The sequence below is a fragment of the Ursus americanus genome, chromosome 25, assembly GCF_024610735.1.
Source record: "Ursus americanus isolate L20-20 chromosome 25, mUrsAme1.1.p, whole genome shotgun sequence".
Taxonomy (NCBI): Eukaryota; Metazoa; Chordata; class Mammalia; order Carnivora; family Ursidae; genus Ursus; species Ursus americanus.
Window position 1 is genome coordinate 6,855,031 of NC_142151.1, and position 60,948 is coordinate 6,915,978.

At 39.0% G+C, this 60,948-nt stretch overlaps 1 protein-coding gene and 1 pseudogene across 1 annotated transcript; one reads left to right on the forward strand and one right to left on the reverse strand.

Moving 5' to 3' along the window:
* The first annotated feature begins 11,064 nt into the window (after nt 1-11,064).
* Nucleotides 11,065-58,550, forward strand: GALNT8 (polypeptide N-acetylgalactosaminyltransferase 8). The gene is given in 11 exon segments (XM_045781212.2): nt 11,065-11,272; nt 18,061-18,355; nt 35,217-35,383; nt 41,108-41,296; nt 42,024-42,216; nt 42,681-42,795; nt 47,172-47,357; nt 48,540-48,677; nt 49,226-49,321; nt 50,349-50,516; nt 58,407-58,550. Coding segments are annotated over 11 exon segments (1,899 nt in total).
* LOC123781693 (large ribosomal subunit protein eL22 pseudogene) lies at nt 38,730-39,575 on the reverse strand (annotated as a pseudogene).
* Nucleotides 58,551-60,948: the final 2,398 nt, after the last annotated feature.

Below are 60,948 nucleotides of genomic sequence, written 5' to 3' on the forward strand. Positions count from 1 at the left end.
GGTAAAATAACTAGCTGGTGAATACGGAATCACCTTACTCTAACATCCATACTTTCTCCAACACTCTCTCCTTGCTGCCCATAACATTTTAATATTCTATGGAGTGGAGATACCATAATTCACTTAGTTATTATGTATCAAATCATTTAATTATTCCCCTGTTCTTGGACATTTAGGCCAGCTTATTACTATTATTTTTGCTGTTATAAACAAAAATGAGGTGGATAGCTCTTATTATTTTTATCAAGTACCCACCTATACATTCTGAGCACCTTGAACTATTTGTTCTAATTAAAATGATTGGTACTTTCTTTTTCCTATAACCTTCCTCATATTTGCTCCTTCTGTTGGAGGGACTGAAACTTACATACATTTCAAGATGCTACATATCCAGGCAGAACTGTTGTTTGCCCTTTTGTGGCTGTTAGACTATGTTGGTGCCTCCTACAGGGTTCTAATCACAATGACCCTTATTGAAAATCAATCTATTCCCTCCATGCATTTGTGAGCTTCCAGGGGCCAAGATGAAAACTTATTCATATAAGGCTTTGTTAAACTGTAGATGACTAGGTCCTGTAGTAGACCTACGGAATTAGAATCTGTAGCCTTGGGATCTGCACATCTGCATTTTTACCAATCTAAACAGGTGATTTTTATGGACTTGAACATTTAAGGATCACTGCCCCACTGTTCTGAGTAGTGATTGGATGCAGAAGAGGACAGCCGGTATGCCCACAAGGACATTCACATGGCCCTTTTGTTGAGATGAAGATTAGAGAGAAAGAAATATATTTGGTCTCTCCAGCTGAGTAAACTTCTGTCTTATTCTAGAAAACAATAAAATGACAAAGATTATTATGCAAGTTTTTATTAAATTATTTTATTTTTAATAGATAATTTATACAATATAATACAAAATTCAAAATATATAAAAATTGTACAGCGAAAAGTCAGTCTTCTTCCAACCTATATTCCTCAGTGTTCCAGCCCCTGCCACCCCCAGAAGTAACCACTATTCTTCTGCATGTTTTTAATAAAGGGTTTGTAATGTCAGAAAGTGATACACTTTAGTAGTAAGTTAGTTTAGAGTAAGGATCACTCCTTTTTTAAAGAAAATCTTTTAATTTTGAAATAACTATAGACTCACAAAAATTTATAAAAATAACACAGAACATTCCTGTGTACCCTTTGTCCAGTTTCCCCCAATGGATGTATTTCATATAATTATAGTGCTAGCAAAACCAGACATTTGACATTGATAATTTGTGTGTATACTTCTATGCCATTTGATTGAATGTATAGATTCATGCAACCACCACTACAATCAAGATATTTTAGAACTAGGAGGGAGGGAAAAGATGGTAGAGGAGTGGGGTCCCCTTTTTCAGCTGGTCCCCTGAGTCGAGCTGGATATGTACCAGACCATCCTGAAAACCCACGGAATCAGCCTGAGACATAGGAAGATACATCTGGATCTCTACAAATGAACATCTCCAGCTCTGAGTATTGAGGTACGAAGGGGGAGCTGTGAATCCACGCACAGATATAGGAAGATAAACGGAAGGGGGAGGGAGCCACTGAGCTCAGGCGCCGGGAAGCACTAGCCTCCTGCACTGGGGAGCGGGCCGGACTTGCCACCAACACCCGTGAGAAAACAGACTGAGACTGTGAGCCCGGGAATGCTGGGACCAGACTGAAAACCAGAGCTCCAGACCACTCACTGGAACTGGACTAAAACCAGGACCTCGGGAGCACGTGCATCCAAACTAAAAACCGGAGCTCTGGAGCGCACACTCGAACTAGACTGAAACCGGGAGCTCAGGAGCGCACGCGACCAGACTGAAAACCGGCACTTCAGAGCGGTGAACTGCACTGAAACAGGGAGCTTGGGATTGGGCGTGGGAACCGGGGGCAGCTGGCGGTGTTAGAAGCACAAAGGACAGAGATGTGCCGGCCCTGGAAGTGAGGGCTGGAACACCGGCTGTGGGGCTCACAAACCAGGATGCTGCAGGGGTTTTGGCAGCACCGACAGAAACAGAGTTAAAGAAGCCAAGAGAGCTCAGTGGAGAGCCGACTGCAATCTCTCTGTTCTGAGACAGAGGCTAGGATACGACCACTGCTGCTCTGACTCTCAGAAGAGTCACTGAAAACCACCAGGGAAAGCCGCCAGAGAACAAAAGCCCAGAAATATCAGCTCACATTGTGCCAATCCCCATCCCCTCTCACAGGGGACAGGGAGACTCTACCCAAACAGGGTTCCCTGAGTATCAGGGTGGCAGGCCCCTCCCCCAGGAGGCAGGCTGAAAAATCAAGAAGCCCACATCCCTAAGGTCCCTATAAAACAAATGCACACTGCCTGGGTCCTGGTCAATAATTTGGCTCTGGGCAACCCTGCAACCTATCCTCATCAGAATGATGAGGAGGAGAAATCCCCCCCAGCAAAGAAAAGATAATGAGTCTGTGGCCTCTGCCACAGAACTAATGGATATGGATAGAACCAAATTATTAGAAGTGGAGTTCAGAGTAACAATGGTCAAAATGATGTGTAGACTTGAAAAAAATATTAATGAAAATATTAACGAGAATATAGAATCTCTAAGGGTGGGAATGAGAGCGAATCTGGCAGAAATTAAAAATGCTATGAATCAAATGCAGTCAAAACTATATGCTCTGATGGCCAGGGTAAATGAGGCAGAAGAATGAATTAGTGAATTGGAGGATGGGATGGTAGAAGAGAAAGTTAAAACAGAAACGTGGCTCAAAAAAATCCAATCTCAAGAATGTAGATTACGGGAAATTACTGACTCAATGAAACGTTCCAATGTCAGAATCATTGGCATCCCTGAGGGGGTGGAGAAAAACAGAGGTCTAGAAGAGATATTTGAACACATTGTAGCTGAAAACTTCCCTAATCTAGCAAAGGAAACAAGCATTCGTGTCCAAGAGGCAGAGAGGACCCCTCCCAAGGTCAACCATGGCAAACCTACACCATGTCACATCATAGTGCAATTTGCAAATATTAGATCCAAGAATACAGTATTGGAAGTGGCCAGGGTGAAGTAATGTCTCACGTACAGAGGCAAAAATATCAGAATAACCTCAGACCTGTCTACACAGACCTGGAATGAGAGGAAGGGTCGGAAGGATATTTTTAAAGTTCTATCCAAGAAAAACATGCAGCCAAGCATCCTTTATCCAGCAAGGCTGTCATTCAGAATTGATGGAGAGATAAGGACATTCCAGAATCGGCAGAAACTGACCGAATTCGTAACCACAAAACCAGCCCTACAGGAGATATTAAGGGGGGGTTCTATAAAAGTAAAAAGACCCCAAGAGTGATACAGAACAGAAATTTACAATCCATAGAAACAAAGACATCACAGGCAACATGACATCATTAACATCATAACTCTCAATAATCACTCTCAATGTGAATGGCCTAAATACTCCCATAAAACGCCACAGGGTTGCAGATTGGATAAAAGACATGACCCATCCATTTGCTATCTACAAGAGACTCATCTTGAACCTAAAGATACATCCAGACTGAAAGTGAAGGGATGGAAAACCATTTTTCATGCCAATGGACCTCAAAAGAAAGCTGGGGTAGCAATTCTCATATCAGACAGATTAGATTTAAAACTAAGGACTGTACTTAGAGATACAGAAGGACACTATATTATTCTTAAAGGATGTATCCAACAAGTGGATATGACAATTATAAATATCTATGCCCCCAACAGGGGAGCGGCAAGATACACAGCCAACTCTTAACCACAATAAAGAGACATATAGATAAAAATACGTTAATAGTAGGGGACCTCAACACTCTACTCTCAGCAATAGACAGATCACCTAAGCAGAAAATCAACAAAGAAACAAGAGCTTTGAATGACATACTAAACCAGATGGACCTCACAGAGATACAGAGAACACTACACCCCAGAACAACAGAATACTCATTCTTTTCAAATGCACATGGAACTTTCTCCAGAATAGACCATATACTGGGTCACAAAACAGGTCTCAACCGATACCAAAAGACTGAAATTATTCCCTGCATATTCTTAGACCACAATGCTTTGAAATTGGAACTCTACCACAAGGAAAAATTTGGAAAAAACTCAAATACTTGGAGACTAAGAACCATCTTGCTCAAGAATGATTCGATAAACTAGGAAATCAAAAACCAATTTAAACAATTTATGGAGACCAATGAGAATGAAAACACAATGGTCCAAAGCTTATGGGACACTGCAAAGGCAGTTTTAAGGGGAAATACATAGCTATCCAAGCCTCACTCAAAAGAATAGAAAAATCTAAAATGCAGTTTTTATATTCTCACCTCAAGAAGCTGGAGTTGGAACAGAAGAACAGACCACACCCATGCACGAGAAAGCAGTTGGTCAAGATTAGAGCAGAGATCAATGAATTAGAAACCAGGAGCACAGTAGAGCAGACCAACAGAACTAGAAGCTGGTTCTTTGAAAGAATAAATAAGATCAATAAGCCACTGGTAAGACTTATTCCAAAGAATAGAGAAAGGACCCAAATTAATAAAATTATGAATGAAAAGGGAGAGGTCACAACCAACACCAATGAAATATGAAGGATTATTAGAAATTTTAACAACAGCTTTATGCCAATAAATTAAATAACTTGAAAGAAATGGATGCCTTCCTGGAAACCTATAAACTACCAAGACTGAAACAGGGAGAAATTGATTTTTTAAACAGACCGATTAATTATGAAGAGATTGAAGCAGTGATGAAAAGCCTCCCCAAAAACAAGAGTCCAGGGCCTGATGGATTCCCCGGGGAATTCTACCAAGCATATCAACAAGAGTCAAGAACCATATGATCCTCTCAACTGATGCAGAAAAAGCATTTGACAAAATACAGCATCCTTTCCTGATTAAAACCCTTCAGAGTGTAAGGATAGAGGGTACATTCCTCAATTTCACAAAAACCATCTATGAAAAGCCTACAGCGAATATCATTCTCAATGGGGAAAAGCTGAAGCCTTTCCCTTCAGATCAGGAACACGACAAGAATGCCCACTCTCGCCACTATTATTCAACATAGTACTAGAAGTCCTTGCAACAGCAATCAGACAGCAAAAAGGGATAAAATGTATCCAAATCAGCAAAGAAGTCAAACTGTCTCTCTTCACAGATGACATGATACTCTATATGGAAAACCCAAAAGAATCCACTCCCAAACTACTAGAAGTTATAGAGCAATTCAGTAATGTGGCGGGGTACAAAATCAATGCTCAGAAATCAGTTGTGTTTCTATACAAGAACAATGAGACTGAAGAAAGAGAAAGTAGGGAATCCATTCCATTTACAATAGCACCAAAAATCATATGTTATCTCAGAATTAACTTAACCAGAGATGTAAAGGACCTATATTCTAGAAATTATAAATCACTCTTGAAAGACGTTGAAGAAGACACAAAAAGTTGGAAAAATATTCCATGCTCATGGATCGGAAGAATAAACATAGTTAATGCTACCCAGAGCAATCTACATTTTCAATGTCATCCCAATCAAAATACCAATGACATTTTTCAAAGAACAGCCTTAAATTTGTGTGGAACCAGAAAAGGCCCTGAATCGCCAAGGAATTGTTGAAAAGGAAAAACAAAGCTGGGGGTATCACATTGTCAGATTTCAAGCTATACTACAAAGCTGTGATCACAAAGACAGCATGGTACTGGCACAAAAACAGACACGTAGACCAATGGAGCAGAACAGAGAACCCGGAAATGGACCCTCGGCTCTTTGGGCAACTAATCTTTGATAAAGCAGGAAAAAACATCCAGTGGAAAAAAGACAGTCTCTTCAATAAATGGTGCTGGGAAAATTGGACAGCTACATGCAAAAGAATGAAACTTCACCACTCTCTCACACTATACACAAAGATAAACTCCAAATGGATGAAAGACCTCCATGTGAGACAGGAATCCATCAAAATCCTAGAGAAGAACATAGGCAGCAACCTCTATGACATCGGCCATAGGAACTTTTTTCATGACACATCTCCAAAGGCAAGAGAAACAAAAGAAAAAATGAACTTTTGGGACTTCATCAAAATAAAAGCTTCTGCACAGCCGAGGAAACAGTAAAAAAAATGAAGTGGCAGCCCATGGAATGGGAGAAGATATACGCAAATGACACTACAGATAAAAGACTGGTACCCAAGATCTACAAAGAACTTCTCAAACTCAATACACAAGAAACAAACAAACAAAAAAACAAATCATAAAATGGGCAGAAGTTATGAACAGACACTTTTCCAATGAAGACATACAAATGGCTAACAGACACATGAACGCATATTCAAAATCATTAGCCATGAGGGAAATTCACATCAAAACCACACTGAGATACCACCTTACGCCAGTTAGAATGGCAAAAATTGACAAGGCAGGAAACAACAAATGTTGGAGAGGATGCGGAGAAAGGGGATCCCTCTTACACTGTTGGTGGGAATGCAAGTTGGTACAGCCACTTTGGAAAACAGTGTGGAGGTCCCTTAAAAAGTTAAAAATTGAGCTACCCTGTGACCCAGCCATTGCACTACTGGGTATTTACCCCAATGATATAGACGTAGTGAAGAGAAGGGCACCCCAATGTTCATAGCAGCATTGTCCACAATAGCTGAATTGTGGAAGAAGCTGAGATGCCCTTCAACAGATGACTGGATTAAGAAGATGTTGTCCATATGTACAATGGAGTATTACTCAGCCATAAAAAAGAGCTATTTCTTAACATTTACAGCAACATGGATGGGACTGGAGGAGATAATGCTAAGCTAAATAAGTCAAGCAGAGAAAGACAATTATCATATGGTTTCACTCATTTATGGAACATAAGAAGTAGGTAGATCAGTAGGAGATGAAAGGGAAGAAGAAAGGGGGGTTAACAGAAGGGGGAATGAACCATGGGAGACTATGGACCCTGGGAAACAAACTGAGGGCTTCAGGGGGGAGGGAGGTGGGGGAATGGGATAGGCCTGTGATGGGTATTAAGGAGAGCACATATTGCATGGTGCACTGGGTGTTATATGCAAGTAATGAATCATGGAACTTTACATCAAAAACTAGGGATGTACTTTATGGTGACTAACATAACATAATAAAAAATTATTAAAAAAATTAAAAAATAAAAACACCAAAAAAAAGATATTTTAGAACTAGTCCACCACCACTACACATTACATAACTAATCATGGTCTACCACTATCATCACTTTACCAGTTCAAGTGAATTATAAAAATCTTACCTTATTTCAAGTTTCTTTACCCTCTTCCATTTATAATATGATTCTTAAGTACTTTTTCCATAGACATTGAAAAGCATATCAATGTAATTTTTGTGTCAAACTGTCAAACATAATTTAGAAAACTCAAGAAGGGAAGCCTTTTGTATTTACTCGTATTGTAACTCTTTCTGTTATTCTTTCTTTTTTCTGTGTGTTCTAAGATTCTTCCTTTCCTTCTTCTTTCCTTCCTTCCTTCCTTCCTTCCTTCCTTCCTTCCTTCCTTCCTTCCATATTTATTTATTTATTTATTTTAGAGAAAACCCATGTGCACATATGGGAATTGGGGGAGGTGCAGAAGTAGAGAATCTTCAACCAGATGCCCTGCTGAGCGTGGAGACCCACTTGGGGCTCGATCTCAGGACCCATGAGATCATGAACTGAGGTGAAACCAAGAGTCTGAGGCTCAACCAACTGAGCCATCCAAGCACCCCCAAGATTCTTCATTTTGAAAATTTCCTGTAAGCTTTCTTTTGTAAAAATTCTCTTAATCTTTCTTTGCCTTTCTTTTCTTCTCCTTCTCGTTCTTCTTCTTCTTCTTCTTCTTCTTCTTCTTCTTCTTCTTCTTCTTCTTCTTCTTCTTCTTCTTGTCTGAGAATGTGTTGATTTCTGGGTCATTCTTGAGGGATATTTTTGTTGGGTAAAGGATTTTGGATTGGCCATTATTTTCTTTACCCCCTTGACAAATGTTGCGACAGTTCCATTTGGTTTCTGTGATTTCTGATGGGAAATCTGCTATCACTTACGTTGTTTTTTCCATATGGGTGAGCTGACATTTCTCTCTTGCCACTCTTAAGAATTTTTTTCTTTTCTTTTTCTTTTCTTTCCTTCTTTCCTTCTTTCTTTCTTTCTTTCTTTCTTTCTTTCTTTCTTTCTTTCTTTCTTTTTTTCTTTCTTTCTTTCTTCTTTCTTCCTTCCTTCCTTCCTTCCTTCCTTCCTTCCTTCCTTCCTTCTTTCTTTCTTTCTTTCTTTCTTTCTTTCTCTCTTTCTTAGTTTTCAGAAGTTTGATTATGATGTGACTTGGTGTAGATTTCTTTGAGTTTATTGTATTTGCAGTTCACCCAGCTTCTTAAGCTTGTAAATGTATGTCTTTTGCCAGCTTTGGTTAATTTTCAGTCCTTATTTCTTTAAATTCTTGTTTAGCCTCACATTCTCTCCTCTCCTTCTGGGACAGATATGAAATATTAGATATTTTGTTGGAGTCTCAGGTTCTTGAAGCTCTTTTATTATTATTACAATTATTATTACTATTATTATTTTAAGGTTTTATTTATTTGTCAGAGAGAGAGAGTGAGCACACAAGCAGGGAGAGCAGCAGGCAGAGGGAGAAGCAAACTCCCAGCTGAGCTAGGGCCCCATGTGGGACTTGATCCCAGGATCCTGGGATCATGTCCTCAACCAAAGGCAGAGGCTTAACTGACTGAACCACCCAGGCATCCCTATGTTATTATTTTTAAGTTTGTTCTCACTTTGCTGTTCAGATTAATTTCCATTCTATCTTCTAATCAAGTTCACTGATTGTTTTCTCTATCTTCTTCATTGTGCTGTTAAGACTCTTCCTGTGATTTAAAAATGTTATTTATTGTATTTTTTTGTTCTAAAATTTCCATTTGGTTTTTCTTTATGTTTTTATTTCTTTCCTGAGGTCTGCTATTTCTTTGCTGAGACTTACTATTTTTTTCATTCGTTTGAAGCATGTTTATATCAGCTCACTGAAGTATTTTTTTGATGACTGCTTTAAATTTTTTCAGACAATTCTAACATCTGTGTCGTATAGGTGTTGGTGTCTGTTGATTGCCTTTTTCCATTCAAGTTGAGATTTGGTATGAAAAGTGATCTTTGATTGCATCCTGGACATTTGGGGTATTATGTTATTAGACTCAATTTTATTTAAATCTTCTGTTTTAGCAAGCTTTCTGACACTGTCCTGCTGGGAAAAGGAGGATGTCATCTTGTTATACCATGTGGGAACAGAAGTCCAGGTTTACTACTTGGCCTCCACTGATACCTGATGGGGCAGGGGTGCCTCAATATAGTGCTGAGGGAGAAAGTTCAGGTCCCCACTGGGCCTCTGCTGACAGCACTAGAGTGAAAGAGAGAGCCATTTCGTTACTACTCCCTTACTGGCATCACAGGGGAACAGGGATAAAAGTTGTGGCTTCCCTACTTGGCTTTCTCTGACACCATTCTAGAGGTGGATGAGTAGAGTGGAAACTGAGGCTCCCCACATGGTCTTTGTCAATGGGATGGCCATGGCACAGCAGATTTTTCAGTGCTGGCTGTTGGCTGGGGGAGGTCAGTTATTATCTAAACATTTTTTGTCTTGCTGGGCCGTCCCTTTCCTGTTCCTTTGGCCAGACAGACCAGGCTTTTCTTGGGGCTTTTATTGTTTTTTCTTACAGGTATTTACAGTTTAACAACTTCTCCAACATCCAGGGTAGGATATATTAGAAAAAAGAAAACACAGGGAACTCACTGCTGTCATTCCTCAGGTCCCAAGATCTCCAGCCAATCTATCCACTTTTCTCCACCTTTCAGTTTTCTTATGTATGTTTTATGTATGATGTCCAGAGTTTTTAGCTGCCCTAAGTGGGGGAGGAATAGAGATAAGTGGATCTACCCCATTTTATGCCAGAAATGGAAATGATCATGCATTTTTAATTTATTTTTTTACTCCAATTTGCAGGTGAGAGCATGGGGAAGATTTTGAAAAATAAGCAAAAAACCTCTACCTAATTCCTTCTTCTCATTTTACCTGATTTTCCAAATCCACATTTCTTTACTTTAATCCACATGTCTACTTCAGGTCTTGTCTGTGTATATATATATATATACTACATTTGGGAACCTAGCAAAAAGTCCAAGGGACTGGAATGGGGTGGAAGATACAATTATGGAGGGAACCAACACCAGAATAACAACTTTGAATTTTTGGCTCTGGGCAACAATTTGAAGTGTTTAATCTACAATGATGATGATTTGGTGCTTTGTCCAAATATATAGTGAGTGTGAGGTGTGGAAGCAGAAGAGTTACTGGAAGTTGGGGCAGAGTAGAACCATGTTGTATGAAGCTGTGCAGATGACAAGAAGAGGGTGGGACCAGTGAAGCATGACCATCCCTTGGGGTTCACCCCAAGGGACGGCTTCCAGCTCATCCACCTGCTTCTAGGTAGATCCAGAAGGACAGTCTTTCCTCAAGTTTATTGAACTAGCATTTGCTGCATATCTACTATGTTCAAGACCTCGTCGAGTTAAATAAAAGGACATCTGAGATGTGATTCTTGTTCTCAAAAAGCATATAGTACGGAAGCTTACCATCTTGTGGATTCTTTTTTCACATTATTTATCTCCTATACTTCACATGCCCTTTCAGAGAGTAATTTTACCAGATAGAGGGAGCATTAAAAAACAAAATAAAATGAAATCAAACACAGAGAGAAAAGCCTCTCCCACCACAGCCTGAGGTACCTCCAGGGGCAAGCATTAACCCGACTTCTAAGACAGTGCAAGGTGTGCCCAGGTACCCTCCCAGTCATTGGGTGGCTGCCCTGGCACACTCCACACACCTGACACTGCTCAGGGAGAAGCAGCCAGCTTGTAACAGGTTTTCCAGTTGAAGGACATCTAGGTTAGCAGGCGGTAGCTGGCAGAGACAAAGCTCAGCTGATTGTATCTTTAGCTTTCCTGGGCAGTGACACATTCAGGCCCGTAGGAAGTGACAGTTTCAGAGGCAGGGTATGATGCCCAGGAGAAATGTCCTCAAAATCCTCTGCATTGCGCTGGCTCTGGTTATTGCCATCGATGTCCTCCTGGTATTTTATACCAAGAAGACATTACAAAAGTTGGCTTGGGGAAATCTCCAAAAGCAGCTTCATTTGCCTCTGTCTGAATGGAACAGGACAGCGATAAAGAGACTCTCTCACGTGGAGGGGGATTTGCAGCATCTGAGAAAGTTTACAACATTAACTTGGAGGGATAATGATGATGATGATGGTGTGTGTGTGTGTGTGTGTGTGTGTGTGTTTAGGGACACTTAGAAAAGAGCAGTATGGAGGAAATAATGAATGAGACATCACATTCTTATTTCTCAGTTGCTCAGTCAAGCATCTGACGTTGAATTCAATCCCTCCAAATGGGAAGTAAGTGAGAATTATTGGGAATCAGAGCAAGCAGTTGAGGGGAGTGGAGCAGAATGTGTCTATGTGAATGGTGATGATCACAGGTATATGCATGTAGGCAGGGAGATTAAGGCTCAGTATAAAAATCCCTGAGAGACTCAGTAATAACTAGGCATAGCCTGTCCTTACGCCTTTGTGTGGCAGGAGCTGTTAAACAGAGGTGACAATCTCTGGGGCAAAGGCCTCCTTTCCATGTTGCTGTGAGCTCCCATTAGGAATTAATGGGGACTTGTTAGAGGACCTAAGATTGAACCCTGATATGGCCATGATAAGCAAGTTTTTGTCTCTCTCAGCCACAGACTCTGGATCTGTAGATGGAGATGAGAGGTTACCTGCCGGATCTGATACAGTTGTAAAATATATGCAGAAAATGTTCTATAAACATATAAGCATCACATATTTACCTCTCTCTTTTTAAGTTGAGGTATAACTGACATCTAACATTGTGTTAGTTTCAGGTATGCAACATAAAGGTTCAATATTTGTATATATTGTAAAATGATCACCATAATAAATCTAGTTAACACACATCATCACATAGTTATAAAATTTTATATGCAAATACAGAATTAACTATAGTCACCATGCTGTGCATTATATCCCATAACTTATTTATTTTATAACTGGAAGTTCGTACCTTTTGATGCCCTTTACTCATTTCACCCACCCCCATCCCCTGTCTCTCGAAACCACCAATCTACTCACTGTATCTATGAGCTCATTCCCAACCCTGTCTTTTTGTTTTGTTTTGTTTTAGATTCCACATATAAATGAGATCATACAGTAGTTATCTTTTTCTGTCTGACTTATTCAACTTAGCAGGATGCCCTAAAGATTTACCAAACTTTAACTTCTTCACATGAATTCTGGGGTTTTTAAAAATTTTTTTTCTGGGGTTTATTTTTGATTCTGGCTTGCCATGAAGCTCTAATCCCTCTGAATTTTATGTGTCTCAGGATCTGACTCCAGTGAGGGGAAGCAGCTGTGTTTCCTCTTCTCCCAAATGACAAGGATCTAAAGCTTGGGCCCCTGAAGGGAAGTGTTGAATGTGTGAGCAGGGAAATAACTGCGCAGACATGAAGGTATGTGCACATGGGGAAATATCCTTTTTATAATAGAATTGAGCATTGTCAGGCTTCAGGGTGAGGCCAAGGGATAGATAGAAGGACAGGAGACAGGAGAAACAAAAGGAAGAGTTTATAAGGAGACTGGAAGAAAAAGGGAAAACAAGATAAAGGGAGAGAGAAAACGCACTATAGCATCATATACGTCCTCCTTCATAAGAGTCATTATATTTTATTGTGGTATAAATTTCTGAAAGGCAAGTTTCATAAGGGCTGGTTTTATGAGTGTTTTATAGAGTATCTTACCACTCTATTCCCTGTATCTGGCATGTAGAAATTATTAATCAATGAATAATAAATAAATAAATAAAAATTAATAAATGAATGACTGTGGGAAGGAGAAAACAAGACAGGCAGACAAGGATGCAGGGAAGAGGGGTACAAGGCAAGAAAGTAGACAAAACACAGAGAAGATTGTCAGATCTAGAAGCCCTGGCTTTGAGCACACCCCAGTGGTTTAACATTAACTATGCAAATGTGCTTTGTACAGCTTCACCAGAGGATGCCTGTGTACCTAATCAGTCACTGACACTCTGGGGCAGAGCACCCAGACCACACCAGGACTCTCTCACCCAACCCCAGGGTTCATCCTTTTGGCTCAGCCTCCTCTGGCCTTAAAATAGCAGGACTTCTGCCTAGAGCCTGGCTTCGTTTTCCTTCAACTGGGACACAGTATGCCTTGAGAGCCACCCAGAGCCATCTCAGGTGCATTTCCCCTCCTTCTTTGCAATGACCAGTTCTTCCTTTTCTTGTTATTCTCGGTGCTTCCCCCTTTATTCACTCTAAAACGATATGATGTCAGGGACTCCCTGCCACGTGAGATGAATTTCAGAACGTCTTCTGGACCCTGGTTCCAGATCACAGATTCTCTTCTTTCCTAAAGGGCTTCCTGAAATCAAAAGCCTGTTCAATTACCAATCATCCTGGTTGCTCATTGCCTCCAAAATGATTGACAAAAGTCATAAGTCAATAAGGATGTCTACACAAATTATGTAAACTATTAAGAACAAAAGCAAACACATGATGATAATGTGGGAGGGGTTGATGACCCTAAACTAATTTTATGGAAACTCCCTAAATGTACTTTAAAGTCCCACCAAGAGACGACGCTGGATGTGCCCCTCTTGGGTTCCGGAAAGTTTCAGTATAGTCATGGGGACGGTCTAGTGACACTGTATTCATCCTGCTGGACTCTGCATTTACATCCTCAAATTGATTTTAGGGTGTCCAGGTCCAAACAATTTCCCATTGACAGCAGCGATGGAAGAGAAAAATCAGATATTCCCCAAGAGGAGCATAGGGGAATTCAAAGGCACAGAGAACCCAGACCACCCTATGACCCTCATATACTTAGAACATAAGAGTTTGAATGAAAATACTATTCAATTTGGAAAACTATAAAAATTCTGCTCTCATTTTTATTTTCCACTGGAGCAAATATGCTTGGTAATCACATGAGACTTTTATAAAAGACCAACCATTTATTTTGCTTATGGAGTTTGCTTTGACCATCCTCTTTTTGCTTTAATAGAACACCCTCATCAAGCAGGTGCCCCTGACTGCAATCATCCACAAAATTTCTTCTAACTTGCAGGAAAGTACTAGATGGGCTAGAAGGTGATACTATCAGTCTGGTTGGAATTTAGTGGGTTAGGGAGAATTAGTAGGAACTAAATGGGTCCTTATGGTAGAGTGTCTTGATTATCATTTTGGGCTTTAGTGCTGAGGAGTGTCATAATCCATGTTGGGCTTAGGAAATATTAATTGGCTCTAGATTTGGTCTGATTGAGGAGTCAGAGGTCTGTCACAGTAACCCTTTACCTCATTATGAAAACCTGGTCTCCCTCTTTCCTCTGCTAACATTTCTCTGGCTGACCTCCCTGACAAGTTTTCTCTCTCATGACAGACTTTGTAATGGCTTCTGGTTTAGTCTTTGTTTCTGGCCCCAATCCTGCTATCCCCCTGGGTGATGCAGTGTCATCATTCAATACCTTGCCCTTTCCATCTGTGAAGTTCTTTACCTACATCCCATCTCACATTTCTGTGGTGCATTCTGGACTTTGTCATCTCCCAGAATTGTTCACCTCAGAAATGACAAACTCATGATATCCATTCCTGATTGAAACCTCATGACTGCAACACATCCATCCAATTTTTTCTCTATAACAGTACCATTTCTCCAACTCTGCTCTTTGTAACTCCATTGCATACTTGTTCCGTTGCATCCTCCTAGGGATTCCCCCACACACACACACACACACTGTGTGAAATCAATCGCTCACCTTCTCTGTGCCTTCACCCAAGTGTTTGGTACTGCTGAAAAAATTCCCATAACTGAACCACTACAAATTCATGGTCACTTGTCTCAGCTGACCCTCTCTGGCCCCACAGTGCTTCTGTGTTTCACAAATCAGGTCTTACTCCAATTTCTTATCATAACAATTTAAAAAGTTCCTCACTTTTCTTAATATCCTTCCTCACTTCTCCCCAGCCCTCCCCCAGAAGAGAAAACAGAGAAAATAGAATTAATAGCCAAATTTTATTGTGTGCTAGGCTCTGTCCTTAGCACTTTATATGTGTTAATCCACTTAGTTATCACAGAAACCCTTCAAGATACTTGGTAAATCTAATACACCAAGAAGAGAAACCTACTGGCCAAGGTCACCCAGGTAGGAAAGGATAGGGTTGTCAGGCTAAGGAGCCTAGACTTTTAACATCTATATGGTAAATTGTTGGATAGGATCAGCCTGTCTTGTTTGCCACTCTCCTTAGGAACTAGCCAGAGGAGATGCTGCATAAGTCTTTGGTGAATCGATAGTCCAGATAAGAGTCAAAAGGCAATTAGACAGGAGTGGAATGAAAAGAAAAGGATGAATTCTACCTTGAAGAGGCATACTCTACACACATAGGCAACTGAATGGAAGTAGGGAAACAGAGTCAAAGGAGACCTGAGTTTTGGGGGTTGGTACCATTTGTAGAAATAGGGAGATAACCTCAGGAGAGTTGAGAGGAAAGTGATGAGTTCAGTTGTTAAGGAATTTGGGGAACTTGGGAAAAGCAAAATGAGAGGCATCTACAATAGACATTTAAGATGAAAGTTATGATGATGAAGAAGACCAACATTGACTGAGTATTTATTAAGTGACAAGTACTGTTTTAACAGACTCATTTAATTCTCAAAATCTATGCAGCAAGTGAAACTGTGATTATCCGCATTCAGAGAGTTTAAGATGCTTTCCTTAGGCCATGCAATTGCTTGGTGGCAGAGGTGACTTTCAAATTTAGTCAGTCGGAATCTAGAACTGCAGATTGTGTTTTGGGGGTGATAGTGGCCTTGAAGTGAAAGGCAAAGCCTTGGGGAAAGATGAGATCACCAAGGATGGGAGGGGACAGAGGACAAGGAGTGGGGTAATATTTGGGGGACAGGGCAGAGGAGCTTGTTGGATCCCATCTGAAACTCTATGATGCAGAGAGTACTCACTGAGAGAAAAATGATGGCAGCAGAGCCAGTGTAAGCTGAGGTGAACTTGGCTGGGGGCAAGTGGTAGAGTCAGGTGAACCTGGTTCGTTTTTCTTCTGTTGATATTCTTAGCTGAATGGTCATGTGCCCAGGCTCCAAGATGGAGTTATTGTATCTGGAGACAAGGCCACTGGTTTGGATGGCACCAAAGAGAAGATATATTTAATATCAAAATCAGACTCAGCTAAGCTGGCTCTCTGTGGGATACTAATAGATTCTCCTCCTTCCTTTGGGTAGGATGATAGTAAGTCCTGGTTTGCCTAGAATGGTCCGGCTTTACGCCTGTTGTCCTGGTGATACTTGTTGCATAACTATTAATAGGACCCCATCTACTCTGAAAAGTGTCCAAATTAGATGGATTAATTTTATCTTCATCACTAATTTAGGAGCATTGGGTCTTTGAGTGGATTGGCAGGCAGAAGCACTTACATTAAGTAATTACTTCTTTTTTCTCTTTCTCTGTGGAGTCCACAGAGTTGAGCTTGAGGTACATATGGTGAGACTCTCCAAACATAAATCTTATAGGGTTGTTGTAAAGGTGACATAAATAATGGATGGAAAAGTGCTCTGAAATTTGGAGGCTACCTTCCAAAACTATTGCTATTGGTGTGATGGATCCTAGAAGGCCTCTTCTGTATGAAAGTGTCCTCTGCCTGGGCCTATCACTATTTTTTCTTCTTCTCTTCCCTTCCCTTCCCTTCCCTTCCCTTCCCTTCCCTTCCCTTCCCTTCCCTTCCCTTCCCTTCCCTTCCCTTCCCTTCCCTTCCCTTCCCCTCCCTTCCCCTCCCTTCCCCTCCCTTCCCCTCCCTTCCCCTCCCTTCCCCTCCCTTCCCCTCCCTTCCCCTCCCTTCCCCTCCCTTCCCCTCCCCTCCCTCCCTTCCTCCCTCCCTCCCTCCTTCCCTCCTTCCCTCCTTTCTTTTCTTTCTTTCTTTCTTTCTTTCTTTCTTTCTTTCTTTCTTTCTTCTCTTCTCTCTCTTCTCTTCTCTCTCTTCTCTTCTCTTCTCTTCTCTTCTTTCTCTTCTCTTCCTTCCTTCCTTCCTTCTTTCTTTCCTTTCCTTTTTTCTTTTCTCTTCTCTCTTTCTTTCTTCCTTTTCTCTTTCTTCCTTTCTTTCTTCCTTTCTTAAGAGAGTATTTCTCAAATTAATGTGACCATTAGATTTATCTAAAGCAATTATTAAAAATTCAGATTCCCAGGTTCCACCCCAGACCTACTGAATCAGAATCTCTAGGGGACACCTAGGATTCTGTATTTTTAACAAACTTTTGAAGACATTGTTATGATCAAGCAATTTGGAAAATATGGGATTAGGACATCTCCAATTTAAAAGTTCTTGACAAATCAAATATATAAGTGAAGGAAATGGTGGATAATGGTGGAGGTTGGAATAGATCTGCCTTTGTTAGCCACTGATAGTGTAGTATGATGTTTCTCAAATTTCATTGTACAAAGGAATTACTTCTTGTTTTTGTTAAAAATGCAGATTCTGTAACTTCTCTTTTCCCTATCTCTACCTGACTCTATGATTCTGATTTAGTTGATTTGGGGATAAGCCTGAATACCTACATTTTAAAATAATCATGACAATTCTGATATAAGTGTTTCTTGGGCCTTATTCTGAAAAATATTAGCTCATTATCAATCTATTTCTCAGATCATAGTTCCTAGAGAACCTTAAAAGTGTGGGACTCAGGATAGATAAGCTCTCATAAAGGTTTAGGAGAGGTGTGTTCTCGTGCACACCTGGCCAGGACAGCCTTGCATAGCTCTGACAAATTCCCTTGACATACTGCATCTCATGGGATAAGAGACTGCACATTTCAGAATTTGGAGAGGAAAACATTTCAAGAAAATTTGGATGGAAAACAATACGCAGGATTACCTGAAGTATTTTTTCCCTTGCCCTTCATTTGCAGAAGAAAGTATGAAATTGGCTATGAAGCAAGAAGAAAATGTCAACAACACAGTGGTGAGAGTGAAATATGAATATCCTGTTCAAAAGGCATTGAAACTCAAAGCAAGTGAGACCAAGAAGCACAAACCCAAAGAGATACTCTTCCCAGACTCACAGCTTTTCAGGCAGTGGGGTAAGGATCTTTCTGAGGCCCAGCAGAAAAAGGCTGAGGACCTTTTTGAGAAGTTTGGTTACAACGTTTACCTCAGTAACCAGTTGCCTTTCAATCGCACCATCCCAGACTCACGAGATTCCAGGTAGGATGGACCAAGTTTGGGTTGCTAAGGGACCTTGATTTAATTGGGGGATGAGCTTTGGGAGCAATGAAAGTCATGGGTTGAAAGAGGGTTGAGGAATGGAAAATTGATGGGAAAGGAGTTCTGGTAGGCTGACTGAGCAGAGTTCTTGTTTTTAATCCATTTTATAATGGCAGCTCAGAAAGGACAACTGATTGGTCCAAGTGTTTACAGCCCCTTAGAGATGGGCAGAGATGTCGCAGAAATAGATCCTTGTGAATTATGATGATGAATCTAATTCATAATTGTACAGATGAGGAAACTGAGGAAAGACTTGTGCAAGTCACACTGAAGTTAATGGCTCTACTTGCTCCCCTGGTGTTTTCCTCAAATTCTCTGTGTGAATTCCTCTCTGTTATTAATTCTAATTTAAAGAGCTTTCCCTCTCTTTCTCCATCAGTTTCTTCTTCCCATTACTTTTTCTGTCTTTGTTTCTCCCACCATCCTTCATAAGTTTTAAGAATAACAACTTTGTTGAGATATAATGCATATACAATTCATCACTTTAAAGTGTACAATTTAATGGTTTTCAGTATATTCAGAGTGGTGTACCATCACCATAATAAATTTTAAAACATTTTCATCACTTCAAAAAAAATTCCATATCCATTAACAACCCCTCCTTATTTATCTATAATTCCTCATCCCTAGGCAACCATTAATCTACTTTCTGTCCCTATGGATTTACCTATTCTTGACATTTCACATAAATGGAATAATATAATATATGGGTCTTTCATGACTGGCTGTTTTCACTTAGAATAATGTTTTCTTTTTAAAATTATTATTATTATTATTTTATTATGTTCAGTTAGCCAACATATAATACATCATTAGTTTTTGATGTAGTGTTCAACAATTCATTAGTTGCATATAACACCCAGTGCTCATCACAACATGTGCCCTCCTTACTACCCATCACCTGGCTGCACCATCACCCCAAACCCCTCTCCTCTGAAACCCTCAGCTTGTTTTCTGGAGTCCAGAGTCTGTTATGGTTTGTCTCCCTCACTGATTTCTTCCCCTTCAGTTTTCCCTCCCTTCCCCTATGGTCCTCCATGCTATTCCTTATGTTCCACGTATGAGTGAAACCATATGATAATTATCTTTCTCTGCTTGACTTATTTAACTTAGCATAATCCCTTCCAGTTCCATCCATGTCAATGCAAATGGTGGGTACTCATCCTTTCTGATGGATGAGTAATATTCCATTGTATATATGTACCTAGAATAATGTTTTCAAGTTACATTCATGTTATAACATGTATCAATACTTCACTCCTTTTATTGTCAAGTAATACTCCTTTGTTTGGGTACACCACATTTTGTTTAATGTTTGCCAGTTAGTGGACATTTGGATTGTTACCACTTTTTGGCTATTAGGAATAATACTGCTCTGAATATTCATGTGTAAGTTTTTGTATGGACATATGTCTTCAGTTTTCTTGGTTATACCCTAGAAGTATAATTTCTGAGTTATATGATAACTCTATATTTAACATTTCAAGGAACTGTTAGACTGTTTTCCAAAGTGACTGCATCATTGTATATTCTCTCTAGCAGTATATGAGAGCACTGGTTTTTCCACATCCTCACCAATATTTGCTATTTGTCTTTTGATAATAGACATTCTAGTGATGTGAAGGGGTATACCATTGGGGTCTTCATTTAAATTTTCCTGATGTCTAATGATGCTGAGCATCTTTTCATGTGCATATTGGCTATTTGTATACCTTCTTTGGAGAAATGTCTATTTAGAGACTTTCTCCTTTTAAAAATCAGTTTATTTTTTTATTAGTGAGCTGCAAGTGCTCTTTACATATCCTAGATACAAGTTCCAATCAGACATATGGCTTATCCCTTGTGAATTGTCTTTTTACTTTCTTCATGGTTTTCTTTATTACACAAAGGTTATTAATTTGATTTTGTCCAATTCATCTCATTTTTTTCCTATGGTTGCTTGTGTTTGGATGTCGTATTTAAGAAACTAATGCTTAATGCAAAGTCATGAAGATTTATGCCTTTTTTCCCCTAAAAGTTTTGTAGTGTTAATCTTACATTTAGTTTTCGTCCATTTAAAATTAATTTTTGGACATGGTGTGACATAGAGGTCCAACTTCATTTTCTTGCATATGACTATCCAACTGCCCTAGCACACTTTGTTGAAGAGACTACTTTTTCCACATTGGATTGTCTTGCCACCCTTGTCAAAATGAATTGGTCATAAATGTAAGAATTTATTTCCAGATATCAATCCTATCTCATTGATAGATCGATTCCTTATGCCAGTCACTCACTGACTTGACAACTGCAGCTTTTGTAGTAAGTTTTAAAATCAAGAAGTATGAGTCTTCCAAATTTCTTCTTGTTTAAGATTGTTTTAGCTCTTCCAGGACCTTGAATTTCTATATGAATTTTAGGATTAGCCAGTCAATTTCTGTAAACAAACCAGTAGAATTTTGATAGAGACTGGATTGAATCTGTAGATCAATTTAGGGAGCATTGTCATATTAACAATTAAGTCTTTCAATTCATGAACATAGAAAATCTTTGCATTTATTTAGGTTTTCTTTAATTCCTTTCAACAATGTTTTGGGTTTGAGAGTATAAGTTTTGCACTTCTTTTGTTAAATATGTTTATCTTTTTGATGCTATTGGAAGTGAAGTTGTTTTCTTAATTTTATTTTCAAATTGTTCATTGTAAATCTATAGAAACACAATTGTTTTTTGTATATTGAACTTGTATCCTGCAAACTTGCCATATTCATTTATTAATACTAATAGGTTTTTAGTGGATATTTTAAAATTTTTCTATGTATTAGACTATGTCATCTGTACATAGAGAAAGCTGTACTTCTTGCTTTCCAATATGATGACTTTTATTTAATTTTCTGGCTTAATTGCCTGGCTAGAATCTTCAGTAAAATGTTGCATAGACGTGGTGAGAGAGGGCACCTTGTTTTGTTCCTCATTATAGGGGGGAAGCATTTAATATTTCACCACTAAATATGTTAGCTGTGGCTTTTTGTACATGCCCTTTATCAGAAATATCATTCTATTTCTAGTTTGTTTAGTGTTTTTTTTTCTTTCTTTTTTTTCCCTTATTATAAAGGGGTGTTAAATGTTGTCAGATGCTTTTTCTGTGTCTATCAAATTGATCATGTGGTTTTATTCATTATCTATTGATACAGTGTATTACATAAATTGAGGACAGGATGTCAAACAAATCTTAAATTCATGGCATAAATTCTACTTGACCATGGTATGTAATTGTTTCTATATGTTGCTGAATTTAGTTTGCTAATATTTTGAGGATTTTTGTGTCTCTATTCATAAGAAGTATTGGTTTGTAGTTTTCTTCCCTTGTGATATTTTTGTTTGTTTATTTGTTTAAAGGTATTTTTTAATTTATTTGGCAAAGAGAGAGACAGCACAAGCAGGGGGAGAACAGACAGAGGGAGAGGGAGAAGAATGCTCCCCGCTGAGCAGAGAGCCAGACATGGGGCCCCATCCAGGACCCTGGGATCATGACCTGAGCCGAAGGTAGACACTTAACTGACTGAGTCACCCAGGCAGCCCTTTTTTGTTTGGTTTTGTAACTAAGTAATACTAGCCTCATAGAATGACTTGAGAAATGTTTCCTCTTCTATATTTTGGAAACATTTGTGAATGATTGGTATTATGTTTTTTTCAATTACCACCTATTTTTATTTTATTTTATATTTTATTTATTTTTTGTTTTTTATTTTTTATTATGTTCAGTTAGCCAACATATAGTATATCGTAAGTTTTTGTTGTGGTACTCAATGATTCATCAGTTATGTATAACACCCAGTACTCATCCAAACACATGCATTTCCTTAATACTCATCAACCGGTCACCCCATCCCCCCAATCCCCTCCATTCTGTAACCTTCAGTTTGGTATTAATTCTTTTTAAATACCTTGTAGAATTCACCAGAGAAGCCATCTGGGCCTGGATCTATTTTAGTGGGTAATTAGTGATTAATAATTCAATCTCTTTATTTGATGTAGGTCTATGCTGATTTCTATTTATTTTTTTTCAAGATTTTATTTAAATTCAAGTTAGTTCACATATAGCGTAGTATTAGTTACAGGGATAGAATTTAATGATTCATCAGTTGATATAACACCCAATGTTCATTACATCAAGTGCCTTCTTAATGCCCATCACCCGATTATGCCATCTGCCTATCCACCTCCCCTCCAGCAACCCTCAGTTTGTTCCCTTTAGCTAAGAGTCTCTTACGATTTGGTTCCATCTCTGTTTTCATCTTATTTTATTTTTCCTTCCCTCTCCCTATGTTCATCTGATTTGTTTCTTAAATTCCACATATGAGTGAAATCATACGGTTTTTCTGATTTTTCTCTGACTGACTTATTTCACTTACCATAATGCACTCTAGTTCCATCCATGTTGTTGCAAATAGCAAGCTCTGATTCTTTTTGATGGCTGAGTAAAATTCCATTGTATATATGTGTGTGTATAACACACACACACACACACACACACACACGATATATATCTATATATATATATCACATCTTCGTTATCCATTCATCCATCAATGGACATTTGGGCTCTTCCCATGTTTTGGCTAACATACACATGAAAAAATGCTTAACATGATTCATCATCAGGGAAATACAAATCAAAACCACAGAAAAATACCACCTCACACCTGTCAGGATGGCTAAAATTAACCACTCAGGAAACAACAAACGTTGGTGAGGATGCAGAGAAAGGGCAAGCCTCTTATACTGTTGGTGGGAATGCAAACCAGTGCAGCCATTCTGGAAAACAGTATGGAGGTTCCTGAAAAAGTTAAAAATAGAAACTACCTACAACCCAGCAATTGCATCATGAACCCCAATGTTTATAGAAGCACTATCCACAATAGATTTCTTTATTCTTGAGTTGCTTTTGATAATTTGTGTCTCTTTAGAAATTCGTCCATCTCATCTTAATTTTCTAATTCGTGTGAAGATTATTTATAGTGTTCCCTTATAATCTTTTTTAAAATTTTATTTCTGGAAGGTCAATAGTGATGTCCCACTTTTATTCCTCATTTTAGTAATTTGAATATTCTTTGTTATTTTCTTTGTTAGTGTAGCTGAACATTTGTAAATTTTATTGATGTTTTCAAAGAACCAACTTTTCATTGACTATCTCTATTTTTATACTTATGCTCCATTTTATGTATTTCTACTCTCATCTTTATTATTTCCTTCCTTCTCCTTGCTTTGGATTTAGTTTGCACTTTCTATTTTCTTAAGGTGGAAGGCTAGATTACTGGATTTGAGATCTTTCTTTTTTAAAGAATATACTTATTGATAGCTATGAATGTCTTTCCTACCTCTTCTTTAGCTGTATTCTTAAATATTGGTATATTGAGCTTTGCTTTTTCAGTCACCTCAATGTATTTTCTAATTTCCCTTGTAATTTTTTTTGACCCAATGGTTACTTAGGAATGTTTTGTTTAATTTCCATATATTTGTGAATTTCCCTTTTTTTCTGTTTTCATCTCTAATGTCACTCCATTGTAATGAGAGAATCATATTTTGTATTAACTTAATCTTTAAAAAATTTATTGAGGCTTATTTTGTATGTTAGCAAATGGTCTCTTCTGGAGAATGTTGTATGTGCAGTTGAAAGTATTATGCTGTTATTGGATAGAGTGTCCTCTAGATGTCTGTTAGGTCTAGGTTTGTAATGTTACTTAATCTTCTGCCTAATCTTTCCTTGTTTATCTCCTGCCTAGCTGTATCTATTATTGAAAGTAGAATATTGAAGTCTCTAATGATCATTGTTCAATTGTCTATTACTTTCTTCAATTCTGTCAGATTTTATTCTGAGTATTTTGGGACTCTGTTGCTAGATGTATATTTTTACAATTGCCTTATCTTCTGGATAGATTGATCCCTTTGTTGTTATAAAATCTCCCCGTTATCAATGCTAAGATTTTTATTTTAACATCTATTTTATCTGAAATTAGTATAACCACTCTAGCTTTCATATGGTTGCTATTTGCATAATATATCTTTTACTTTCAATCTATTTTTATCTTTTGATCTAAAATGTGTTTCCTGAAGATGTAGTTGGATTTTAAAAAATATAATCTGACAATCCCTACTTTTGATTGGATTGTTTAATTGGATTTAAATTTAATATTTTTAATTATATAGTTGGATTTATGTCTGCCAATTTATCTTTGTTTTCTAATGTTTCATGTCTTTTTTCTTTCATCCTTTACTACTTCTTTTTTATGTTAATATTTTCCAATGAAATAATATTATCCTTTTAATTATTTTTTCAGTATATTTTATAGTTATTTTCTTAATGGCTGCTCTAGGGTTTATTGTGTACATCTTAACTTATCAATCTACTCAGACTTATTCCAATGAGATATAGGAAGTTTAGTCATATAATAACTTCATTTCATCTTCCTTCGTTTTTTGCTATTATTGTTAAATATATTACATATATGTATGGTAAAAAATAAAAAATATACACTTTATATAATTTTATGTCTATTAAAATGAGAAAAAGGGGAGGGAGTATAAATTTATGAAGTTTGTTATATTTATCTTCTTAGTCGTCATGTCTGATTCTCTACACTTGTTCCTGTGGATTCCATTTACCATCTGGTGTCATTTTCTTACATCAGCACAGCTTTGCTCCCATCCACATCTTTTGTGTTGTTACTGTCAAGTATATTAGATAACTATATCTTATAGGCCAAAGAATTAGATACACTTTTTAAAAACATAATTGGTTTTAAAATCAATTAAGAGAAGAAATAGACATTTATACTATCTTTTATAATTATGCAATTTCCTTATACTATCTTTTATAATTATGCAATTTCCTTTCCTGATGCTCTTTGTTCGTGTGTGTGTGTGTGTTGAGTTACTACTGTCTGGGCTTACTTGTTTTCAGGCTAAGGATCTTAGTATTACTTGTAAGGTGGGTTTGCTGCCAATAAATTCTTTCAGTGCTTATTTATTTGCCAATGTCTTTATTTCACTTTTGTATTTGAAAGATGAAAGATAAAACATGCTTGGTTAATTTTTTTTCTTTCTGCACTTTGCATATGTCATCCCATTGTCTTCTGGTTCTAATGTTTCTGATGAGATGCCAACTGTTAATATCACTGGGGTTTCCTTGAATGTGGAAGTTATTTTTCTTTTGCTTCTTTCAAGATTTTCTTTTTATCTTTGGCTTTCAGCATCTTGACTACAATGTATCGGGTGTGTCTCTGCATTTATCTTACTTGAAGTTCATTGAGCTTCTTGGATGTGCCTGGAAGTATTTGAGTATGAATATTTCTTTTGGAGGTTATGAAATATATCAAAAGTTGCAGCCTCTAAGTGCTAAGATCTTATAACTGAATTCATCCAATATCAAATGAATATGGAATTGTGATTAGGAATTTTTTTCCACAAATTTTATTCCATTTATACTTCTAACTGCCAGAACAAAAAAATCATCATTGAGGATCTGACCATAATCCTTGTAGTGCATGGCAGTGGCCTAATATATCATTTAACTGATGAATTGATACTCTTCATCACATCACTCTAAGATGATTCCTTAGCATCCCCTAATCTCTAAATCAGAAAGTAACCAGCATAGCCATAGATGGAGGTGAGAAGCTATCTTTTCACTGAGACTCACTCATCTCAACATGTAGATCACCCCTAAGGCATTTAGAGAAACCTTTTTCCTATACAAGGATGACAACAAAATTTCATCTTTCACGCCAAGGCCAGTTGATTGTAGTGACTGCCTGGAGTATTGTGGTGGGAATCCATATGATCAAAAGCATAGATGATCTGTTAGTGATGCCTGCTATCGTGATAGGGGAGAATGGTGCCATGTGTGTCAGTATTTGCTACTTATGAACCAGGACATGAGTAGGACCTACTACATACATCTCCTAGGTTGATTGCATAATTAGTTCTTTAGGTATGAAGATAATACGCTAGGACCAGTTGGTAAGTGAAGCTGCCTTGTATTTATTAATTTTGGAACATCCAGATTTAATTCCATAAGGATTAACTCATGAAACTGCTTGTCAGAAAATATTACTGTGGACACAAAATATTTATGAATCAAGTATCTACATATATTTGAAAAATGTCTGAGTCACATCTGACACTTAAAACCAAATGAGTACTCTTCCTCCCTGCTGTTCATAAAAATTCCTTCTGGCTCAGACATACATGGATTTCAGAGCTGAAGCATTCTGGAAACCATATGGTTTAAAACTATAGGAAGACCACTCCATTGACTTTCTTTGAGAGAAATAATTCAGCAAATTAGAGGTATTATTACATAGAATTATACAATAATATAAGAATAGACCTTCTATGCCATTTGGTCCAGCTTCCTGCTAAGTGAGATGTCAAAGTGATTGTAATAACTGTTTCCACACCTTTCTGAATAGCTATCTGAGACCAGAAAGATGTTAGCCTTGGCAGCTCTCCTGTTGTCATGTCCTCTCTTTACCTTTCAGAGACCAGAGAAAGGTTACTCAAGAGAGCACTGTGTGGAATTGGAGAATCAGTCAGTTACTTTATTGAGTTTGGGTAGATGTTAAATACCAACAAATGATTATAACACATGAAAAAGCATAGCTTCAATTGTTAATCTTTAATAGAGAGTTCACCAAAGTGCTGTGACCAGGACCACCTACAAAATTTGCAGGGCCCAGTGCAAAATGAAAAGGTGGTGCCTTTTGTCCAAAAACTATTAAGAATTTCAAGATGGTGTTAAGAAAGTATTAAACCAAGTTAACTCACTAAGTGTGGGGGCCTGTGTGACTGCATAGGCTGCACACCCAGGAAGCTGGCCTTGCTGCTGGCATAACTTGCCTTAGGGAATCCCAATGTAAGAATATATTTTGCAATTGTTTAAAGTCTGTTTCCATGTGTGCATATCAGTTTATTTGTTATACACAATGGTAGTTTCAGGTAAAGTGATACACATAAAGTTTATCTTTCTAGCTCTAACACCTAGAAGCTATCTTTTCTCTTTCTCCCATTGCACCCTCCCATTGCACCCTCCTGTCATTCCTTGATCATATGGAGTGTGGTTCCATATTGGAAGGATTTGCCAAAGATCAGTTCCTGTAACTGTCATCCAACTAATGAATATTGTTTTAGGATTTTCTGCTGTACCACCCAATATGGTATCCACTAGTCACATGTGGCTATTTAAAATTAAATTAATTATCCCATTCCCCCACCCCCCTCCCCTCTGAAGACCTCAGTTTTTGGGTGGTAGGGAGGGCACATATTGCATGGTGCACTGGGTGTTATGCGCAACTAATGAATCATCGAACTTTACATCAAAAACCAGGGATGTACTGTATGGTGACTAACATAATATAATAAAAATATTTTAAAAAATAATAAAATTAAATTAATTAAAATGGAATTAAATAAACAATTTAGTTTTTTTGGTTACACAGTGACATTATAAGTGCTCAATAGCCACACATGACTAGTGGCTATCATAATGTACAGCACAGATTTGGAACATTTCCATCACTGCAGGAAATTCTGTTGGACAGAGCTGGTCTAACCATTCTAGGTCAGGTGTTGGGGAGCAAGGGGGAAGGAGAAATCATTCTTTTTGGAACTGTAGGAGCCACATATCTTGCTTCCCTTGATATAAAGTGGAGAAGAGAATATAGGGTGTGGGCAAGAGAAATGTTGGGAAAACATTTAGAATATAGCCAAGACAGTATTCAAAAGGAAGCATGGGAGACTGAATAGAAAAAAGAAAATCTGAAGGTGGTTGATTGAATTATGTGGATTAGAGGGAAGAGAAGCTGAACAAAATTTTAATCAGGTTTCAATTTAACTTAATTACCAACTCTTACTCTTGATTAAATGCATATTTATTATATAACCCGTCTGTACTAGACATTACAACTGCCTCTGAACAGTTGTAAGAATTCAAGTTTCATCTCTCACACTCTTTTGCTTTAAATATTGATGATCTTCAGACTTTTAGCTTAAGGCTCTTTTCTGAATGTAAAACTTGAGTGATTTTTTTCCATCTCTTATGAATCCAGCCACCACTTACAGGGTGATGGTTCCTAAATTCACTTGTCTCCAATCTAGGTTGTTCAATTGTGGCCCTGGGACCATATATGCCATGACCTGCTGGGGAAATCCATGGTATGACTCACAGGTGCATCCTACTCAACATGGCCAAACCAAAATGTGTCAATTTCTTTTTCTCCTCTCATTGTTCCTAGTTCAGTGAATGGTACCACTGTTCAAGTAATAAATGTAAGAACAAGAATAGCAATAATCACCAAAATAGTAATAGTAGCAGCTAACATTAAATGAGCACTTCTTTCATTCTGAGAATTTTTGCACATTATTGCATTTGACCCTCATAATAATACTGTTGTGAAATAATAGAAAAAATATATTTGTCTCTGTCCCCTGTTCCTGACACAAAGCTAAAATCCTTGTGATTTCCTAACTGATGAGAACACCATGAGTATCTTTTGTTCTAATGAGGTGACTCTGAGTGGATCCCTGGTTGGGGTCTGGTTTCAAGAAATATATACCATGATAAGAAGCTCAGAATTTTCAGCCCAACCCCCATCCCTCAGAGAAGGAAGAGGGACTGATAATAGAATTAATCTTCGGTCATGCCTATGTGGAGAAGCCTCCATAAAATCTCAGTAGTATGGACTTTGGAGAGCATCCAGGTTGGTGAACACATCGATACAGGGAGGGTGACACACCCCAATTCTATGGAGACAGAAGCTCCTGCAGTCAAGACCCTCCCAGACCTTGCCCCATGTATCCCTTCATCTGGCTCTTCATCTGTATCCATTATCACATCCCTAAATAAACTGGTAAAGATAAGCTAGTGTTTCCCTGAGTTCTGTGAGCCACTATAACAAATTAATTAAATCTGAGGAGAGGGTAAAGGGAACCTCCAATTTGTAGACAAGTCAGACAGAAGTTGTGGGTAATCAAGGGATCTACTATTGCAATTGGCATGTAAAGTGGGGTAAGAGCAGTCTTGTGAGACTGAGCCCTTAACTTATGGAGTCTGACACTGCCTCCAGGTAGATACTGTCAGAATTGAGTTAAATTTAGAATACCTAGCTGGAGTCAGAGAGAATTGCTTGGTGTGGGCAAAACTCACACACATTTGGTGACCAGAGGTATTAAAATTGAAGTGTTCCGTGTGGTAATAATGTAAATAATAAAGGAGACAAACTGTTTTTTTTTCTACATAGGTGGAAAACAGGGTAAGTTTCTTCTTATACAGTTATAAGTTATATACTTATATTTGTGATGTAAGTATTATTATGATTATGATTGATTATGATTATGATTATTGCTACTACCATTTCATAGGTAAAGAAGGCACAAAAAGGGTAGGTAATTTTTTCAAGATCGTACAAATAGAAAGTGCTAGAGCTGTGACTTGAATATGGGTCTGTTGGAGACTTTGCTCTTACTTGCTCTCATTCGTTGTACCACACTCCTAAGAGCATTGGCATCATCCGAGAGCCTATTAGAAATGTGGAATTTCAGATTCTACCCAAAATTACTGAGCCAGAATCTGCCTTTTAACAAGATCCGCAGGTAGTTTGTAGGCACCTAGAGCTTGAGATGCATGTGATATGATATCCTCCCTCCAACCTCCTACCTGCTCACCACAGTCAAGTGACTAGGAAATCAAATTGAGACTATTCTTCCTTTCATTCTTCAGAGCATGTCTTAGCTGAGGTCTTCATACTTACCATACTTGTCCTTTGCTTAAAATTCTTCAGAACCTACCTAGTTTCGTTAGTCTTCATTGTTTGGTCCTGCTGGTCTGTCCAGCCTTATTTTTTGTAACTATTGCTGAGCAGTGCAGTTCTTCAAACAGTGTGTGGTCTTTGTGTCCCTCTGGATTCATCTGTATTGCAGCCTTCACCTAAAATTTTCTTACACTCTCAGGGGCTGCAACTCAAATGTCTGTAGAGATCTACTACATGAGGGGTATGGTCAACAGGGAAACATATGCTGCGAGTAGCTGTAGCAACTCTAACTCTGGTCAGAAGAGGAGCTATCAGCAGGGAAGGTGGTTGAAGTGAGACAGATGTTTAGTTTGTCAGAGAGAACAAAAGTCTGGATTTTTAAAAAAAAATGTTGGCAATTACTTTACATTTTAAAAATATATATGGATTGAGTCTTCCTTCAGAATGGCAGAATGTTGAGTGTAGCGTTTCTTCTCTCCAACAAAATAGCTAGATGATTAGAGGAATTCATAAAAAAGAATAAAGTTTCTAGAGTGGAAATACATGAAATAAAAATAGAAAAACAACAGAGAAAACCATCAGAGTTGTGTTTTAAAAGATCAACAAAATTAATAAAACTTATCTAGATTGACAAAGAAAAAACCAGAAAAGACTAAAATCATGATTGGAAGAAGTTCATCACTATTGACCTTATAGAAATGAATGACTATTAAGGAGTACTATAACAACTCTCTCCCAACAAACTAGAAAATCTAGAAGAAGTGAACAAATTCTTAAAAACACACACACCACAAAAACTGGCTAAAGGGGAAATAGAAAATCTGAGTAGATCTCTCACAGGAGGTTGAATTAGTAACTGAAGTATTACTCAGGTCCAGACGGCTTCACTGGTAAATTCTACCAAACTTTAAACAAGACTTAGCTTCAACTCTTCTTAAACTCTTTCTAACAATTGAAGAGAAGGGAATACTCCACAACTACTTATATGAGGCAGTATTACCCGGACACCAAAGCCAGATAAATACATTGCAAGAAAAGAAAACTGCAGAGCAGCAACCCTTATGACTATAGATGTCAAAATCCTCAACAGAATACTAGAAAACTGAATCTAACAGAATAGAAACAAGATTATATACCACAACCAAGTTGGGATTTAAGCCAACAATATAAAGTTGATTCAAACTCTGAAAATAATCAATGTAATACATCATCTTAATAGAATAAAGGACAAAAGCCACACTATAATCTCAATAAACACAGAAAAAAGGACTTGACAAAATCCAATCCTTTCATGATTAAAAACACTCAACAAGCACGGAATAGATGGAAACTTCCTCAGCCTAGCAAAGGGCATCTACAAAAAGCCCATATCATTCCTAATGGTGAAAGACTGAAAGCTTTCCCTATATGATGAAACTAAACAAGTATGTCTGACATCAACACTTGTATTCAATATTTTAGTCAGGCAAGAAAAAGAAATAAATGGCAACCATTTGGAATGGAAGAAATAAAACTATTTCTATTCACAGATGAATGATCTTATATATAGGAAATCATAAAAATCCATTAAAAACTATTAAGGGCGCCTGGGTGGCACAGTCGTTAAGCATCTGCCTTTGGCTCAGGGCGTGATCCCAGCGTTCTGGGATCGAGCCCCACACCAGGCTCCTCTGCTAGGAGCCTGCTTCTTCCTCTCCCACTCCCCCTGCTTGTGTTCCCTCTCTCACTGGCTGTCTCTGTCAAATAAATAAAATCTTAAAAAAAACTATTAGAACTAATAAATGAATACAGCAAGGTTGCAGGATGCAAGATCAATACACAAAATTTAATCATGTTTCTACAGATTCATACTGAACTATTCAAAAATAAAATTAAGAAAAGAATGCCACTTAGCATCAAAAAAATACTTGGGACTAAATTTAACAAAGAAGTGCAAGCTTGTAAATGGAAAACTAAAACACATTGGTTAAGAAATTAAAGATTTAAATAAATGGAAAACATCCCATATTCATGGTTGCAACATTTAATTTTGTTAAAATAACAATAGTCACCAAGTTGATCTACAATTGGATTTTGGGTAGAAATTGACAAGTTGATCCTAAAATTAAAATGAAAACACAAATGGTCCCAAATAGCCAAAACACACCGAAAAAGAATAGAGAATAGAGAAAAGAAGAATAAAGTTACAGGACTCACATTTTCTCTATTTCAAAACTTATAAAAGCTACAAAAATCAAGACAAGTTTTAACTGGCTAAGGATAGACATATAAATCAGTGGAATAGAATTGATACCCAGAAATAAACTCTTACATTTATGGTCAATTGATTCTTGATGGGGGTGCCATGACATTGTGATTTATACTAAGAAATATATATTTGGTCCTCACCCCTGTTCCTGACATAGAGTATCTAAAATCCTTGTAATTTCCTAAGTGAGAAGGGAGATGAAAGTGTCTTTTGGTAACCTTAACAAGCTCTTTTCAGCCCTGGAAAACCTCGAAGGATATGAGCTGGTTGCCAGAGTAATGAACCCTATAATTATAAGGTTGGAATATTCAGCTCCTCCTACATCTTCGACAAGGGAGAGGGGTTGGAGATAGACTTGACTACTAACAGGCAATGATCTTATCAATTATGCGTATTGAAGCATGAAGCATGCCAGGGGTGTGCTGCACCCCAAACTCCACTGGGACAGAAGTTCCTGTGCTCTGGACCCTTCCAAACCTCGCCCTGTGTATCTCATCACATGGCAGTTCATTCATATCTTTTAGTATCCTTTATAATAAACTGATAATCTGGTAAGTAAATTGGTTTCCTGAGTTCTGTGAGCCGCTCTAGCAAATTAATCTAACCCAAGGAGGGGGTCTTGGAAACTTCCAATGTATAGCTCGTGGGTCAGAAGCACTGATAACAACCTAAACTTTTGATTGGCCTCCAGAGTGGTGTGTGTGGGAAGGGGCAGTCTTGTGGGTGTGAACTCTTAACCTGTGTGATCTGACGTTAACTTCAGGTGGGTAGTATCACAATTCAGTTAAATTATAGGACACCCAGCTGGTGTCACAGAATTATTTGATGTGGGGAAAAAAACCCCACTATCCGGTCATCAAAGTTTTCATTATGAGTAGTGCTGTGAGTAGAGAGAAAGAGATACACAGGAGAGTTTTTCCTCTTTATAGGTGCTAAGGCAACTGAATGGGGGCAAGAATTTTCTCTTCAACAGATGGCACTGGGACAACTGGCTATTTATATGCAAACAGATGAAACTAGGCCCTTATACCATACATAAATATTAACTCAAATGATCATAGATGTAAATAAGACTAAAGCTTTTAAGAGAAAACACAAGAGTAAATCTCAGAGATCATGGGTTTGTCAATGGTTTTTAGATATGACACCAAAAGCTTAAGTGATAAATGATTGAAAAGTTGGACTTCATCAAAACTGAAAAATCTTTACTGCAAATAATATCATCAAGAAGGTTAAAAACAGCTCACAGGGTGGGAGAAAATATTTGCAGACCATATATATGATAAAGTACTTGAATCTAGAATACGTTAGTAACTCTTATACCTCAATAGTAAAAAGACAAATAACCAAATTAAAAATAAACAAAGGACTTAGACATGCTCCAAAAAAGATACCCACATGGCCAACAAGCACATCTGAAACTAATGATATATTAACTATATATTAACCAATTGAATTCAATAAAATAAGTTAATAAAAAAGAGAACAAGAGAAGATGCTAAGCATCATTGCTAATTAGGGAAATGAAAATCGAAGTCACAGGGAGGTAATACTTCACACCCACTGGGATGACTATCATCAAAATGACAGATAATGACAAGTGTTGTCCAGGATGTAGAGAAATTAGGACCCTCATTTGTTACTGGTCGTAATGTAAAATGGTACAGCCACTTTGGAAAACACTACAGCAGTTCATTAAATTGTTAAACAGAGTTGTCCTATGACTTAGCAATTGCACTCTTAGATGTATATATGTGAAATGAAAACATATGCCAACACAAAAGTTGTTCAAGAATGTTCACAGTGGCATTAACAATAGCCAAAAAATGGAAAACATTTTAAATGTCCAACAACTGATGAATGGATAAACATGTGGTGTATCCATGCAATGAAATATTATTTGACAGTAAAAGGGAATGAAGGTCTGATGCATGCTACAATATGGATGAACCTTGAAAACATTATGCTAAGTGAAAGAAGCTAGTCATAAAAAACCACATATAGAGGTTTCTATAGAGATAGAAAGTAGATTAGTGGTTGCCTTTAGCTGAAGGGAGTGGGGGTGGAATCGGTTGGGGAGAATGGACAGTGACTGGTAATGGGTATGGGGTTTCTTTTTAGTGTGATGAAAATGTTCTGAAATTTGACAATGGCAATGTTTGCTCAACTCTGTGAATGTTATAAAAAACACTCGCATACTTCTAAATAGGTGAATTTTTATCATATATGAAGTATATATCGATAAAGATGTTAAAAGTAGAGAGTAAGCTAGTATCTGGTATATGGTAAATATTTAATAATGTAAACTATGAAATTTAAAAAATGTGTCAAGCATAATTCTTTGAACAGCTCCTTACCTCTCTATAGTGATGAAGTAGAGGATTGTTTCAGAAATGACTGACAGTCTGAGAACATGGGGAAAAGGTGGTGGCAATGACAGAAGACCTCTGGCAAGAAAGTAAATTTAGAGATGGGGGAGGAATAGGGATTCCTTTTGGAGGAATGCTGGATGTTCAAAGGGATCCATCTGCTGAAGATTAATATGAAAGACATGGATTTTATCCTCATAATAGGAAAATTTTGGTTAAACACATATAAAATCTTGCTACTGTGACAATCACCTGAGAATTTCCCTTCTTAATGAGTTTGGGAGTTGGTGAGCAGATTGATATATTAAAACATCATATATAGTGAAGGGGTAGATTGGATAGTAATGTTGAAGTAATTTTTAAAAGGTAATATGGTTATTTAAAATGGTTTCTTATAGGTGTCTTCAGAAGACATATCCTTCACAACTCCCATCCCTTGGTGTCATTCTCATATTCATGAATGAAGCTCTGTCCATTATACAACGGGCCATCACTAGTATCGTCAACCACACCCCCTCTCAATTGTTAAAGGAGATCATCTTGGTGGATGATTTTAGCTCAAATGGTGAGCAACTTGATCAAGGAATAATAGTTTATTGACTGTGATGGACTGGAAAAGGGTTTTCTCTTAGGTATTAGGACACTTTGCGCTATATATAGTGAAGAGAAAGGGATCATTTATTGTGGCCCTATGTGCTGGACACATTAATATTCACAAAGTTAAGGCAGAAGATTATTATCTTGATTACACAGATGGGGAAACTAAGACACAGAGAGATAGACCACATAATGTGCCCAAATTGCATAGTGAGTTAATGGTGGAGCTGAGTCAGGTCCTGGACTGAGTGACTCTGAAACCTTTCCATGCACCGTGATGGAGACCTGAGGGAGTAAAGTGGGTCCAAAAGTAGCCTCAGATACCAAGAAGGGATTCAGAACTGTTCCCTATGAGGAAAGCAATCTTCCTGGGTAATTAAACACAGAGAAAATGGAGCTTTCGATGCTGAGACTCTTCACAGTGGCAATGTTTCTTGCTCACACCATGCCCTATCCCCATCCCTGTCTAGTTCACCCAGGAGGGACATGGAGAAGCAGGAGATGGTGGACCTGAATCCTCATTTTCTGGGATTTCAGAATCCCGGTTCCTTCCTTATAAGATCTGTGTCCATGGGTATCTCAACTTCTCTATGCTCCAGTTTCCTTATCTGCAAAACATGAATGTAATAATAACTATCTCATAAATTGTAAGGAGAGTTACGTGAGATAATCATGGCAGCTAACATTTTTCCAAACACCTTATGTATGTCAACTGTTTCTTTTTTTTAATGTTTTTTTATTATATTATGTTAGTCACCATACAGTACATCCCTGGTTTTTGATGTAAAGTTTGATGATTCATTAGTTGCGTATAACACCCAGTGCACCATGCAATACGTGCCCTCCCCACCACCCATCACCAGCCTATCCCATTCCCCCAGCCCCTCTGAAGCCCTCAGTTTGTTTCTCAGAGTCATTACAATAACCTATGAGGAAGAACCATGGTTTTGGCCATTTTACAGATGCAAAAACCTAAGGCATAGTTTGGTTAAGGAATTTGCTAAATATCACAATGCTAGTAAGTGACAAAATTGAGATTTGCAAAGTCCAGAGCCCTATCTCTAGCCACTATGTTCACTGATTTAATATGTAGATTATGAATAGTATTTAGCATATAGTAACCTCTCAGCCAGTGTTAGCTCTTAGTTTTTTAAGTTTTGAAGAAAGTAGAATAAAGTCACAGAGATTGGGGCTAGCAATAAGAAATTTCTTACAGTAAGGACTGTGGAGTAGCTGCTCATGGGAAGCAGAATTTGTTCCTTCTCTGGGGGATCTTTAAGTACCACACGGGTACTTATTGCAGAGTCAAATTAGGGGCAGTTTGACCCAAGAGAAAGAGGCAAATTACCTCTAAGCCTTCCTTTTTGGATTATCAGACATTAAAAATACTCCTTTTTATGTTTTAAATATCTTCCTTTCTTGTCATTTCAATATAAGTGCACAAAAAATAAGAAGTTACAGTTCCCAAGCAGAATTCCACTGAAAACCAAATAAAAGGAAACGGTTGACTTCATTCCTTTCTGGACCTGCACACCTGGTTTTTGAGTAAGAAATAATAACTTGATTAGAAAGACCTCTGTCCTAGACATCTGAACATACCCTGGCTCCACTCCCTGTCTCTGTGAGATGATCTGAAGCAAGTAGTCTCACCTGTCTGAGATTCAATTTCTTTGTGGGGCAAATGTAAGTGCTGAGCTGAAGATATATTTTCCTGTGGAAAAAAAAATCAATGGTTCTTTAATTCCACATTTCATGAAGAGTAGATAAGAATTAATTCAAGATTTCTACCTATGGAACAAATGAAATCAAAAGATACAAGATGACAAACATAGGGTAGACACATAAAGAGAGGTCAAGCAAAACTCTGGATCATTCCAAACCATTCCCCTATCATATAACACATCTCTCTCATCTTTGGTCAGGAACCCATTATGTTTTTCATAGAGATAATGTGTGAATGGGCACAGAAGAGGGGACTGTTAATCATTCTTTGACTGATGTTTCTGGGACAGGAATTAGATTCTCTCTCATTAACCATGAAAATATCAACTAGGTTGGTCCTAAACTGAACAGAACCTAAAAATCTGTTTTGTGTTAAATTGAGGAAAATAAATGGAAGTCTACCACATATGCTACAAGAGAAACTTACTATTAATTTCACTTTATGGGGCAAGTAACTCCACTACTGCGTGTCTCCACTTCCTCATCTGTAATATGGGGGAAATAATAGTGTTTACCTATAGGACAGTTTTGAGGATGAAATAAGACATGTAAAGTCCTCAACACAGGACTTTCTCCCAATAAATGTTAACTAGTGTTACTACTTGTTGTTTATCTCAGTATCATTTGTAGTACAGTTGAAATGCCATCACTTGGTTATGCCCCCTTCTTTTTTTCCCTGAGATATGAAGCTTCATTTGTATCAGGTCAAATGTTTCAAGTGTCAACAGAGCTAATCCAACTTTTTCAGAAATGGTATTAATATAGGTGGAATTCTGTATTTTCTCTCCAATTTTAGGCAAATTTTATAACTAACAACTATTTACTGAGTTTGTACCCAAAACCAGGCAGTATGCAAGGAAGAGAATGTCACTGATTTCAAGAAGTTCCCATATTGCTTTATGAGGCAAGACATACCTATGGAAAGATATTTCAACATATGAAGAATCGTGTGTCAAATTGATTGAGCTGTCAATGAGTGCGAGAAAGCCTGGAGAAATGGCTGGGATGAACTAGAGCGGCTTCCTGGAGGAGGTGGACCTGAATTGGGACTTGCAAATTTGGTAGGATTTAGATGAGCAAAGAAAACAAAGGAAGACTGGGTATGTGTCTGTGGGTGTGGGGGGTAGAGAGTGATGAAAAGAATGATATGAGCAACTTTGCAGAACCCAGAAGCACCCTGAGCTGAACATCCCAGAATAAAGAGTTTGGGGGCAAAGAGGACCAGTGGGAGAGTAAGGCTGAGAAGGGAGCATAAGTTTACTTTAGAAGATCCATTGAAGGGTCTTTAATTCTTGTGCTGGATTGTAGGCATTATTTCTGAGAGGATGACTCAGAATCTGCAACTCATAAAATTTTGGAATTGGAAGGATCCTGACATATTATCCAGCCTTTCTTTCTAAATTGAGGAAACAGATACCCAAACGGGAAGAGACACAGAATTAGATAGTGAGAGAGGCTGAATTGTACACTAGATATCCAGGGTCTATGGCAAACTCTTTTTTCTTTTTTTTTTCCTTTTTTCTTTTTTCCCACCATTTTGGTTCACACAATTTATTTAAGAACGCATATGGAAAACTCAAGATAAATGACTTTTAATCTTCATCTTCCACCTCGCCTTTATCCTGGTTAATCTGGAAGAAATGTAATTCTTAATTATGCTGTTAACAACTATGTACAACCAATCACACAGATTATTCTTCATATTTTTTGGTGAGATTTTTCAAATACCTTTTAGGAAAAGTTACCTCAGAAGTTATGATAATCCTCTCACATTTGCTGCAACATGGATGGCACTGGAGGAGATAATGCTAAGTGAAATAAGTCAAGCAGAGAAAGACAATTATCATATGATTTCTCTCATCTATGGAACATAAGAACTAGGAAGATCGGTAGGGGAAGAAAGGGATAAAGAAAGGGGGGGTAATCAGAAGGGAGAATGAAGCATGAGAGACTATGGACTCTGAGAAACAAACTGAGGGCTTCAGGGGGACGGGGTGGGGAATGGGATAAGCTGGTGATGGGTAGTAAGGAGGGCACGTATTGCATGGTGCACTGGGTGTTATATGCAACTAATGAATCATCGAACTTTACATCAAAAACCAGGATGTACTGTATGGTGACTAGCATAATATAATAAAAAAATTTTAAAAAATAGCACCGATGATAAAGCTAATACATTAAATCAGGCTAATGCAGCCATATAATTTACAAAAAAAAAAGAAGTTATGATAATCCTGCTCTTGCTCCTTTCAGTGATTAATCCTCCACCAGGATTCCCAGGTTTTCCATTAACTTTGATTTTTTCTTGAAGAAATTGCTAAAAAAAAAAAAAAAAGGCAGAATCCATGATTCTGTCTTCTACAGGGGGGGTGCCATCAAGTGTGAACTTCAGAAACTTCTCCCCCCAACTTTGCCACAAGCCTTTTCAGGGGCACCATGGTGGCAGGAGAAGAAAAAACATGGCAACCCCTTCTGATTGCTTCCTGAATGTAGTGACTGGGTAAATGTAGGGACTTTCCAGTTGGTTTCTCACAGTCAGAGCAAACAGTCTTCAGATCCACTGGCTCTCTTTAAAACTTCAATTTTTGGGGACACCTGGGTGGCGCAGTCGTTAAGTGTCTGCCTTCGGCTCAGGGCGTGATCCCAGCATTCTGGGATCAAGCCCCACATCAGGCTCATCCTCTAGGAGCCTGCTTCTTCCTCTCCCACTCCCCCTGCTTGTGTTCCCTCTCTCGCTGGCTGTCTCTCTCTCTGTCAAATAAATAAATAAAATCTTTTAAAAAAATAATTTTAAAAAATTAAAAAATAAAAACTTCAATTTTTGAGTCAGTCTTCCTGGAGTGCAGCTGGGGAAGTTCTAACATAGGGTAAAGTTTTGTGCCGCAGTCATGTAGGTATTGATCTCAGATCTTGGTCACTCCAGTACTCACAAATCTACTCTTCTTTTGAAAGAGGAGCCAGCAAGAATCTCATCTCGGGCCCTGGGAAGAGAGGAATAGAGAGAGATCATGATAAACCCAACCAAGTACACACATAGTACTTTAGGCAGCATGGTATGGTGGTTAGACAGAATATGGACTCATATCCAGGGTGTGCCACTTATCATATGTGTAACTTGGACAACCTTCTTAATCTCTCTGTGCCTCAGGAGGTTTTTTTGTCTGTAAACTGAGGATACGGAAATACCAACTTATAGGATAATTTGAAATTTAAGTAAATTAATGTTATCAATGGAAAACTCAGTCACTTGGTTAGATATCTTAAACACTGCTTAGTGATTTACATGCAAGTTGTTCTCGTACATATGAGGAAATCAACTGGTAGGCTCAAAGAGCAAATTTATAGACAGGCTTTATAAAAGAGAGGGGAAGATGGAAGAAAAAAGTGTAAACAATCTGGGAATAGTGAATCCTGTTTGCATAATTTAGAGGATAAATTCATTAGCTAGAAGCTGGAAAAGTGATCAGCCTGGGCATTCTATCCAAAACTGGTCCTTCAGTAGGCCAAGTAGAAATATGTAAAACAAGACAAAACAGTTTCAGTTGTTTATGGATTCTCCAGAAAATCTTGAGAGTTTAGCCATGGGGAAGACATTCCAGGATGTCTCTATAATATCTGTTCATCAGCACCTCTACCTTAGTTAGGTCAGGTCTATCTACTCATTCTTGTGAAAATTTCTCAATACACACATAAAGCATATATAACAACCTTTGTTACATGGTAAACAGTATGATTATTCTAAGGTAGTTTAACTTCAAGGGAAAGGAGATTAGGAATGGAGCATTAAGCCTGAGGATAGAATGGAGAGAATTAGGTGCAGGGGAAACACTACTTATTTCTGAGTCAAAATGGTAGAATTGCTCATCCTAAACTGGAGGTAGTCCAGCCACTATTTCATAATAGTATGAAATTTCTGTACCATGTTGATTATTGCACTCAGAATTTCTGTAGGTGTGCATTTGGTTGGCAGGAGAACTAAAGGCACCCTTGGATGAGAAAGTTAAGCTTTACAACCAGAAGTATCCAGGACTACTAAAAATAATTCGGCATATGGAGATAAAGGGTCTTGCTCAAGCACGCAACACTGGCAGGAAAGTGGCCATGGCTGATGTGATTGCCATCTTGGATGCTCATGTTGAAGTGAACATTGGGTGGTAAGGCTCCAGGAGATTTCTTCTCCCAAGAAAGGGGAGAAAGGAGATATTGAAAATGTACTACATACAAGACAGGATATTATGGAAATAGGGGAAGACAGCACCAGACTTTGAACAAAGAAAAGATCCAAAGACAGGGTGTTTTACTCACGGATTTTGGTTGGCTAAGGAAGTAGTCTAGACTTAGGAAACAAACAAACAAAACAAAAAACAAAACAAAACAAAAAACAATGGGCTTGGAGGGTTGACAACTGGATCCTGACCCTCACTTTGCCAAATAACGAGACATTTATGTCCTTAACTTTAAAATGAATAAATTATCTTTTGATAATTCCTAAGGTTTTTCTCAGCCCTGAAATTACATGATACAAAGAAAGTTGTGTTCTTTGGAGAATCAAATAGTAAAGAGACATCATTTTGGAAACAGGGAGACCCAAAGAGCTAACGTAAATTTAGGCAGAATACCAATAGCCCTGTTCATAATGATTTGAGAGTGGTATTTGGGTACCAATTCCAAATCCGTTCTTGACATAGGTCAGCTGCTAGCGCCTCAAGCTATTCTGAAAACTGCAGAGATTCTCTGCACTCTGGAGTATCTTACAGCTCAGCACAGCATAAATGAAAAAGGTGCTCAATGTCAGGGCAAGGTGCTTGAAGAAGTTTTGCTTGCTTGCTTCTTCTACTTACTTCCTATCCAACCTGGATTTGTTATACACTCTTCTTCTAAGGCAGAGCCCATTTTGGCTTGGATTCAGGAAGATCACACTGTGATAGTGTCTCCTGTATTTGACAATATTCATTTTGACACCTTTGAACTGGAAAGGTATGCGTTGGCAGTTGATGGGTTTAACTGGGAACTGTGGTGTCGCTATGATTCACTGCCAAAGGCCTGGCTTGATCTGGATGATGCCACCGCTCCAGTGAAGTAAGTCTGAGGTTTAGGAACCTTGATTAGAACATGGGAAATCAAGAATGGATGGTGTGAGTTTTATCTTTTATGGTACTGATGGGAGTGGGTGGGAGAAATGGAGGAGATGGGGTGATGGACAGAGGATAGAGAAAAAAAATTATAGACACTTTAGACTATCTAAAGGCTTTCAAACAAAAAGCAAAGTATATAATTTTTTTTAAAAAAATTGAGGCATTTTAAGCATTTACCAGGCTATGAAGTTGGACTATGAAGATGAAAAAGGTATAATTTCATTATAATTTGAGAAGGGCTATAGCAGCATAGGTTCAGCCTGAGGGTTTGGGGAAAGCCTTCAGGATAAGAAGAGGCTTGAGTAGACCTTTGAAAGACAAATCATCATTGGCTTCCTACCCTTCACCGCCATCCTGACCCATTCCTTAATAAAGAGGTTAGTAACTCTCTTCCTGTGTGTTCTATAGGAGTCCTTGTATCATGGGCATCCTGGCTGCCAATAGGGTCTTTTTGGAAGAGATTGGATCTCTGGATGGTGGGATGCTGGTCTATGGAGGAGAGAATGTGGAACTGAGCTTGAGGGTGGGTACATTCCCTTCTCATTAGGAGAAAAAGCAGAGAGGGAAATAATTGGTGAGTAGTATGGTCTTTGGAATTCTGGAACAAGGCTGAATGTCATTGGCTCCAGTGATGGACAAATTCTCATGTTTCTGAGTCACTAGGAATAGGCAGTAAAACTTCTGGAGTGGAGCTTTCTGGTATAGGTTTATATAATCTGGGAAATATGGATGGAAAGTGGTAGAATTGAGGCTCAGCAGATGGTATTCTTATTTGCCTTAAGGGAAATAAGCATTCCAAGCATTTTTTCCAACCATCTCCTAGATCTCATGCATAAAATATCCCTCCTATAGTATTCTTTTTGCAGCTTCTATATAATGTACAAGCCTTTGTTAAAAGGCCTTGCCTCTTGGGTTTGTGATTGTTCTTATTAATTTATCTTTCTTTCATCTTCCAGCCTAAAGCTGAACTTTAAAAAAGGCAGCATATGGTAGTGAGAATTACGTGAGTATTGGAAACAAACAGACTTAAGTCCAAATCCTACTCTACCACTTGAAAGTTTGTGTTATCTTGGGCAGCATAGAAGCTCTCTAAGCCATACCTACTACATTAAGCCCCTAGCAAGCTGAGTAACATGTGACTTATGCTCATAAATGGTTAATGCTATAAATAATAATGATAAGGACATCGGTGGCATTGTAAAAAAATGCTGAACTTGGCTTCTAATCCTTTCTTTGCTAATTCACTGTGGACTGAGTGTCTATAAAATGGCTTTTTTCCCCTAAGCCCTGAAATTCTGTGCCTGAGACCAGGTGATCTCTGGTCCATTACAGCGTCTGGAAGCATATGATATTTTCTAAAAGTTATTCAGACCTACTCCCTTCAATTTCGTTTTACTTGGAACTGATGACTTTAGAATTACATATTATACCCAATTAAGACTTAACCAGGACATCACATTTATGTGTTAACAAATACACTTTGAGTTCCTATCTGGGTTATAGCTTAAGCCACAGTAATTGTTCTGTAGGAATACTATTGTTTTGCATGGTTGTCTTGACCAGTTTTCCCTTTTATGAAAGCGTCCTTGTTTCATCTACCTCATAAGGATGATGGCACTGTTAGAATGTAATAAATATTTTTAAATGATTTATAAAGATATTAATTGAATTCTTGTTTGACTACTGTGAGAAAGGCTAAAATGACAGGTTTAAACAAGATAGAAATTATTTCTTTTTCCCAGAACAGTTTGAAAATAAGCAGTTCAGGACTGACATGGCAGCTTCAGGGTGATGGGGACCAAGACCCATCTTCTGGTTCTGCTACACTCAACACCACACCTGTATTCTATTCAGTAAGAAGAGAAAGGGGGGGAAGACAGAGCATGCTTTCTTTTTAAGGGCACTACCTGAAAGTTGTATATGTTATTTCCTTCAAATCCCATTGGCCACTGCTGGTCATATGGCCACTGATGAGCAAAAGAGTCTGGAAAACGTAGATTTCAGCTAGTTGCTTATGTGTACCGTTATTCCTTCTAAAACTATAGATGGAGAGGGGAATATGTATTGAGTGTACAATTAGTCTCTAGCACAAAAATATAAATGCAGAAATAATTACTTTATGCATAGTACGTAGCAAAGTCCTAAGCTGACTGTAGTTACATTATGGTTGAGATTTTCCTACCTACCATAGCTTCCATGAATTTGGAACTCCAATTCTCCAAGTTAGGACCCCAAGCCCTTCTTACCATTTCTGAGTTCCCCACGCTTTTCTCTGCTTTCTTCTTCTGTTGTCTGTCTGTTTCAATTCCCCCACCCTCTACTGAACTCTGATATTTTAGATTCCACAAGAAATCCTCTTTCTTTTAACATTTTGTGCTTTTTTTGGTAAGTTTTGCTGGAAATGTAGGCAATGTCAGGGAAAGGCCATTCTTTTCTTTTTCTTGGATAAAACAGTTCTACCCATATCCAGTCTTCTTAGTTTGTGTGTGTGGCTGTTTGCCTTTTAAAACTTCTCAGAACTTGTTAAGATCTGTCTTTCTCCAATGACAGATCTTGGGGAACATTATAACTTCATGGAATGCTTTATTCTGACATCTAGAGGCATGGCAGTGATAGTGCACATGGAAGTGTATAAATGGAGATGGACTGTTGGGACTGATGCTCAAGAAAGAAAAACCAGCATTTATCAAGCACCTTGTGTATTCCTGACCCCTTGTCAGATCTTAACAGGCTCACTGCCTGGATTCGGAATCCAGCTCTGTCATTTACTTGCTGGTAAATGTGGGCAACTTACTTAAATGAGGATAATAATAATATCTACATGGTACGTATTAAATTCATGAAAAACATTAGGGTAACATGTGCCACAGAACAAGTCATTGTTATTATAAGCAGAAGCTTCACGTCTCTCTCTGTGTTAGACACACACACACACACACACACACACACACACACACAGAATGGAGGAATGTTTGGCAAGGGGGAATAAATCGAAAGAGTAAAATTTGGAAACTGTTGGTCAAGGATAATAGTTAATGTTACTTCATAAATGGCAATCATGACTTTTATCCATTCACTTGAATTTAAGTTTTTTTGTGCCATTTTTTTTCTCCTCTGAATTCCTGTGGATTGGAAACTACCATCAACTAAAAAAATTGGAGTAAATTTGTATTTCAAATTTTAGATGTTCGGCTTCAGAAAATAATATCTGAAAACAAATCAGTTGTAACCTCCACATGATTCTGGAAACTAATGAAGAGAAATTCAGGAGGATAATGGAAGAAAAGAACTGTTTCAAGTTAAAAATCATAGCCATTTATGGATACTTGTTATGCCATTTATTCCTCCTGACAGCTTTATGCCCTTTTGTGGATGAGCCACTTGAGACTCAGTGAGGGAAGGTGTTTTGCCCCTAGTTGCCAGGTATGCAGTGATGGAGTCAGGACTTGAACACAGGTCAGTCTGACTTCAAAGCCTGACTTTTTGTCACTGTGCTATTCTGGGTTTGGGGGGATGAGGGAGGAGAATATGTGGGTTCAGAAGTAGAAGAAAGGATGAAAAATTCTGAAAGTCAGATACAGGGAATGATCCTTTAGGGGGTTAACTGAACCAGCAGGACCTACCTAAGTTGCTCACTCTTATCTCAGAGGCTCCCTTGGGCATGAATGTAGGAGGTTTCTAACTGCTGTCGGATAGGCCAATTAACTCCCCAAAACTGCACCTTTCTTGGGAAACCATGAAGAGAAGACACTGGAGCAGTTATATCAATCTAGTATCAGTAGATAATTCTATCATCTATCTGGATGAAGATCATATTTTTAAGCCAAGTATTAGATTATGTGGCCTAAAAATTATGTTTGTACCCGTCAGATGGCAAAAAAGAGTATTTATAATTGTATCATTATATCATGAGTCATGATATCTCTTAGACAAGAATTACTTGTATGAGTTATCTGTTGCTGTGTAGCAGGATTATCACAACGTTGGTGATTCAAAGCAAGGTGCATTTACCATCTCACAGTTTCTGTGGATTAAGAGTCCATGCATGGCTTAGCAGGGTCACCTGCAAAGCTGCAGTCAAGGTGTTGGCCAGGGCTAGGTTCTCGTTTACGATTGACTGGGGAAAGATCTGCGTCCAAGCTCATGTGATTGTTTGTAGCACTCAGTTCCTTGAAGCCCTCCAGACTGAGAAAGCATTCAGTTTTTTGCTGGCTATCAGTTGGAAGCCGCCCTTAGTTTCTTGCTCTGTGACCTCTTCATCATGGTGGCTCACAACGTGGTGGCTTGCATCTTCAAAGCCAACATGACAGAATGTCTCCTAAACAGATGGATGCTGCAATCTTATATTGTTTAATTACACACATGCAATCATATACATCCTGTCACCTTTGCCATATTCTATTGGATAGAAGGAGATCACAAGCCCACACTCAAAGGGAAGGGATTAGGGAAGGGTGTGAACACCAGGAAGCAGGGATCGTGGGAACCCCTGAGAGTCTGTCCACATTGCTTTATATCTAGCATGCAGGACACAGGGGGTCTTGGGAAGTGAAGTCCAGTGAGATTGGCTCCAAGCGTGGTGCCTCTTAGGACTTTGGCACTTTCTTGGGGATAATAGAGCAGAGGCAGCCATTCCTTTGGTCTGTTCAGGAAGATTTCCTGAGAGACGTAGGATTTTTGGAGCTGTCTGAACAATGGGAGAGAAGCATTTTGGTAGACTTCTAATGAAGGTTGTTTTAGATAGGTAGATTGAGAGGCCACATTGAGATGGGAGTGAGAGGACTGAATTTACATTCTTTAAAAATGATTCCAAAATGTGGTCTCTGTGAGTCCACAGCTATGCTGCTTCTTGGTCATGGGCCTAGCCTGTCCAGGTGACTTTCTTTTCTTCTTTTACAGGTGTGGCAGTGTGGAGGGAGAATTGAGATCTTACCGTGCTCCCGGATTGCTCACATAGAGAGACACCACAAGCCCTATGCCTTGGATCTGAGTCTTCCCTTGAAGCGTAGTGCTTTGCGGGTGGCTGAAATCTGGATGGATGAGTACAAACACATGGTCTATTTGGCCTGGAACATACCTCTCCAGGTTTGTCGTGGATTTGAACAGAAGCAGGGAAGAATGAAGGAGGAGGGGGGGCTGGTAATGGTAGGAAATGGGACAGATAGAGTGAAAGTGCTATCCCAGCCCTAAAAAATTAGCATAAAGTCCCCATGGTGCAATGAAAATGACACCTAACATTAATGTAGTAATACTATGCTCCAGGCAGTCATTAATCATTGAGACATATCTATGAGATGGGTTTTGTTTTTATGCTTCTGTGTTTATAGATGAAGAAACCAAAGCACAGAGGGTTGAAAGGAATTTGTTTAAGGTAATAAAGTAATAAGCAGCAGAGATATGATTCAAACCAAGGACTCTTCTAGATTCTATGTTCTTCATGCATCATCTATACTGGGGGATTCATTGTGGGGCAGGGCTGGACATCAGGAATTCACGGGACATGGCAGGTGGGATGTGGGATGGTGGGAGTAGGGACTGTAACCCTGCTGGATGCACACAGATGAGGACAGCCTTCTTGGCTAAGGCTAGCCACCTGAGGTTGACAGGGTATACTATCTTCTGTCCTTGAGCTGCGGCTCTGGGCTCAAGCATTCTTTCCCTTTGATTCCCCGCAGATATCTCTTGTAGAAAATCTCCTTCAACCTCTAAATCTTGCTATCAGAATATTGTTTTTTTTTTTAAAGATTTTATTTATTTATTTATTTGACAGAGAGAGAGACAGCGAGAGAGGGAACACAAGCAGGGGCAGTGGGAGAGGGAGAAGCAGGCCTCCTGCTGAGCAGGGAGCCTGATGCGGGGCTCAATCCCAGGACCCTGGGATCATGACCTGAGCCGAAGGCAGACGCTTAACGACTGAGCCACCCAGGTGCCCCCAGAATATTGTTTTTGAAAGCCTTTTCTGGCTACCTGGAGTATTTTGTGCCTTACTGGTGCAAATATTATCTCAAATGAGAGCAGTCTGTATTAGCTTGCTAATGAAGGGAAATAAACCCAAGTGGCCCTACTACACAGACCTTGCAAGTGCCTTTGAAGCCAGCAGAGATTACTAGGGTTCAAGCTCTTTTCACTTTCGCTGAAAAACTGTAATGATCAAGGTAACCTTCCAGGCTATAAGGAAAATGCTTCATTCCCTCATGCGTCATTCATACCCTTTGATGGAGTCAAGGATGTTACAAGGCACAGAAATGTTCCATGTTTTATTTATAGAACTCTGGAATCGATTTTGGAGACATTTCTTCCAGAATGGCACTCCGGAAGAAACTGAAATGTAACACTTTTGACTGGTATCTGAAGAATGTTTATCCAAACCTGAAGCCAATCCACTACATTGTGGGCTATGGAAGAGTATGTATCGTGAAATCGCACCTCAGGTTTTAAATATTTGACTATGAAAGGCAATGGGACCTGAATTACATGGCAGCTCAGAAAAGCATTTCCAAAATCCATCCTGCCCAGGCTTATCTTTCTACCCCCTAACTTCTTTCTCAGGTTTTGTCCTTGGGCCCTCTCAGTGTACTTTCATCTCTTGCTCCCCAGACCTCATCTCTTTTCCTTGTCTCTGCCTCTGGTTCCTTACTTTGCAAACTGCAGCCCTAAATCTGACCTCTCAGTTTCTCAGCCAGCCGGGGTATCTGGCCTGGCCTCCCTTTTCTATATGTGCTGTGACAGTCTGAGGGTGGGCTTTCCTAGGAAGGAGCTCGCAGCAGGATCTCCTTCCAGCATTTGTCTAGTGCAAAGAAAATGGCTCTCAAGATCCCAAACCCCTGCTTCCTTTTGCTTGGTAATTTCTGGCACCCCTGGAGTAGTGGGGAAAATGCACAACTTGGGGAGGCTTGAGGGCCTTCTTTCTCTGCCTCTTTCCAATGGTGTTTCTGTGTGTTTTGCCCTTTCAGATGAAAAACACATTGGATCAAAATATCTGCCTGGATCAGGGACCTGTTTCAGACAAAACTCCCATCATGTATTACTGTCACAAATACGGTCTGCAGGTATCTTCCACAATCTCTCCTGCCCTGGCAGGGTGAGTTTGTTATGGCTCAGCACCTGGCAACCCTTGCCAGTTTCAGACTAAGTGTTAGATGATGGGAAGGCAGGACATCCTCAGCAAAGGGTAAGGGTGAAATCCAAATCTGTCCTATAATTAAGCACTTCCAAGTCCATTCAAAAGATCATAGCTAGACAGATCCACTTCAGGTCCAGGGAGCATAGGTAGAAAATATGCTCTGTCCCATTCATTTGCAATGGTAATACTTTCATTGACAGTTACCTCAGGTCCCATCCTTTTCCCTTCCCTTCACTATCTCCACTATCCTCCCACCACTGCCTGTATGCCCTGGAAGGTGTGCAGGTGATGCTACCTGTGGCTTCTTCTATAGAGAAGGAAACAGGGGCTAGAGAAGAGAGAGGCTAAATGGAAGTTTCTCCATATAATAAAAGAGATCTGGCATCGAGTGGCTGATGCAGCCCAGGGACTTTTTCTCCTGAGAATATTTTCATCTATCTTGTTACTTTGCATGTTGCCCTCACAGGGAACTTTTGGTGGTATGTACGATAGCATTTCCACCTGACAAATGAAAACACTGAGACACAAAAACAGCCTAATTGTCCAAGCTCACCAAACAAGATAGTGTCAGATTAAGATCTGGAAAGTTTTCTTGACAAGCCCATCGCTGGAGCTTATGATGACAGCTTCTGAAGGTCAAGGGTGTGTGTGTGCGTGTGTGTGTGTGTGTTTCAAAGATAATCTCCCTTGTCTAGGCAAGTCATGATTGTGTTGGAGCCCTTGTACGGAAGCAGGCAGAGCAGTGCCCCCTCCTCATGCCTGGTCTTCTTCCTAGAGTCAACTGGGGGTTGGGGAGAAAGAAGCAGAAGTGACTCTTTGTTACCCAGGAAAGTTCAGTGCTCCCTCATGGTGATTGAGTGCCTAGGGGACCCAAGAACAGTCTCATGACCTCTATAAGGTCAAGGACTGCCTCACTGACTATATCCATGACGGCATCCTTTGCTCTCTTTTAGAATGTCTGCTATCACCTCCCTGGGGAGCTCTATGTGGGACCCCTGATGGCAGAGGCATATACTGATGATCACTGCCTGACAGACCCTGGCAATGGGGAGAAACCCACTTTAGAGCCATGTTCCAAGGCAGCCCAAAACAGACAGCACATATATTGGGATTTTAAATTGGTGAGTCACATGGTTTTTTAATGGATAGGCATATTCAAATCTAGTCTGCGAGGTTCATATTGGACTTGATAGTGTTTTAGAAGGACTGGCTTCATGGCAATGTGTAGGGAAAAGACTGGAAATGAAACGGCCTGGAACGCTGAGTCTGTTGGCGAAGGTGGGTGGGTAAGGGAAGCGATACTGGAATCTGTTATAGCTTAACAGTTAAGATTTTGGGTTTGTCCTAGTCCAGTCACCACTAGCAAGTCTCTTACCCTCTCTGATACTTGGTTTCCTCATTTATAAAATGGAGATCACAATATCTACTTTAGGAGCCTGTTGGGAGGATTACATGAGATAGTGTGTATACAGAATTTAGCATAGAGCCTGAACATAGAAAGTATTAAATAAATATTAGCCATTGTGATTAGTTTTATTATTCATGGTAATCAGAGAATCTGGAGCCCTGGGCTGAAATTTGATAGGGACTTTAATTTCATTATCGATTGACTAAGCACAGGGTAGAGGGAATCCGGCAGAATTCACAAGACAATGACATTAGGGATTTGACTGACTACTGCATCACGTCACGTTGGCAGAGGTGTGATGTCCTGATGAAGGGAGGCAACGCTCTGTCTGGGATGGTATCTCTGAGCATTTTGGTACTGTGTTAGGTGCAGGGCTACATTTTAACAGACATGGATCAATCTAACTCATTTACTCCTAACTTAAAGCTAGTAACTCTTTTGAAAATCTTCTTTCCAGGAAAGCATATATATGCACATATGTGCACAACTTTGCTTACAGTTTCAGAGGGTTTTTGGATCCTAGATTAAGTCTTTTTGAACTATCCAATATCAGAAGGAGGAGGAGGGTAAAGTGCATTTCTGCTCTTCGCTTCCTGCTCTATATGGAACTACACGTAATTCTACGAACGGCTATGCTCCCTCTTATCGTAGGCTTTTGTGTACCTATTGTTGCCTCTCCTCCCACCCCTTTTTACTGGGCCAACTACAAGATGTTCCTCTAGCGTTGGACATTGTCTTCTTTGAGAAGCCATCTGTGACTCCACAGGACGAGGATGAGTGATTCATAGTCTCAGGGCCCTTCCTACAGGTTTTATCTCACGATGGCTTCTAAGTACCTCCTCAGTTGCTTCTTCTCATCACTATACTGTGAGCTGGAGGGCAGTGCCTGGGTTTTGCTGTTGTTGTTGTTTTGGTATCCAGCACAGTGCCTAGAACATGGCAGGCACTCAACAAGTAATTGCAGAGCAAATGAAAGTTTGGCAAATCTGAAGGTACTGGCTTAGAGACATGAGCCTAGAGAAAAGATGATGCTGATTTCATGAGGAAGAGGGATTAGATTTGTTCAGTGTCTACAGGAGGGCATAACTGAGACCAGTGACTGGAGATCAAGGAAGCAGAGTTCAACTTAACATAAGGGCAGAGGAGGGCTTTCTAATAACCTGACAACTTAAGCTATCCTACAGAATAATGGGCTGCCTAGCAAGCTGGTGAGCTTTCTGTCAATGGCATTCACCAAGCAGAGTATGTTTGACAGGCAGGCCCAGTGTACTAAATGTGAGTTTTTAATGTCCTTAACAGTATCTATTTTTTTGTGCAGAAAATACTATCACAGGTTTACTTTAGTTTTAAAAATTAATATTACATTTATTTAAGTTATAAATTAAAGAACTATAGTTTTTCTTTAAGCTTTTACATTCAGCTTAGAAATCTTATTATTTTATTTAAAAACCTAGTAGGTTTTAACAATCACTTTTTTTTCCATTTCCAATCTGTATGACTTTTATTTGTTTTTCTTGCCATATTATATTAGCTAGAAGCTTGAGTACTACGTTGAATAAGAATGGTGAGAATGGATATCTTTACTTTGTTCCCAGATGCAGGGGGAAAGCATTGAGTCTTTCATCATTGCATATACATTAGCTGTAGATTTTTTATAGATGTTCCTTTTCAAATTGAAGTAATTTACCTGAATTTCTAACTTGCAAAGAAATATATTTATTGTGAGTGTGAGTTGGATTTTGTCAAATGGTTTTCCTTTGTCAATTGATATGATCATGTTTTTTCTTCTTTAGTTTGCTGATATGATGGATTACACTGATTAATTTTCTAATGTTGAAACACCCTTGTGTGCCAGGAATAAACCATACTTACTCATGGTGTACACTTCTTTTCTTTTTTTTATATAATAATTTTTAATTATATTATGTTAGTCATCATACAGTACATCCCTAGTTTTTGATGTAAAGTTCCATGATTCATTACTTGCGTATAACACCCAGTGCACCATGCAATACGTGCCCTCCTTAATACCCATCACTGGCCTATCCCAGTCCCCCACCCCCCTCCCCTCTGAAGCCCTCAGTTTGTTTCCTCTGGGAAACAAGTCCATAGTCTCTCATGGTTCATTCATACTTTATTGGATTTGGTTTGCTTGTATGTTGTTTAAGATTTTTGTTTCTAAATTCATTAGAGATTATGACCTGCAGATTTTTTCTTTTCTTTTTTTATTTTTGATACTGTCTTTGGTTTTAGTATCCAGGCAATACTGGCCTCATAAAGTGAGCTAGGAGGTGTTTCCTCTTTCTAATTGATAAAATTTGTCCTGTTGACAAAAACTTAGAATAGATCAGTTTCTGAAAGAGGCATTTCTGGAAGAGATTTTCTGGAAGAGATTGTCTTGAATTTGTGTTAATCCTTCTTTAAATGCTTAGTATAATTCTCCAGTGGAACCATATGGGCTTGGAGGTTTCTTTTCCAGGGGCTTTTAAACCATGAATTAAAATATTTTAAAACCCTTGTGTGTACCCCACAAGTTCCTGCCTGTACTCAAAACTATCAGCACAATTCCCTGAGCCTGAAACCAGTTTCAGTGAGCTTGGTTTCCACTCTGGAGCACCCAAGCATGGACGCTTTGATCCTTGCACACTTCCTGCATTCAGACCTGACAGCTTTCTAGGCCTGTGTGCACAGGGGATGTGCCAGCCTGGCAGGCCATCTTCCTGGGGCTCAAATTAAAAAAAAAAAAAAAGAAGAAGTTTTTAAAAGATTTTATTTATTCATTTGTCAGAGAGAGAGAATGAGAAAGCACAAACAAGGAGAACGGCAGGCAGTGGGAGAAGCAGGCAGAGTGAGAAGCAGGTTCCCCACTGAGCAAGGAGCCTGATGTGCGACTCCATCCCAGGACCCTGGGATCATGACATGAGCTGAAGGTAGACACTTAACCGACTGAACCACCCCGGTGCCCCAAATTGAAAATTTTTTTAATGGTTCAGGGCTATTCAGATCATTTATTTCATGTTGATTTAATTTCAGTGGTTTATGGTTTTTGAGGAATTGGTCCATTTCTTCAAATTTATGAGTGTAAAGTTATTTGCAATAGTGAATTAATTAATTTATACAAATGACATTAAATTAGCTTCAAGCATATAACATAATATACCTAATTTATGCATATATTGCAAAATGATTGCCACAATAGGTCTAGTTAGCATCCATCACCACACACAGTTACAAAAACCTTTTTTCTTGTGATGAGAACTTTTATTTTTTTTAATTTATTTTTTTAAGAAGATTTTATTTATTTATTTGAGAGACAGAGACAGACAGAGAGAGAGCATGAGCAGGGGAGAGGCAGAGGGAGAAGCAGACTCCCTGCTGAGCTGGGAGCCTGATGTGGGGCTCCATCCCAGAACTCTGGGATCACTACCTGAGCTGAAGGCAGATGCTTAACCATCTGAGCCACCCAAGTGACCCGAGAACTTTTAAAATCTACTCTCTTAGCAACTTTAAAGGGGACTTTACAATTTAATAAATTCCCTTAAAGATTACATACTGTATTTATAAATTTAATACACTAAATTTTCTTTCTTAAGAATGTCAATTATCTGATTTTAAATTAATGATTCTTAAATTCTAATATATGTTTCAAAAGTGTTTGCAATTTGGTAAGTTTTCACAAACTTATTTATTCAATAACACATTTTTTAATTGGTATTACAAGGTTAATCTGCAAGTAAATTTTTTAAAAACAAAGCAGGTACTTAAAAATAGTAACTGTACACAGAATCTTTAACAAATACTATTTGTTTGATTCCTTTAACATGTTTATTTGATCCTAAATCTCCTGGGAATTAAACATACTAGTTATACTCGGGAAACAATTATAACATCCAAATATTTTGAGGTTTGCCTTTCCAAGAAAATTTTGGAAAGATCACTTTCTCAGCTGGCTGAGATTGCTGATATAGATTCTGGCTGGGTGTGAGGTCTGGAGCTGCAGGACATGCAGGGGACTTCTGCCCACCCCTCTGATGTCTAAAGCAGGTCCCTTTTTAGGTCACAGTGTCAAGAAGACCGGAAGTTGAAGAGGGAAGTGATCCTGTAGCTCATGAGCCGACTCATTCTATCTAAGCCTTTCTTACCCACCTTATCTCAGGACCACAGTTCTTTTAGGTAAGAAAGTGACAGTTGATGGAAGGGTGGGCCCTTTGTGCTCTGTTTACTTTGCAGACATAACTTACACATTCACTCTGTTAAAAAGCTACCAAAGTTATCTTCCAGAATTGAGAGGGAGATAAGACTTGATAAGCCTTTTGTCTTCTTCCAATACCATGATTCATGATTTGAGCTAACCCGAGGAGGTATGACTTCTGAAAGCCACAAGAGAGATGGCATCGGTGACTGCAAAGGGACCCAATTTGAAGAGATAAGGCCTTTTTGACCTCTGGACTTTGAAAGGAGTAGAGTTGAGAGTAGAGACGTCCGTAGCAGGAGAGTTGGGGTAAAGGTCATCATGCAGAAGTCTTCCAGATGGAGTTACACAAAGAAGAGCTCTGGGAGAGGCAGGGAGAATGAGGAGACCATACACAGTCAGGGTTCAAGAAACAACAAAGAAGAGAAACCTGGGGGAACGGTGTCACACTAGTGAGCACAACTGCAGAAGGCAGTTTAGCTCTCTGCATGGAAAACCCTGACACTAGTCAGAGCCCCCACATCAACTATGACCCTTTTAAGGTGCTCATTTTCTTTTAAGACAGTACTTTAAAGAATAATATAGAATGTGGGTCAAAATTAATACGGAAAATATCTTAATATTTATCATAGCAAAATATTAGGAAAAATTAGATACCCAACAGTAGGGGAGATCTTTGTTCATCCCCTGAATATTGAACAGAACATTTTATAGTCATTCAGATTATATCCTCAAAACGTATATTTTCAAAAGTTAATGAAATTGAAAAAGGCACATGAGATATTAAATCATGATCTTAAACTTAAAAAGCAGGGTATACAACCTATATATACAATGTTATTCTATTACAAGTGCTTCTAATTTTTGAAATATGCTTTTCAAATTAAAAGAAAGAGCATATATTCCTTCTGTGGAAGTAGAAAATAAACAAAACCATGAATTCTTTAAAAACTGGCAGGCAACACCCCCAAATAAAAACCAAACCCAAAATGTGTAAGATCCAGATGAACACAATGCAAAGGAAACCAGAGAAGAGTCTGAAGAAGGTATAAAGAATACTTCCAAAAGACAAGTCACACAGGGGCGCCTGGGTGGTGCTGTGGCTAAGCGTCTGCCTTCCGCTCAGGGCGTGATCCCGGAGTCCTGGGATCGAGCCCCACATCAGGCTCCTCCGCCGGGAGCCTGCTTCTCCCTCTCCCACTCCCTCTGCTTGTGTTCCCTCTCTCACTGGCTGTCTCTCTCTGTCAAATAAATAAATAAATAAATCTTAAAAAAAAAAAAAAGACAAGTCACATGGAAGTGGAGAGAAAATAGAAAAAAAAGGGTCACTGACTTTATCTAAAAAATCACAATAAATTAGCATAGTCAAGATTTATTGAGTACCTATAATGTACAGGCATTATCTAATTTAATCCTTACATAAATCTTTTAAGAGAAATATTATCATTAGCTCTACTTTACTTACAAAGTTTCTAAACCACAGAGAAGTCAAATAACAGAACCAAGGTCACACAGCAGATTTAATGTCCAGATTCAAACACAGAATCTTATCCACTGTTGTTATCACTTCATGGCTTGGGAAGTTTGATTTTGAAAAGGAGGAAAGCACTGAATTTTGGTTAAAAAGGATGGTAGAAAAAAAAGAGGATGGTGGGGTTAAGGGTTCTTTTCCCCCTCTAACATTGAGACATTTGGGTATATTTAAAGTCAGTAGAAAAGGAATCTGCCCAGAGGGAGAAATGAAAGAACGATGTTAAACAGGAAGAACATTTCTCTGGTGTCCACATCAGAGCACAGGGGCTGCTAGCAGTAGAGACAGAGGCAGTGCAGCTCCTTTGAGACCACCCACAGTGTCCTGGGGGTCCCTCATGGCACTTGGGGCAGGGGCTATCCTAGCTGGCAGTGTGATCTCAACAAAGTGAAAAAAAGGTATTTAGTGTAAGTGAGCATTAAGGGGTGGGGATAAGGGATAAAGAGTGCTGAGGAGGTCTGGAAGAGTAACCCTAAGGAGTAAACCAAATTTAAACCAGACTGCTGTAGGCACATTTGTGGCCAGGCCTGCTTGGTTGGTTGGACCCTCTCCAGGAGCACACTGTGGGCTACAGGCGGGGCGCACAGAAAGGAGCAGTGGAGGTGACAGGAGGAGTTCAAGAACCAGGGGAGCCTGCGTGACTGCCCACACTGGGGAGGTGCAGCCGGGGGAGTCCAGTGTGGGCAGGGAAGGCAAGTTTAGGGGAGCAGGGTTGGCAGGGGAGGGGTGCATTTTGTGATGAAAAGAAAGCAGAGGGAGCGGGATTTGGACATAATGCTGCAGTCCTGCTCGGTGTTAAAATGCTTGGTGGTAGGTTCCAAAATGGGACTGTGAGATCAGGGTCTCTCACTAGACATTCAAATGGAGGTTGTTAACTCAGGATGACAGCAGAGGGCAGAGTGTATAAAGGGAAAACAACTTCACCGAGGCACTGAAATAGATTCTGTGAGCAATTCTTGCAAAGAGATGGAGGGGGTGTAGGAAATGGGAGGGCTAGGAGAAGTGGACAGGACCAGGACAGATGGCACAATGATAGTTGTTGAGCCACAGATATGAGGAAAGAGCTCAGGGGGCTGGAGGTGGCACATAGGAACAAAGAGAAGGATGACTCTTCCTCTCCTTCCCCCATTAGAATGGGAAGAGGCAGAGATGTATTAATTTACTGCACATCTTTCATGTTAGGCACAAGATGCCCAATAAATATTAACCAATTAATTTAATTCAATTAATATTAATTTTACCCTAATATTAACTATAAACCCATTTTACAGATGAGGAAATTGAGACTTAGGCTAGGTAATTTGCCTAAGGCCCTCTGCTATTTGTGGTGGAGTAGGGATTTGGCCCAGACTCTTTGGCTTCTAAGCCCATAATGCTTCCAGTAGTAAACGTTGGTGAAGCCCCCAGGACAGAACAGGTAGGAACTGCCCTGCCTTCCCCCCACGGAGAAAACAGGCTGAGTTGCCTGAATGTAGCTTCTGCTCCTTTGGCCACCAAGCCTCACGGAGGAGGGAGGGAGAATCCTGATGGGTTTCATGGGCTCAGGGGTGAAGATGTGGAAAGGAAGGCCAAGTAGAGAAGGCTCTCCAAGATGTGTCACGTCTAGACAGTTACACTGCCCTGATGCTTCAACCTCATGAGAGGTGGATGATAACAGAAACCCAGCACAGCCTTGCTTACTCCTAGTTCTGTGGTTCTTCTGCCATGGTACTAGTAGAGAAAGCACTGGGTGGTCTAACTCTACCTTTCATTTCTCCTGTGGATGACTGGCAGAAGATTGAGGGACGCTTCAAGCATGTCACTGAGCACAGCAGGAAGAGCAGGAGCAGGGGAGATGAGGGCATTTTCAATACCTTGACTCTGTCTCTTCTCCCATCCAGGGAAGTGCTGTCATGAACAGAGCCACCAAGCGATGTCTGGAGATGAAGAAAGACACTTGGGGCATCTATGTGCCTGTGCTCCAGACCTGCACCACACAAGCGTGGACCATACAGTATACCATGCAAAACTGGGGATCAAACTAACATCCAGTGATCTTCAGAGAGCCTGGATTTGGGTACCAGTTCTTGCCACTGGAATGGCTTCTACTCCTAATGCTGCTCAAAGTGGGAGAGGGTGAGATCAGGAAAGTATGCGTGTATGTTTACTGACTTTGGCCTGCAACACACAGGATGTAGGAAGATGAGGTCCATGCATGTGTCAGGATGTCCAGGCTGGAGATGGGTGAGGAAACTCTCCCCCAGTTTCCCTTGGAAAGTCATGATATATATCAAATGCCATTATTGGAAACTCCTTGAAATAAGCACCATCATCTGGCTGCTATGTGGGGACAGAACTAGGAGGGTGGAAGTCTATCGTTGACTTCTGCCAACACTGTTTAGTCTTCATTCCTGACAACCACTATTGCCATCTGCCCCACACATCCTCCTCCAGCCATCTGCTCAGAGACTCCCCAGACAGCCTTGGGGCTGCTCCATGGGAGAGGCTGGGTCATCTTCAGGCTGGAAGCATGACAATGATTCAGGTGGCACCAGTTCTCTGAAGGTGTGTTGCCCCTGCGGTTCCCCTTTTCTGAACTGTCCTGAAAGATGCAGCAAATAGAAAAGTAATCTTTAAAAATTCCTCCACCACCCCCCACACACAGCTCAATCTGTTTGGTTTGGTTTACTCAATCTCTCCCATACCAAAGATATTCTGGAGGCTGAGGGTAGGACAGAACCTATCTTCACCAATCCCAGCTCTGCATAGAAAATGGTAGAAAAGTCCAAGTCCATCTGAGTCTTTAAGTAGCTTATAACACTTACTAGACTTTATTACCTATGTCCTTCTATTCTTCCTGCAAATTATGGAGAAATGGAAGCTTGAAACAGAGAGGCATCACTTAATGGGACACAAAGAAGGAATTGTAGGCACAAACTTAAAACCAAGGGTCCTTACTGCTGTCTGCTGGATAAATACTTTCCTCTAGTTGGTAAATTTGGAAGATATGTCTACTGATGACAATTTTGGCAAGGTCCTGGTGATTGGTGGGAGTGGGCACCATGGTAGGAGAGGAGGTAGGATGTTCATGTGTATGTTGTATTGTGGGCTCACCTTTCAGGGATGTGCAAACTGGTCCTTTCCTTTAAACGGTCACCTTTTCCTTTTAGTTTTATGTCAGTGCTACTTGGGTATGATTCTAGGAATAATTAGGCTTCCTTTAGGCATTAGGCAGACAAGACACTGATAATTTAGTACAGAATTATATCAGCTATATTTTTTAAAGTAAGCTTTTAGAAATGCATAAGTCCTAAGTGTACAGCTTGATAAAATTTTCACAGTGACCAAATCCATATCAAGAACTAAAACATTACCATGGGTAAAATTTAAGATGAAAAATTAAGTAACAGGATAAATGTTAAGCAAATGTATAACTTCTAGTTTCTTCATAGCAAATTGAAGGGAAAATGCAATTCACAGGAAAGCTTTTTTTTTAAAAGCTTGTACCCATTAGAAAGATGGGCAAAAAATGGGCAATATCCTTAAACATATAAAAAGATGTTTAATCTCCCTCAGAGAAATACAAATTAAGATGGCACTGAGATCATTTTTCACTTAAATAGGTGAAACACATTCTGTTGGCAAGGTTGTGGGAAACAGGTAATCTCATATTTTGATAATAGGGATGTAAACTGGTGTAATCATTTTAGAGAGATATTTGGCAGTATTTAAAAATATCATAGGGGCACCTGGGTGGCTCAGTTGGTTAAGTGTCTGACTCTTGATTTTGGCTCAGGTCATGATCTCAGGGTCCTGAGATCAAGCCTCAGGTCGCGCTCCACTCTCAGCAGGGAATCTGCTTGAGATTCTCTTCCTCTCCTTCTGCCCCTGCCCCCCCACTCATGTGCATGTGCTTCTTCTCTCTCTCTTTCAAATAAATAAATAAATAAATCTTAAAAATATACTATATGTGCATTTTCTTATTTGTGCAATTCTACCCTGAGAAATTCACCTCCAAAAATAAGAAAATACTTATGTATAAATTAATTATTTGCAGTATTGAATTTAATTGTAAAACGTTGGAAATGAACTATAATGTTCAAACATCAGCGGGTGGTTGAATACATCCATGCAATGGAGTACTATGTTGCTATGGAAAAGAACTAGGAACATTTCTTTGAACTGATAGGGAATGATTTCCAGTGTGAAAAAAAGGAAAATCATATTTATAGCTTGTACCTTTTATGTAAGAGATAAGGGGGAAATATACATGTATCTGTTCATTTCTGCAAAGTGAAACATAAGGATAAACCAGAAACTAATGAGATCAGTTACTTATGGGTGGTATTGATTGGAAATAGGATGGAAAGGATTGAGGATAGAAACAGGATAGAAGGGATGTAGGGAGAGTGACATTTCTCAAAATACACATTTTTCTGTAAT